The following is a 70,020-nucleotide window of genomic DNA, read 5'->3' as shown; positions in this document are numbered from 1 at the left end:
AAGATCCAGATCTCTAACTGGCAGAAGTGTGCTACATGCATGTCTAAAAGTGGGAAAGGCAGATATTAAGCTAGTTCCAAAGCTCTTTTCTGCTGGAACTGACTGGCACTGACCTAGCTTGCAAGCTGTTCTGAATTGTATAACCTGTTTTCATTCCTCCTCTGGTTTTGACATATGGGGATCACCTGAATGGAGCTGTGCCTTTAGCACTTCTGTACAGAAGGTAGCTGGCTGAGTATTGCTTTGTCTGCTGCAATCAGTACAGCCTTATTGTATTAACATTTCTGATAAGAAGATGGAAGGACTGCTGCAAAAAATAAAATGTGTTTGTAGGAGTTCATAGAAATGGCAAATGGTGAAAAATAATTACCTCACATGACAGAATGCTGATCTCTTGAAATCACTTTGAGAAGATCATCAGTACAATGGTGTCATGTGTGGAAGGCTAATGGAGCTCTTGCCTAGGACCCCCAAAAATGTGGATCAAACCACTGCACTTCTAAATATAAAAGTAGGAAATGACTTATGGAATCCGAAAACAGAAATAATGCCTATGCAAATAAATAAGATCACCTATTTTTTAGCAGTAATTCCTAAACAGAAATATTCTCCTTAATTCCAGATGCTCCTACAGCACAGAAAAATAAATTCCAAAACTGAAACTAAACCCACCATTCTAACTATGTAGCAAAGAAAAACAGAAAGAGCTATAAATATAAACCTGAATTAGATATCTCAAATCTCTTCTCAGTATACTTTCCCCTTTTTGCAGAAGTCTTTACTCAAAGCAGTTCATATCTGCATCTAGGGAGAAGAACATAGAAACAGCTTCAAAAATAATGTGAATTTCCCCATATTGTTAGAAAGAGTTATTGCAAAGATGTCTGATCTATATGGATTTGTATAGAAACTAACCAGCCTATATGTGCTTACAGCTACAATGCATATAGGAAAAAGAAAACACCAACTTTTCATATAGAAAATTCTGCAGAGTTCCATAAAATAAACCAAAATGTTCACAGTAAACTATCACTGGCAATTAAGAGTCACAGCATCATCTTGTGGTCAAATATGAAATGGAGAATTTTTGCTGGATTATCCATTGTTTTTGTATTTTATTCAGACAAAAAATTAACAGCATGAAGAAAATGGCTGCTTATGCTGAGGAAAGCCGTTCCCTGACCTAAAGCCTTCTTTAAATATTAACTTTCTCTTTTTGCAAAAAGTCATTTCTACTGAATCAGGAATCATTTTGCAGTCTCAGGTTGAGTGTATGCCTGTGTAGCTGTGGGGCGCTGGCCTTGTCTGGTGCCTGGTGCCCAGCACAGCTCCTCTCTGCCTGCCCTCCTCAGCAGGGCAGGGCACAGGAACTGTGGCCAAAGGCTCCTGGGCCCAGACATGGATAGGGAATGCCTGTTTGGGCAAAACAGTGAGGTACAAAACCAGCTGGCATCTTATCACCTCTCATTGCCCTGTTCATCCCACAGTTCTACTGGGAAAGCCATGCTGGCCTTTAACCCTTTAACGTGTGATTCTGCCCAGTGTAAAATCAGCTGAAGAGAATGAGAAGCAACTGTTTTTCTGGGCTTCTCTAAAAGTTCAGGCAAAAGTTCAAAGACACGTTTTTCTTCTGAAGACATATTATTGCTCATGTCCCAAAGCTCACCATCAAAACCTGAAGGGATGGATGCCAGCTGGCTCCTTCTTCCTTTCAGGAGCATTTCTGTTCTGTGGGGCATCCCCAGAATGGCCAGACAGGGAATTGTCATTGCTCACACGGGACACGCTCGTGGCGATTGAGGGACACGGACCATGCTATGCAAGCAAAGTTCTTTGTTGCATCAGTTTACCAGTATTTATAGGTCTCTAAGTTCTGTCCAAAATTTTCCACCCAGACTCCTTTGCCCCTGTTCCCTTAGTAACACAATCTTCTTGGTTGTCATTCTGTCATCAGCAATGTCCTTGTTACTTTCTTTTGCCAGATCAGTCAGAGTGTCCAGACAGGAGGTCATCACTTTTGTCCTTGCCTTGAGTTTATCTCTCCCAGGGCCAAGAGGATGGTGGCAGCACTCAGCTCAGCTTCTGTGGCTGTCTGATTTCCACATTTTGGAATACTTTTGATAAAGTATCTTTGTTCATGTGGTTGGAAAGAATGCAGTTCTGGATTTGGGTGCAATGCTCATGAACCAGTTGATTTATGATGGTGCATAATCATCGTGAAAAGTTATTTTATCTTCAGCTGTTGGGTTATTCAGGAGAAAAAACAAACCAAATAATGATATTGATCTATGTACCTAAATAATAACTGATAGCATGGATCCATGTGAATTTTGACACCCGCTACAGGAACTTTGTCATCTTGCAGGCACATAAATAGCTGGTGAAGAGACCACAGCCTTACGCTGAAGGCACCATGCGGATCCTTCTCCTCCTCCTCGCAGCTGCAGGGCTTTGTTGGGGGCAGTACAACCCCAACACTGTCCCAAAGAGAACCTCTATTGTGCACCTCTTTGAATGGCGCTGGCAGGATATTGCTGAGGAGTGTGAGCGCTACTTAGCTCCTAATGGATTTGGAGGAGTTCAGGTGAGTTGTTTCCTGTGAGTAGTAGGAAAATGGCATTGTAATGTTTGATAAATAATTTGATTACTAATGCCTGAGCTTGAGACAGTCATCTCTAAGTAACTTTGCTGCTGAGGAGGGAGGGTAGGAAGTAGTAAGGGCTTTTAGAAGCAACCCTAACTCTGCAGGACCCTGTAGGGATGAATGATGGTGTATGTCTAGCAGATCAGTTACAAAGGGGCATGCTGAAAGGCTTCCCCTGAAAGCTAAGTAGAGGGTAAAGCTCTTTACCTTGTTCTAAAGGAAGTATGGAAGCAGTGAGGTTTGGCATTCCTAAGGCTGTCACTGTTACAGGTGAAAATAATTCCTGTGACTTCAGCCCTTCCATGCCCATGTCCTGGAAAGCAGGCCCATGCTGGACCTGGGCATCTCACAGGAACAAACCAAAATGCCTTTCTTGCCAGTGTACAAGACAGACATCTCACAGACCTGAACTTCTGCTGTGGGAGAGAGACTGCGTTGGGTACTAACTTTCCTCTGAGGGCAGAGGTCCTGAGCACAGATTTTGCCCTTAAAATGTTGAGGTAAAGCCATTTCATTTCTTATCAAAGTACATCATTTCATCTGCAGGTTTCACCTCCAAATGAAAATATTGTCATTACTAACCCGAACAGACCCTGGTGGGAAAGATACCAGCCCATTAGCTACAAGATCTGCACTCGATCAGGAAATGAAGAGCAATTCAAAGACATGGTGAAGAGATGCAACAATGTTGGAGTAAGTGCCTTGAAATTCTGTCTGATATGGCAAGAAGTGCTGTATCAGCAGAGGGAAGGTGCTGCTGCCCTCAAAACAGGTGTAAACTGGGAAGAAACTGAGAAGGAAAATAATCAACTTAATAGTGATTGGTGGCTTTCAGGTCACGTGTGCTACCAAACACCCTGAAATGCACATATTGCTTTTCCAGGTTCGTATCTATGTGGATGCTGTCGTCAACCATATGTGTGGGGCTGCAGGTGGCTCAGGCACACATTCTACCTGTGGAAGCCATTTTAATGCTGGAAACAGAGATTTTCCAGCTGTCCCATACTCTGGCTGGGATTTCAATGATGGCAAATGTCACACAGGAAGTGGAGAAATTGAACGTTATGATGATATCTATCAGGTAACTTCCCCTCGAGAAATTTTCATTTTTTTTTTTTTACATGTTCTGTTAACTCTACAGTAAAATCAAATGGTGTAGTGTCTCACAAAACCTGTGCTTAGTCACTTGACAAGTGACTGAAGTAGTGACCATAGGTACGTGTGGCCGAAAATATTCTAAAAACTGAGGAATCAAGAACCTGTGTGCAGATGTTTGCTCCAGAAGTGGGCCCAGTGTACTCAGCTCAGAATGAGCTCATTTTTATAGCTTGTGAACTCTTCTGATCATGATAAGGGGCTCCTTTGGAAAATTGACAGTAGTGCAAGGTGGTGCTGTAGTTACACAACTTACTGGTTTTTGTAGTCAGAATATGTAGCAGTTCTTTCTCAAGCTCTGCCTTCAGCCACTTTGCAGCAATACATTACAGTGTTTCTGCACTTGCACTGCTTCATGTAGGGCTTGTCCTTCATGGGTTCAGATGGCTTCTTCTGTGGTAATCCCTATAACACATATCTCAAATCCTGGATTACAACAAGTTAAAGGTATTTCCATGACAATGTACACTCCCAGTTCCTTTGGACCAGGCCATCATGTTTAACGTTGCAATGAACTCCTCCCCTTCCCCCTGCTCTGGCTTGGACTTAGGCAGACCCTGCAATCCCTCAGGTCCAGCCCAGGCCCTGGCCAGTGCCGGGGTCAGAATGCCCCAGGGTGAGGGCATCAGCAGCACAGGCTGCAGCTGCAGCCCAAGCACAAAGCAGCTGCTGATGAGCCCTAGACTCGAATGCACAGTGAGGCCAGTGAGCCCCAGGGCAAGCACAGGAGCCTGTCAATTATTAGCCAAAATACAGTAACAGCTGTAAATTCCATCTAGCACATTAATCATAGCTGTTGTTAATTCGAACCCTTTGAGTCCCATGTTGGCACCAAAGAGAACTTGTGGTTTAACTCAGCTGGCAGCTAAACACCACTCAGCCTCCTACTTTCAGTGGGATGGGGCAGAGAACTGGAAGAGTAAAAGTGAGGAAACTCATGGATTGAGATAAAGACAGTTTAATAGGTAAAGAGAAAGCCGCACACATAAGCAAAGTAAAACAAGAATGTATTCACCACTTCCCATTGGAAGGCAGGTGTCCAGCTGTCTCCAGGACAGTAGGGCTTTATCATGAGCAACAGTGACTTGTGAAGACAAAACCTTTACTCTGGATATCACTCTCTCCCTTCTTCCCAATCCAATACAACCTCATTACCCACCACCCCACCTGCACCCCTCCTTTGGTGTAATACAGAGAAATCTTTATTTTTTTCTTTTCTGTTGCACAGGTCCGGGACTGCCGCTTGAGCGGCCTTCTGGATCTGGCCCTGGAGAAGGACTATGTGCGCTCAAAGGTTGCAGAGTACATGAACCATCTCATTGACATTGGTGTAGCAGGATTCCGAATTGATGCTGCCAAGCACATGTGGCCTGGGGACATAAGAGCATTTCTGGACAAGCTGCATGATCTAAACACTCAATGGTTTTCTGCGGGAACTAAACCTTTCATTTATCAGGAGGTAATCTCCACATTTTCTCCTTTATGTTTGCCTTTCTCTTTTGTATCTCTTTTGCCTCCTCCTTCAGAGGAGCAACAGTACATCTTCATCCCATTTACCCTAGCAAGGAGCTCACAATTTACATAGAGCAGACATAGGCAGACATAGGCATTTTTGATTCTTAAAAATGCCTCCACAACAGATTGTCAATCAACTTTAGCTTTCCTTTCATCAGTCATGCTTTTATATATGTCCCTAAAGTCTTATTCTGCATTTGTGTTGCTCTACACAGCACAAATAGATCATTACTTTCTTTTGCATTGCTGGTCTTTGTGAGACAAGAAGGGATGCAGGTTTTCTTTCTGGTACCAGGTAATTGACTTGGGTGGAGAGCCCATCAAAGGCAGCGAGTACTTTGGAAATGGCCGAGTGACAGAATTCAAGTACGGTGCCAAACTGGGGACAGTGCTGCGCAAGTGGAACGGAGAAAAGATGGCCTACTTAAAGTAAGGATGAAGGTGCTGCAATTGATGCAGGATTGACTGGATACAGCAGTTGACAGGGTAGCTCCAAGTCTGTGTTTTTGTTTAGGAACTGGGGAGAAGGCTGGGGCTTTGTGCCTTCTGACAGAGCCCTGGTCTTTGTGGATAATCATGACAACCAGAGAGGACACGGGGCTGGTGGATCTTCTATTCTAACCTTCTGGGATGCCAGGTAAGGGATTGCTCTTGTGTGGGTGATGCTTCTTGCTTTTGCTTGTTTGTCTGTGTGTTCTCAGTCAGGTTCCTCCTTCCATGGCTCATTCCTTGTTTGTCCACCAAACAGGCTCTATAAAATGGCAGTTGGTTTCATGCTTGCCCATCCGTATGGCCTCACACGTGTGATGTCAAGTTATCGCTGGCCAAGAAATTTTCAAAATGGAAAGGTGAGCTTTAATTAATTAAATAATTAGTTTAAATTAATTTAATTAAATTATTGCTGAAGATCCACCCATGGGGATTAAGGGTGAGAGCAGGGCCAGAGAAGTAGTCCAGTGCATTTCAGGTTTTTGAGAGATTTCCCTGTCCTGGGCTGGAGGTAGCCAGTGAAACTTTGATGCTCCCTCTAGCTTTCTTCACCAGAGGGACTCTCTGCGTTTTCAGCCACAAGATATGCCAGAATCTCTTTTTTATGAAGAAAGAAAACCTTTCATTTTAATGACAGGACGTCAATGACTGGGTTGGGCCCCCAAGTAACTCAGATGGCTCCACCAAGGCCGTTACAATCAATCCGGACACGACCTGTGGCAACGACTGGGTTTGTGAACATCGCTGGCGTCAGATCAGGTAGGGCACTGGGGAGAAACAAGAAGTCAAAGCAGCTGCTTTTGCTTCCTGCTCCATGTGGCTTTAGGGGTGTTGCAGGTGCAGTGGCAGACATGGCTTGTGTTTTCAGGAACATGGTGATCTTCCGTAACGTGGTGGATGGTGAGCCTTTCTCCAACTGGTGGGACAATGGCAGCAATCAAGTGGCTTTTGGCCGTGGTAATAAAGGCTTCATCATCTTCAATAATGACAACTGGTAAGTCAGTGGCAGAAAGTTCTCTCGGTCCCCAGAGAGAACAATAGCATCCCTCATCCGCAATCCAACTTGAGTTATTTGAGTGCATGCTGGGTCCAGAGAGCTAAAATGGGTGTGTAGGAGGGGTGGGATCAGAAACCTTATGCTTTACAATGCCCTTCCAATAGGGGAGTAAGATCATGTTCAGAAATCTTACACACCTTTTGAAATACCTGTTTTAAAAACAATGCATAAATCGTGTTTATTTTCTCATAGGAATATGAATGTCTATGTGCAAACTGGACTGCCTGCTGGTACCTACTGTGATGTTATTTCTGGACAAAAGGAGAACAACAAATGTACTGGAAAGCAGGTGTTTGTTTCTGGTGATGGAAAGGCTAATTTCCAGATTAATACCGATGCTGAAGATCCATTTATTGCAATTCATGTTGATGCCAAGTTATAATTTGGGAGAAATAGCCTCCTCTGTTTGATCTGTGTATTACTGTTTCCCCCATATGTTATTCCCTGCTTTTTGAGCATGAAGGAATCTCTATTGCATAATAAACGGCATTCAAATTGAAGAGTAATGTTTTTCCCTTAATGAATTCGATGTAACTTTATCCCCTCAAAACTAGTGGCAATGCAGTGATAGGTTTTAAGGCAATGCAGCATTCCAGTTCCTGTGTAACAAAAACACTGGTGAGAAAAAAAAAAAAAAGATTCAAAGCCAGCTAAAATGGCAAAGGAAACGTGCAGGGTTTCCAGGGCTGATCCGTGCACACCCACTTGTATCCCAGAGCAGCCACCTTGTGGGCTGTCAGTTGTGAGCAGTGCCTACGTACAGAGTTGATATAAACCCTTCCTTATGACAAGCCAAGCCTGGCGTCTGGGTCACCGAGGGAAGCTGGGCTGTGCCAATCAGTTTTTCCAGCCTGTGGCATCAGTGAAACCAGCAGGTTTCCTGCTTCACAGTCAGCCTGTGCCTGGACAAAGCAGAGCCTGAGCTCTTGCACGGTTTGCCCCAGTGGTTTTAGGCCAGCGAACGCTCCCTGTGCGGGTGCTGAAGGGGCCTGAGAACACGCGATGTATCCAGGCATTGCTTCCACCTTGTGCCACTGGCTGAGGCACGGCAAATTCCTGCCTCTGCTGTGTTAGGCACCCTTATTCTCGAATATCTCCAAGAAATATGCAAACACAGTAGAGGTTTGGCAGCTTTCCCAAATCCCTTGTCAGCTGTGAGAAAATGCTGAGGTAAAAGCAAGTGTGCAGGCCTTGCTGTAAGGCAGAAGCTCTGCTAGGCCAAAAGCGGTGACTGCATCCCCCTCTGGAGGGAAAAATGGAAGGAGGTTGTTCCAGTTTGAGGTCAAGGTGCAGTTTTAAGTTTCCTTTCTGTGGTGTTGGTGGTGGATATTGGCTCTCAGTGTGCCCAAGGGCTCCGGGTGTCTGTCAGGGCAGTCAGGGTGTCCCTGGCCCAGCACTGCCCCTCCCATCTGTCTCCCTCCTTGGCTGTGGCCAGCGTCTCCTGGATCCATGCACTCGGCCCCTGCCTCAGTGGAGAGGTGCCAACGCCCTGGGCCCCACGTGGCAGGGTGTTCATGGCCTTTGCAAACCAGTTTTTGGCACAGAGGGGCAGGTCAGGGAGCCCTCGGGCCCCTCTGAAATTGAGAGGAGCTGTCTTCAGCCCTGCACTCAGCTCCAGCCCGCAGAAACTGGGATTCCATCCTCTGTTATTCACACATTGCCCATTCCCAAATGGAATCATCGGTTCACGTGTCAACTTGCAACTCCACCCCCAGGCCCCAGAGCTTCTGTGGCAAATGACTGAAATGCCACACAGTGATCTGAGGTGGCCATAAATCCATAAAAACAGGCTGAATATGGAGAGGGTTATCTGTGCCTGTGAACAGATGTGGATCCACTTCCCAAGGATGTTGGGGTGCAATGAGAGTTTTGCTTAATGTAGGTTTAGGTAGCTCTGCATTTCACAGTGCCAAGAAAGAGAACATGGAGAAAAAGAAATCATGAGATGCTTTCTTTAGGTGTAAGTAAAATTTTGTGGGCCAAATGTTCACTGCTTTGAAAGGACCTAAATTGCATTCAGACCTTGGTTTGTGTTCCTTTTATTTCAGGATTTTGGCACATTGCCTTATCATTTGAGCATAAAGATGATGGAGAAGGCAAGAGTCATCTAGAGCAACACCAGATCATTCAGATAATTCACTAAACCCAGAGTTACAGTCAGCCTTACTGCTGATCTCTAAGTTTTCAGAAGAATGTTAGTACTAGGAAATGTTTATCTTAATTTTTATAAATTCTATTGCTACTCTTCTATGTGAAGTGATGACACTAAGGCCTTAATTTTTTTATTCCAGTGTTCAATGAAAAATTGAAATTATGTTTTGAAGTGATCAAATTTAAGGTAAGATATTTGCTGGGGCATAACAGGATGGCACAACAGATCTGCTGAATTGTAAAAGTTTAGAATTTTTTGGCACAATGCACTATTTCATTTTCTGTTAGAAACCATGCTCACTTTCATTGGCCAAACCATGAATTTAGCTCTGTGATTATTCTCTGATTCCAGAAATGCACTGTAAATTTAAACTTATGTTCTTTTTTTTTTCATCTTTTTTTTCATCATTTTTTTCTATTTATTTTTCCTTTTCTCTTCCTTTCTTTTATTTTCTTTTTTTCATTCATGGGTCACAGCATCATCTAGTGGTCAAATATGAAAAGGATAATTTTTGCTGGATTATCCATTGTTTTTGTATTTTATTCAGACAAAAAATTAACAGCATGAAGAAAATGGCTGCTTATGCTGAGGAAAGCAGTTCCCTGACCTAAAGCCTTCTTTAAATATTAACTTTCTCTTTTTGCAAAAAGTCATTTCTACTGAATCAGGAATCATTTTGCAGTCTCAGGTTGAGTGTATGCCTGTGTAGCTGTGCGGCGCTGGCCTTGTCTGGTGCCTGGTGCCCAGCACAGCTCCTCTCTGCCTGCCCTCCTCAGCAGGGCAGGGCACAGGAACTGTGGCCAAAGGCTCCTTGATGGGGAATGCCTGTCCTGGGCAAAACAGTGCCAGGTCCATCTTGGGGCCAGCTGGCACCTGCTCTTCTGGAAGGGGAAACTTCCAGCACTTCTCACAGAAGCCAGCCCTGTAACCCCTGGCTACCAAACCCTGCCCTACAAAGCAGTGGGGCTGTGCAGTGGATTAAATGCAGCTTGCCCACGCCTGGACCCTCGGTACCACAGACACCATTCTGGCAGGAACAGCCAGGATCCTGCCAAACTCACTAGGGCCCCTCTGCTGCCTTCTTTCTAAAGCACTTTCTTACACCACACTGTTGAGATGAATATGAAGACAGTTACTGAACTGCCAGCATGAAAATGAGATTTTGCCCAGTAGTGTTGCCATTTTACCTCAAAGCTGCTCTGGTGGTTTTCTTTCTTACCTCAGTAATCAAAACGTTTTGGCCTGAGGCTTCCAAAACTCTTAACAAAAAACCACCTTGCTAGGCTTGTGTAGCTCACAAGAAATTAGGCAGAAAAAATATCCTTTGGGAACTGAGTCTGAATAACATCTAATTCTATCTATAACTCCTATATTTTTTGATTTACAGAGTTTTTATTGCAGCAATGACCTGGTAATATAGGATGCTGGTCTGCAGGCCAGTAAATACTGTATTGCCATTATTAATAAAGAGCCACAGGCTTTCAAAGCCTCAGGACTGAGAGATGTCAGATTTGTTTTGCTTGAACTCACACAGGCTTGTCTGGAGCTCTGTCTTAACTTGTTTAGATGTGGCATCAATTTTCCTTATGAGGTGGCTCTGCCAAATTTCATTTCCTTTAACCTCTGTGCTGAAAACTAGATTTGATCTAAGCTGTAGTAGCAAGTAGTCATTCTGTGGAGAAGGAAATATTTATCACTAATGCAGAAATACAGACCAAGCATGACAGCAGAGGCTCTGGAGTCAATGATGTGCATGGAGACACACATGCATGGTAACATACAAGAGCAGCTTAGAAGCTTTGTAGAAACTGGCGTGCTACGCAACATTTGCAACCCACATTTTGATTCTATTCAGGAAAAGTAAAAGCAGAGTCCACTTGGAGAACCACTCAAACAGCCCTGACTGCATAATCTATAGTTCTGCAAGTCACTGTTTGTATAGTTACAGATCAGACTGTCATTCTTACCAACTCAATACATTTTAACTGGAATTTGAATTTTTGTCTTCATGAAGTTGCCACACATTTACAAAAACATAGTCATGTTCAAATGGATTTAAAAGGGAGAAAAAAAATCACTAGAAGTTTAATTAAGGTGTGGAAAAGCTTGTCTATGCAGGCTGTGGAATCTTCACCCTTAGGGCCTTCTAACACCAGGCTGGAGAAAGTCCTGAATGATGAGGTTGGATTTCAGTATTGACCTTGCTCTGAGTAGGAAATGGACTTGACTTTGACTGGACTCGAGATTGCTGCAAAAGGATCTCCCTTCTTTCCCACCTGAATGAGTCTGTAGTTCTGACTCTCACTTGTACTGCTAAACCATTTGCATTCAATCTCTGTATAAGCAAAGAACTTCTAAGCCGTGGATTTCAACACAAAACCATGATGTGTTGCTGTTGAAGAACTCTACTGTTCAAAAATCTACAAATTAAACATCTTGGAAAGTAAAAAAGGTAACATATTATTCATACATTTTGACTGTAGACATGATCGTGAGAGAAAGTGAATTTTTAAATTTTTTTTAACTTTCTGTGACTTAGGAAAAACACATACACATTTTTTATCAGTTTGACTTGCATGTTGCTATGTTAAACCTCTGCTCTAGAGGTGTTCATCTTCAGCAGCCTGGTCTAACAAGGAAAGAGACTTTAGAAGAGGATTTTTTTGAGGGGGATTTTGTGCTAGGAGGAACAGGGGGGCTGAAGAGCCATGATATATTATTTATTTCAAGTGAAAGAGTTCTTGTCAATTGTTCAGTGTAACTAAAGAGTACATAGTTTCCTCAGCCTTCTCTAAGCAGAACTGGGAACAGTGTTCCTTAGTTCTGAGGGGAAAACATATTTGAAGTTATTTCATTATTTTACCATCTGGTGAATGATGTGCTTATTAACAACTGGAATGTACTAGAACACTACAACGGAAACAGGAAGGTTTGCTTTGCCTACAGGTTTCACAGATCTGCTGCATAAAAAATTCTCTGAAGTCATTACCCAGGAGTGAACTACAAGTCAGGCCAATTTAAACAGGATGCAGCAGCACAGCCACCACAGGCTTGCATTTACAATTGTTATCTTCCCATCTGCTACAACTGCACGTTGAGCAGCATACCCTAGAAAATCTTCTGGACTTTATACAAACCACAAGCCACACACAGAACTAGTTTGGCTGGCCAGTGCAACTTTTAGAGTTTCAACAGCCTCAGAAAAAAACCCAGTACTGCTGGTGTTATCAAGAGAGAAACTAAACTGCTCTGTTTGCACACCGTGTCAATTATTTCACCTGCTTCCCACTTCATAGATATTTCCCAGCTTATACTTATGGCAGCAACAAAAATGCAGTAACAAATCCCATAAGAAATAGCTCCCACATTTCTGCTTTTCTCATTGATCCCTTCAGAAGATCCTTTTTTACCCAGATCCTTCCCAAACTCGTTTGGAGAAATTTAGATTGTCATCTGATCGAGCTAATGAGACTGCTGTGCCACCCACCATGGCCAGGCCTTTGCCCAATCTGTCAGCGCTCAGCCACCAAACGTGCCTGGCCAAAACCCTGCAGGTGCACAGTGCGCACAGCACCAGGTCTGTCATGACCGCTCCGGAAAACTGAAGGACTTTATGGACTGAAGGCCTTGCTTTTTGTATGGAGAGGTGTGGGAAGCCCCCGTCTTATGGACCAGGTTCCAAGCAAGTTTTCTCCATGGCTGGCTCCAGCACAGTCCAGCGCAGTGACGGAGCCCGGGCCGTCCCTGTGTGCTCCGGCGGCTCAGAGCCACGGCAAGTGCTCCAGCAGGCCCGCACTGTGCCTCTGTGGGACACAGCCTGTGGCAACAGCGACACAGGCAGGCACGGCTTTTGCCGGCCAGCAAACAGCTAATTCAGTAGATCGGGGATTTCACTCTCTCTTAGGATCACAGCCTGTATCCCCCAGAACAAGGCAGGCTTGGGAGCCGCCTGTGTGGCTGCTGTGGTAAGTGACAGCAATCTGTCCATCCTCCTTGCTCACGCTGATTGTTGTAATTATGGCGGTGTTTCCCGTGGCCAGGCACGCATCAGTAACCTTGCTGTTCACGGGAGGGAGGCAGGAACAAGTGTCTGCAACTAAAGGCTGAGGAGAGGGCATTTTGAGAGCAACACTCCCTAGGATTTGGTGTGAGGGCAAGCTCCTAAGCGTCACAGCGTTAAAGGCTGAGGGCAGCAGCACCGCGGGCGTCCCCCGGCAGGCTCTGCCGGGAGGGGACGCTCCCGCCTCTGCGCGCGTTTCCCGCCGCCTCCGCGGGGGGCGCCAGTCTCGCGAGACCTGAGGCAGCGGCGTCGCCCTGGCTCTCGCGCGATTTGCGCCGCCGCTCCCGCTGGCGGTGCCGGGCCCTGCGCGGCGATGGCGGCGCCGGGCGCTGAGGAGCTGCGGGCGGGCGGGCTGGGACCCGCGGGCGGCCCAGGGCTGGGCGCTGTCCCGCCGCACCCCGGCGTCCCGCCGCACCCCGGCGTGTCGCGGCGGCGCGGGCGGACGCTGCTGGTGCGGCACCTGCCCGCCGAGCTGACGGCGGCGGAGAAGGAGGATCTGCTGCAGCACTTCGGGGCCGTGTCTGTGCGCGTCCTGTCGGACCACGGGCGGCTGGTGAGGACCGGGACCGGGACCGGGGCGGCCGCGGGCAGGGCTGAGCCTGGAGCCAGGCAGGAGCGGGGGTCCCGCTCCCGGGGAGCCCCGCGGGGCGGGCGGGACAGCGGGCGGCTCCGGGCTCCGGCCCGCCCGCCGCAAGCGCCGTGCCCGCGGCTTCGGCCTCTTGTGCGGCCGGCGAGGCTGGGCTAAGCCGTGCCCAGAGGCCTCTTGGCGCGGGCAGGGATGCACCTTCCCAGCTCTCTTGAAATCTCTGGTTTGCTTTCTTCTTCCTCCAGATTACGAAAACATGGATGTATTTGTTTTGTGATAAGTACTCTTCATAAAGAGCCTTGTGTTTTGCAGAACTGCAGATGGATGATGTCTGCGTATTTTATCAGGGTCATGCTTTATAGGATATCAGAGATACTGACTTTGTAACAATGATTTTGGGTACGGAGCCATGTAGTGGCAAAATGGGGTAATAAAGTTTGTTTAAAAAAAATTCACTTGGAAAGGTGTGTTATGTGAGGATTTGATTTAATTTGGAAAATTGGGGGGGAAAATTAGAAACCATTCAAACGTTGAGAGCACAATAGTTACAACTTTCATAGCAGGAAGAGCATTACTTTTAGTAAGAGTAACTTTGAAGAAAATGTCTTATGAGGTGCTCCAATGAGTTTTCTGTTTCGGAAGAGAATTAAACCTCTGTAGGTACTTTCGTGCAGTTTAGAATGGTTTTAGCTCACTAAAAAATCCCCACTTGTCCTATATTTGTCAAACTGCTGAGCTCATGTCTTGATTTTGACTGCAGGAGGTACTTTTCCAAAATTCATAAGAAAAATGGTTTCTAGCCCTTCATGTTTGCCCCGAAAGGGAATTAGATAACTCCCATCTGGTAACTTTCAAGTATGTAAACTTGGACTAGCAAAGTGCTTGTGGCTCAATGTTTTACATGCAATCTCTTACGTTTGTGATTCAAATACATTATAACTTTTTGTTTGTTTTCTAGAAACATACTGCTTTTGCCACCTTTCCCAGTGAAAATGCAGCTGCAAAGGTTTGTATTGAGTTTGTTATTGAATGTTTCAGCAAAGCACTGAATTGCCAATGCTCTTAATGTTTTTTACACATCATCTGGTACTTAGGGCTAGGAAAAAACAAAGCAGCACAATGTAGTATGAGAGTTCCATTTCAGGACAGGTTTGCTTGCAGGACTTGATAAAATTCTTGATTACTTCTGTGTTTCCTAGAGTCCTAGGAAAGGTGGATTGAAAGGGGTTTGTGCAAGTTAACTGATCCAGCCTGGCAAAGTTAGAGAAGCTGAGACTGATCAGGGCACTGTTTAGGATGTGTGTGCATTTATATACAAACTATAAAACCAGCAGAGTTTCCTTGTCTCCTGTGTAATTCTGTTTGCCGTAAAAGTCAGCCCTGTGAGTCTCACAATCCAAGTCTGCCTTAAATGCCCAACTTTGATAGGAAAACTACTGTATTAATAGGAGATATGTATGCCAAAAAGGTTATACTAATAATGCTTTTTAATACTAGTCTGGTTAAAAAGCCTGTGCCAGAACTTCCCCCATATAACTTGGGTTTGGGGTTTTTTTTTTGCATTGTTTCTATTTCTTTTAGGCCACACTTTATAGGACTAAAAAAGGAAAAGACTGTGTGAGGTGAGCAGTGGTGAATTAGGTGCCAGTTGTTAGCAACCTGCTGGGCTCTGGACTTTAAGAATGCTGGATCTTCCTAGAGCCACTGTTAAGATCTTGATTTTAGAATCCCTAGCTGTTACTGACAGAGTTTAGCATGTTTGTACTTCAGGAGCAAAAGGTAGGTTACTTGAAATTCCAGCAATTTAGTCGGCTGTGTGAAAAGTCTGATTGTTAGGGCTGCTGCTGTGTTCAGGTGACCAGTCTGTGTTGTGGCTCTGGCTGTGCTGGTCCCTTTCCTTCCTGCCAGCAGGAAATGCTGCTAAAAGCAGAGCTGGGAAGACACAAGCAGTGCAGGGCTCTCGTGTCCACAGTAGCACAGGCTTAGCTTAAAGCAGTTGGGCCTGCATCCTATGGCCAGTGTACCACTCAAAGGAAAAACAGTTATGCTTTAAAACAATTCTCATGTTTGTCCTCTTCCCTTTCTCTTCTCCTCTGTAATTACTTGAAGGCTTTATCAAGACTGCATCAGCTGAAACTTTTGGGTCACACATTAGTTGTTGAATTTGCAAAGGAGCAAGAGAGTGCACAGGTACTTAGCCAGCCTTCTGCCTCAGACAAGTGCAAAAGGTATGTGTAGAGTAATTTCCTTGTTATCTTTGTGGTCAAGGAAAGGGGGTTCTGGATTCTTGATACTTAGGTAGTACTTGTAACTCAAAGGATAAATTGTAACCACTTGGAAGTCTTAACAAACAGGTTCTGATCTATAGGACAGTGACTGCATTCCTCCCAACAGAACTGTGTCATTTGCACCTGTGGAATGTGCAAATAAGTCATAAAAGCTATGTGATAGTGCTTAATTAAAAATACTGTAGTAGAGTTTTCAGGTTATTTATTCCACTTTCTGAATATGAACAAATCAATAATTTAATACCTTTGAATTTATGGTCTCTGAGGAGAATGCATGATAAATAATTTCAGTTCTTTTCCATTGAGTGGATTTAAGTCAGGAGTGTTTGAATATAGGCAATCTTACTTAAATCTGCATAAGTATTTATTTTAGAAGACTGTCACTACTGTAATTATCCTCATGTATTAATTATGAAGAATTGGTAACAGCTGTAGTAATGGAAATGGTAAAAGATGTAAAAAATACCTGTGCTAATTTATTTTTTATATTTATGGATTATGCATATTTTATATATTACATAAGGCATATCTAATTTTTGCACTGTTTTAATTAAGACTAAATTAATTTTCAGTTTAGAAGAACCAGTGAAAGAAGAAGAGAAGATAGAACCAAACTGTGTTAAAATAGAGAATGGAATTGCACCCAACCACGGGTTAGTGTTGGGGTTTTATTTATCTTAATTATTTTATTTTGTTACAGCTTATTTTGAAATGTGTTATGTACTGTTGAATAAGATGCTCAAAGCAATAACTCCTATGCTGCTGTTCCTCAGGCATGTAGGAGTTGTCATAAAGATGGAGTTTCAGTTCCTCAAGTTTAGAATCCTCACATCTGCATAGTGACTCGTGCTTTGAGCTTCTGGATTGCAGAACAGCCTTCTAGCACTGCACATTGCTTTCTTGGGGAGTTGGAGGGCTGAGTTTCCCCCAGTGCTAACAGCAGAATATCACTGACTTCTTTTTCCTGATGTTTCTTCCTTCCCCTCCCTCTCATTTTCATGTTGGCATACAGGAAGTAGTAAACTTCTGAATTTATTGAGTTTCTGATATTTGTGCAGGCTGCTGTGATGTGCTTTTGGTTTTGGACATGTTGTTTGTTTCTGTTTGCTTTAGGCTCCTGCATGGCTTGATACTTTCAGTATTTCCAAGCCCAGTAAATCTGTCATACACTGGGGACTACTCCGTGATGTTAAAGGCATTCTAAGTGGCCCAAAACTGTTCTAGGGGAAATAATAATATTTCAGTGTTACTTCAGATGTAATCAATATTAAGCCTCCAGTAATCATTAATTGTTATGGGTGATTAAGTGGCAGTAATGTTAAGGTGTCTTGTTTTCAATCTTTTTTTCCTCAGCCTCACCTTTCCCATCAATTCTTGCCTCAAATATTTGTATCCACCACCTTCAAGTGCAATTCTAGCAAATATAGCAAATGCCTTGGCAAGTGTGCCCAAATTTTATGTCCAGGTAAGTAAAAAACAGGGGGAAAAAAAGTGAAAAATTAAAGACATTTAATTTTTCCTCTTTAATTATCTACAGAAGTAATTATTTTTGTCATTGTAAATACTAACTTGGATTTTCTGTGATAGTGTTAACCAATCTTAGTTTTTTACTGTGCTGAGATAATGAGATTTTATTAACCTGAGGTAGATTACTTAATTGACACTGAAGACTTAACTGGATATGCTCTTCCTAATTAGATGTGACTTGAGTTCCTGGAATTTCATTCTGAGAGGATGCTGTATGTTTGTTATTAGCCTTGTTAGGGTGTTTCTTATATTGACTTTTAGTGTTGGATTTCAAGTGCAAGTTTTACATTGTTCATGAACATTAGAACTGTGCTCATTTGCACCTGCCAGGAGTGATTGGCTGTTTTACCTAGCAAGGAACTGTTATCACTTACTTATTCAGAAGAAACCTACTTGTTTTGACTCATTTCAGGTACTCCACCTGATGAATAAAATGAATCTCCCTCCACCTTTTGGGCCAATCACTGCTCGCCCTCCCATGGTAACATTTTAAATACGTTTTCAGTACTGTAGCATTGATTCACAATTTAAAATGTTTGCAGCATAGTAGGAGATCTGAATTTCTAGAGGATTGCAAATCCTGCTGCATTTCACTGGATACATGTTGGTCTTCTGAAGCAATTCTTTGGACTGTACTTAGAACAAAGAAATACCCCTCTCTGGTAGCAGCACTGCAGTGTTTCAGACTGTTGCTTCACTGTTGAAACTGACTTTGGAAATGGCTTTGGAGCCTAAGCCTTCACCCATATACTTGGACTGTATTCTCAGGAAAGTCCTTGAAGCTGAGTGCAAAGTGAAAATCCAAGGCCGTGGTTGCTGTATTTTTTTCTCATCTCCACTTAAAAGAAACCATTCACTGTTATGCTTCAGAAAGCAGATTTTTTTGCTTGTGGAAAGTTTTTCATTAGTAATGTAATTTACCAAAATGCTATCTAAATCCCTATAAGCATACTTGGAGGACATACTTGTTAAATTATCATTAATTGCTTTGACTGTTGTTATTAAGAAAACAAGACATGTTTAGGTTTTTTTCCTTCAAGAAGTTCAATTTTTTCAACTTCTTCCCTATAATTAGTATGAAGAGTATTTACCAGTGCCTGTGCCACCTCCCCCAATCCCACCTCTGCCTCCTGAAGAGCCTCCTTTGCCTGAAGAGGAAGAAGGACTGTCTAGCGGGGATGAATCAGAATATGAAAGTGATAATGATGAGGAAAAGGAGAGGTATGCATTTTACAGTCATTTGCAGGGTTTTGGGCTTGCTGAAAGAGGGGGTTTTACTGTTCAGCTTCCAGTTCAGCAAGTGGTATGTTTGCAGTATATAGATGTAGAAGCTTGTAGAGAGTGTGTAGCAATCTTTCCAGATGCTTAGAGAAACTCCAGAGTGCAGAAGGTCAGTGCAGGTTTAAATGCAGTAAGAAAAGGGGAGTGGCCTATTGGTGTGCAAGTTTTTGTTTGTCCCCATGTCCAAAAAAACCCAACTAAACAAAAACTCAGCTTGAAGAGTGCAGATGTAGGGAAGCAGAAATTAGATTATTTTCTGAAGTCTTCATTGTTCCACGTCTTTCTAAATTGACTCTTCAGCCTGAATTGTATGTGCACGCCAACTTCCAGAACATTCTTTGTACATCAGCGGGTATGCTAGGGGTGATAATATTTGTGCTGAGGATTCTCTTGCACATTTGGGACTGAATTATATCACAGCTGTATTTTTTTTAATCTTTAAACTAACTCTAAATTAAAAAGCAGCTTTTTCCTTTACTGTCTAAACTGAGAAGTAAATCAGAAAGTCCCTATGCTGTATTTGGAAAAAGCTACCCCTGTTGAGTGTTAGAAAATCAGATTCAGCCTGGGCCATCACAGCTTCAGTGTCCCAGTAAGGAGCATGCTTGGGGAAGGAAGGGCATCACTGACATGTTAGGATTTTGGTCAGTCCTTAAGTGCTCTGTGTATATTGATTTGCTGTGTGTTACAGCTTCAGTTTTAAGGTAGTTTTACAATTATATTCTGAAAAGTTCTATATCAAGGGCTTTAAGGAAAGGGGAGTGGTTTTTAAATTGGTACTTTCAATAAACTGTAAACCTCTTTGTTTTATTTTTGTTTGGTTTTGGTTTTCTTTTTGTTTAAAATAGAATGACAAAGTTGATGGAATTAGCAACCCTTCAGCCTAAAAGACCTATAAACACAAAGAAGCGTGGTGTTAGAAAAAAGCAAAGAATTAAGGACATGTTGAATGTTCCTGTGTGTACTTCCCACAGGTTTGTGGTTTTTGCACTTATCCTATTGGTTTTATTGCCCTAAAAATCATATTTTCTTCTAGTTTGAACTAAAGTCTGCTCAACAACTTTAAAGTGTGCCTGATTCAAGCTCTGTTTCTCTTCCTGTCAAACTAATAGAAATTCCTTTTCCTAAAAAGATAACTAGTTTCACATCACAGCTGTGACTGAAAAACAATTTGGATTTCTTGTTTGAGCTGCTTCTTAAAACAAAGAATTAAAAGTATGACACTGGAAGTATAGAAACTGGCTTACTTTAAAATGAGTTTGGGTCTTAGAACTGCAGTGTGCCACAGTAGACAGCAGTGCAGTATTTCTGTGTTGTGATGAATGATTGTGAATGCATTTTTACTAATGGCTGCCTGCTTCCTCCAAATGATTTGCTACATTTTTTTAAGTGTCATGTATTTTATATACTAGCTGAGAGCAGCAGCAAGGCCACTTATTTTTCATGCTGAAGTTACTGATAAAGGTTTTAATAAATGCCTGTGTGTATTGTACTGTGGTACATGATGGTTGGTTCTGCTCCCACTGCCAGACATACCTTCTGTGTCTGCGGTGTTGTAATCACCTGAAACTGTGTTGGGTGAAATGGATGAAATGGAGAACATGTGTTTGTGGTAAACAGCAGCATAAAATCTAACTGGAAGAAATCTCATGTTTGAGCATGCATTCATCAGTGTCTGAGTCTTTAATTAATGTGTTGTTGTTGTTGTTTTAAACAGTAACTCGCACCCTACGCTGTCACCTTCAGATGTCTTTGAGCAGCTGCAGCATGTAGGTCATAAAAAAATAGAGTTTCATATTAGTACTGAGATCCCAGCTGTTCTTCAGATAAACCCAGAAAAAGAAGAAAAAAATGGTAAGAGGGTTTGTACTTCAAATGTGTTTAATGTTCAAGTCATGTGGCTTCAGTATATAAAGAGTGCTGAAATTTACAGCAGGAAATTCTTTTCCTTTACTGTACTGGAGCTTTCAACACCAAGTTGCATCATAGTTGTATTTGCTGTTTTTCCCACATTACAAGCTTTGGAAAGGATCCAGAGGATTTTAAAGGGCTCTTCTATGTGCTCTGTGGTTTATGGTGAATTGCACTGTCTTTTAAATGACAGGATGAAAATGTTACAAATTTTCAGTATTTTATGTTATCAAGCTAATTTCGGATTTTCCTTTTCCAGCTCTTAGAGGGCAACATCCAACCCCTTTTCTCTGGTGCACTGATTATCTGCCATAAAAATGCTGGGCACTGATAACAATGAGGTGTGATGGCTTTTTAGAGGGTTATGGTCAATCTGTGGTTCTTGGTACTTTACAGTAGTATCCAGTTTCTTTAAGGAAAAATAATGAAATGGATACAGGATTGAACAGCAAGGCAAGTTTTATGATAACTAATGTGTGCCATGGCCTTTATTTGTACTACATGAGGTTTTATAGGACTGCACAGAGCAGGTGCTTTTGTCAAACCAGGGATTAAGACTCATTTTTAAGCGTGTATTCAAATTGCCTTGCAAAGTCTGCTCTATTATAATGTTGCTGGAATGTGATTTTTGTTGCTGGCTCTTGATTTTGGTGTAAATAAAGGTACAAACCACTTACATAATTTGTTGACATTTCAGACCTTTATGCAACCACAGAAGAAATCAATAATACAGGCTTTGGAAGGATTTTCCCAGCTCCTAGTTCAAATGATAAAATGGAAACTGAAGAGGAGGATGATGAAATACCATCAGAATTTATTTCTAGAAAGGATCTAGAAAAAAACAGACTTTCTAGAGAAGGTATAACTGTGAGAATCGATTATCTAGTAACAGCTTTTTGATTTGTTGCTACAAATAGCTTAAATAAGTGTTTATTTTCTTAATTGAGCATATAGTAAATTATTTTATACTGAGCAAATGTGCAAAGTAAATTAACTAAAGCATGGTTCATTTTTTTGTCTTCAAGAAATGGAAAAATATTCTGTTTTCAAAAACTATGAGCCAGGTGATCCAAATTGCAGGATATATGTGAAGAATTTAGCTAAACAAGTTCAAGAAAAGGTAAGGAAACAAGCAAATTAAATATCTATCAAAAGGGCTTTTTCTTAGCATTCATCTTATGCCTACACTTTAATTTCAGGATCTTAAGTTCATTTTTGGAAGATATGTTGACTTCCAGTCAGAGGTGGAACGCAATATGTGAGTTCATTTCATACTTGGTTAGAATTAAGCCTTTTATATTAACTTCTATGACACTTCTGAAAACTGGATTTTAAAAATAGCCATATTCACATTTTCTGTGTTTCTGCATAAACAAAAATGTGTTAGACCTAAAAATCTTCATTTATGAAGATTAAGAAATCAAATTATTTTGAGTGACTGAAGACCCTATTATTTTGCCTTTATATTTTCATTCCCAGATTTGCTTTTCTTGGCTGTGTGACACAGAATGAACTGTGTAGATGATTGTGTGTATCTGATCATTTTGCATATGTCCTGTTTAGTAGTACTGCACATCAATTTGCCATCCTGCAGTTTAATATTACCTTTTAGTAAATGGTTTCCCCAAGCAAAATGGTCTCCAAGGACATCAGGCCTCCTTGTAGGCTTTGTTTCTGTTTCTGCTCTTTCTCCCACCTGAAGCATGAGAATTGCGCATTTGTACTGTGAAATCTGCAAGGTTTGTGAAACATGAGTAATTCCCAGTTCTGCACTGTGCCCCTAGGTTTGATATCCGTTTGATGAAAGAGGGCCGGATGAAGGGACAGGCTTTCATTGGACTTCCCAATGAGAAGGCAGCTGCTAAAGCACTAAAAGAAGTTAATGGCTATGTCTTATTTGAAAAACCCATGGTGGTTGTATCCTTTTCTTCAAGCATTTTCATTATATTCTTTATCATCTCTGCCAGTCTCTGCCAAGTTTTGTTGTCACAGTGTTCTGCAAAATAAAAAATGCCTTAAGAAAACCAATCAGCATAACACAGTGCACTATTTATGGTAGCTGAAAAAAACACAGGGGCAACTCTTCTGAAATAGGAAAGTAAAAGTGATTTAAGAACAGAATTTGCTGGTCTTACATCTTTGATCCTGCAAAGACAATACAGAAGATAATTCGGCTTGCATGACCACTGTATTTAAATTAAATACAAGGTTTTTGACTTGGTTAGGTGTATGTTTACAGAATCATGATCATAAGAAATGCTCCTGTAAGAGTAAGTGGTTCTAGATGGGTTTTTCAGCTGGAACTGTCTCTTTTTGATTGCATAGCACTGTTTTTTTTTTGTGTGAATGTCCTTTCTTATTTTTCACTTTAACATTTCATAGTTTATTTCACTTTCTTTATACTCACATTAACCCCAGCATCTGCTGCTTTTACTGTTTTTCCTCTCAAATACTGAGACATTAAAGTTAAGAATTAACATGCTGGGTTGGAAGTTTATAAATATCAAACATTTATCCTACTGTAGTTACCTTGTTTGCATCTAACCCATTCCCAGTTGGTTCTCCTTATGGACTCTCTAATAACTCCTGTACTGTGTATCAGTGAGGTCCTAATCTTTGACTAATAGACACTATTAAAATACTTCATACTGAATTGATTCACAGATAAAGGTCACTTTCTAGACTAATTTGCAGGAGTAATCTTTTTTGTCTTTCTTAATTGACTTCCACTTACCAGACACTTGTAGTCCTTAATAGAATCTCAGCAATTTGCTCGTTCAGCTAGACCAAAACAGGATGCCAACGAAGGGAAAAGAAAAAAGTAAAACCCTGCATAAGGTATGGACTCCCTGCTTGAAAGTGAAAACAAAGGATTGGGCTGGGGCTTTTGTTAGTGTTTGGTTTTATTTACCCTCTCTTTAACAGCTTCTTTAGGAATATTAATGATGGAGAGGAAATGTTCCATACAAATTTATTTTCTTAAATGTGTGCTTATATTAGAAAAACAGAGTGCAAGGTATATAGTTGGTGTAAGTTTATAGCTTTCCTTTTTCCTGTGTTAAAAAACTCAGAGGCCAATATTTTCCTAATCCTGATATTGTAGGGCACTTGTCAGTTTCTCTAATCCTTAATTTGCAAAGATAAGGAGAATAATTTTATGGAATTGGACCGCTTCTCTTTTAGTAATCTCCCAGGGTTTTGCTATTGAAAAGTGTTGCCTCTTAACTCCTTCCTTTCTATCCCTGCCGTTGTAATGGGATTCTGAAGAACTGGTTCCAGCAATAAACTTCGGCTGGCTGTAAAGAATCTTTTCTAACTTCAGAAAATGAGTTCTTAGTGCTCTTGCAGTAACCTTTAAACTTGTCTGAATCAGTGAAGGATATTCTGTTGGAAAGGGCTGCCTAATGTTGCATTGATGAAGGCTTCCTTTGTTGCGGAATATATAGGTCCTGATTTTTGGCATTATTTAAGTGTAATGAGAAAGTACCTTCTAGCAGAAAGTTGCTGTTTAACTTTTATCTCTTATCATGTAGCTTTACTTCACTGCTCCCTACTCTGAGTATTTCATTTATGTGAGAGTAAGTCAAGCCAAATCAGCTCTAATCTACCTGAGTGGTTTCATGGCCTGCAAACATTTGCATAGTGAACTCAAAAATGACCATATGCAGTAACTGGTGCAAGAATAAAAAGCATTTATTTCTCAGTCTGCACCCTCTGATACGTGAATTAGCTCCAATTTAAAGGGTACGGACCTTAAGTTCTGGTTACAGTTGAGATCGCTCTGGTTATGCCTCTGCTTAAAACAAAATTAATTGAAATCTTACCCTGAGTGCTTAGGAAACATTCCTTAACCCATGGTGTGTTTTTAATCTGGAAGCTTGATCCTTGTTACTCTGAAGAAAACCTGAATTTGAAATAAAGGATGTGAACATTTGCTTTGATTTTTACAAATTGGCTGTAAAGCCCACAGTGTGGTTATTGTGATGGTAGTTCTATTTTTAACAGCTACTCTAATTGTAGGTTCTTCATTCCATCCATTGTCTAAGGATTTTCAAAATCAGATTTAGGCTTGTTTCTCTCTCTTTGGTCTTCCTATTTTTGTGTTACTGTCTGTAGTTTGCAAAGTCTGTATTTTGTCAGATCAAACATCACTTTTTTATAGGCCTTCTGACTGGTCATTGAAAAGAGCCTTGGCTAAAGTGTTCTATTAGGATCAAGTATTTATGAGACTATTTCAGTCTTGTTTGTCACTCCTTTCTTGTTAGAAAAAAATTTCTATTTGTCTAATAAGATTACTAAGGTTTCTTATATTAAAAAAATTGAAGCATTTTAGCTATTGGAGAACCTGATAGATGAAGTCAGCACTTTTATTCTTTTAGGAATTCCCTTTTTTTCAACTCATTTTGTACATTAATTCTGAATTCATTAAACATGCTAAATACTTGAATTGCATAAAGAAAATAACAAAGTACTTATTCGTTGTTATTCTGATGGTCAACTCAGAAGCTTTTTCTAGAGTGAGCAAACCGTACTGAGGCAAGATTCAATTGTGCACCTGAAAATCTTCCACGAGTTACAATCTTACAAGTGTTCTTGGTGTTCTGTCCATGGGCAGAACTTCTCTTACCTTGACTCTTTATGTCTTTTAATAATATCAATGTGCCAAGGAGTTACACAGGTTTCTAAGGATCCATGAGGTTTAATTAAAAATACTTGTTGCATTTCCCAAGTAATGGTTAAGCTGACCCCTATTTCTGCATGGCTGTTTTTCTGTTCCTGCTGGAATATTTGGATGGTTGCTGGTTTATGAAGTAAAATTCCATGATAAAAACTTGAGAGTCTGCTTGAGTCTAGGGTTGGTTTTCTGTTGTTGGGTGGGTTTTGTTTTGTTTTGGGGTTTTTTTAGTTTTGTTTTTTTTTTTTTTTTTTTTTTTTTACAAATGCTTTATCCTTTTTTTTGACAAAACAATACATATGGTTCATAAAATACTGCAGAACTCCTTGCTGGCTGAAATGTCTCCTTATTGAAGGACTGGCAAAAAGTTCACCTAAAGTGACTTTTTCCTGTAGCTAAAATACAATTGTTTGGGAGAAAAGTTATGTGGAAGAAACTGATATTGAGAGGTCTCCAGCTTCTTCATAAGGAAGAAGTGGTTTGAAAGCTGGCATTAAAGGGAAACATGATTGGGTTTTGGACCTGATGGAAATGAAGTGAGTCTATAAAATGGCAAAGACTTGAAGGAGATGGAAGAATCTGCTGGTGTCCTAATAGTTCAAGTTATCAAAAAATGTATTTCCTTTTGAATATGAAGTTTAGTGTTGATGGATTCATCAGCCCTCGTTAAATCTCATAAGGGGTTAGAATTGTTTTTTATCAAAGAGGCATATTTGCTTTTTTTTTTTTTGGTAGGTAGCATAAAGTTATGTGTGTGTAAAACTGAGAATCAAGTAAAATTAAACCACATTCTGCTGTTCTTCTTTAGAAACATTCCTGCGTAAATTCTGCAATAATACTGTCATGCAGAGTGTATCCTTTCTTGTTGTATCCTTTTTTGTGCAATGTTTCCTGTAGCACTCAACTGCATCTTAAGTTTTCATACTAGAGCATAGAGTAGAAGTGGGGAGGAGTTAGCACATTTTAAGCTTGAGCTAATCTAATAATTATAACAAGCAAATTTTTTCGGGGGGGGAAATAAACCAAAGAGTTGTCTATGTTGTGTGAATAGACACAATGAAGGTTCTTAGGCTTAAGAGGTGGCCTTCACCTTCTTCCTCAGATACCCTAGTAATTTGTGGTCCTGTTCCTTAGTGGAGCAGTTTTAGCTCATACCAGCTGATCTGTGTGAAGCTGTGCTTATCTCACACTGACCAGGTCACCTTGTTTTACTTTAAAAACATATTAATATAATAATATGTTGGCTAAAATACATTGCAGAGCAGTTTTAATATTAAGGGGTTGACCAGAATTTTAGATCATTTGATGATTACTGTTGTCCTGGTACATGAGAAACAATTTGGAGTTGATTTAGTTAATACATTCCTTACTTTGTCTTTTTTTGAGTAAAGAAGAAAATTAACAATATCTTGCAATTAAGTATTTGGAGCTGGACTAATAATCAACTATTAATTACTGCTACCTTTTTGTTGGTTGTTTGGGTTTTTTTACATTGCTGTCTGCACTGAGGTGGTGTTGTTGCTAGTGACCTACAGGTTTCCTGTAGGTTTCATTCTACATTACTGTTTAACATTCTATAATATAAAATTAATACAGTCTGCATTTATTAAGATGTATTTTTCACAGACATTAAGCACTTTTTAAAACACTAAGCATCTTTCAATTTATTTGTCAAAAGCCAGTGTAGCACTGCTATTTTTGGGGAGTTCTTTTAACATGCCTTTGTGATGTTCCAGGTCCCTTTTGTGTTCCTTCTCTTTCAAGTATTTCCGAGCTGGGGAAGAAGCAGTGTGATCATCAGGACTCTTGAACTGTGCGTAGTTGCATTTCTAAAGTATTTAAGGCAGAGAATAAACATTCCTGTCTTAAGGATTCCACATATCTTTAAATCTCACAAGACTTACTACATCATAAGTGTATGTTAGATTGCTTGTGAAATCTAATAAATTATTTCCCTTCTCTTCATTTTGCTGCCTTCTCTTTGTTTTGACTTTTGTTCTTGGGGTTTTGGGCAGGACAGGTCTTCTTGTCTTGGAGACCAAGCAGAAGGACGGGTGCATGTGCCTGAAATTTGTACTGTGAAACTGGGCACTGGTCTTCCTCAGTAATAACCTTCCATTGTTCATCTGCAACTTGAGAACTGTCACTGGTGAGACTGAAGTCATTAAAAGCAGAGTAGCAGCTAAAGCTGGTATAGATGTGGTCCTTGCCCTGTTGAGGTTGATGATAACAGTGGTCACATAGGATTTGCTACATACTGGGCTAGCTAGTTGAACTGTCTGAAACCGTGTGGGAAATACTGGAATGACATTTAATTTACAAGATATTCTAGTCCAGTGGACTTAAAGGAAAAGTTATTCCATAAATGACTAAATCATAGCTGATGGTGTGGGAGCTGGTGCAGAAGATTTGTCATTACTCCAGCTGCAAACAATCTAAATCACTAGTACTGGTGGCTGGACTAAAGTAAATCTATCTTTGCTATTTTTTTTTCCAATAGGAGCTGGCTTAGCAGAGTCCTTTGAAGTGCTTTTACTGGAATTATTCTTATTTTACACTTCTCATGGGGACTGTGTTGTTCGTTTAATCCTGGAGGGCTTTTTCAACTTAAATGCTTCTGTGGTTCTACAGTAGTATGTCCTTTGACCCATGTTGAGCTACAGCACCAAAGGCCCACAAGTGGCGCCGAAGTAGGATAACAGCAAGGTGGTGCTGTGCTCAAGGACAAAACTACTTTATAAGAAAGTGCGCAGTGTTCAGAGAGCCGTGCCCTGTCCGCGTTGTCCCCGGCACCGGCGGGGCCGGGCTCGCCGTGCCCGGGCAGTGGCGCGGCCCGGCGGAAGGGGCGGGGCGGCCGCAGCGGGCACGGACCGGGAGCCACGGGATCCGCGCCGCACGGGGAGCCCGGCCGGGAGCCTCCGAGGGGCGGGCACGGACCGGGATCCACGGGATCCGCGCCGCACGGGGAGCCCGGCCGGGAGCCTCCGAGGGGCGGGCACGGACCGGGATCCACGGGATCCGCGCCGCACGGGGACCTGGCCAGGAGCCTCCGAGGGGCGGCCGCAGCGGGCTCGGACTGGGATCCACGGGCTCTGCGCCGCACGGGGAGCCTGGCCAGGAGCCTCTGGGGGGCGGCCGCAGCGGGGTTGCTTCGCCTGCCGTAAACTCGGGGCTGCTCGCGGGTTGTGTGGGGAGCCGCCAGAAGGGACAGGGCCACTGCTGTGCTGCCCTGTGACAGCTTTTGGCACCTGCAGCCTCCGCAGCTCGGCGTCCCGCAGGGCCGGACGCGGCCGCAGGTGTGTTGGCGCTGGCGGCACCGCTCCGGCCGTAGCCCAGCAGACACAGAGTGACCCGAGTTCCCGGGTTGGCCGGGACAGCGGCAGGGCTCTGCAGAGACGCTCCGCTCCCAGCTTCTCTGCATTGCAGTCAATGTTGCTCTCTTCCACATGGCCTCCTAAAGTTTTTCCAAGTTTCGAAATTATTTTGAAGCTAGAGCCATCAGAGTGCGGTGAGGATTTCAACATCCCCATTCTCTTATTATTGCTTGTATTGAAGGCAGAGCAGCCATAAACCTGTTTCAGAGAAATGAAAATCTACATTGAATCTTTAAGCACTAGGCTTTGGAGCTGGTTGGGTCAAGGTACATTATTCTTACTACTTTGTGTCATTTACTACTTTGCGTATTTACTGCTGTAAGTAAAACTTGCCAATCTAATAAATGGCTTTTCTCATCAGAGAAGATGGAATTTTCTTAGCTCATTTTCTCTTAATATGTGTTCTTCCTATCAGGGCCAAAAAGCATTCCTTCATGAAAATGGAAGCATGCAGAACAACTGCTTGTGACTGAAACTTAATCTGTATACTTTACTGAAGATCTGCAAGTAAATAATTGTATTAAAGCTATTTTGTTCACAGCAGAAAAGCCAGCTAAATATACCAAATGCTTTATTCTAAACAACTCTGCCTGCTTGTGAAGCGCAGTGACAGCTGATAGCAGTAGGCTCTGGAAGGCTGGTTCTATATTTTATAAACTATATTTTGTGCCTAAATTTGTTCCAAAGAGTGCTCCAATACCTGAGAGATACAAAACATCCTTTCCTCGAAGCAGAAATGAGGGCAGTTTTGTAGAAATCATGTAAAATTTTTTATCAATTTAAGTCTGGCTAACTGTATCACAGCAGGTTAGAGTTTTCAGCGGTGCATTCCCAAGTGTGTATTAAATCAGGAAAAGCACTGGTTTCCTTTGTGTAGCAAACCTGAGGGCCCTTGTGTTCATGTTTAAACCTTCACTGAGGTGTTTGGTTTCTGTTGTGACAGGAATCTCTCTTTGCTCTGTCACTGTAAGATAACTTTTTAAAAGAATAGATAGTTACAGGAAAGTAACAAGATTCTGTATTTTGTTTTCAGGGAAGTATTAGTTCAGCCATTTTTTTGCAGAAGTTCTTGTAGAACTTCTTTGTATCTCGGACTCTCTAAACCAACTTCTGAATGGGAAGAGTGCAATATAAGGTTCTCAGTAGAGTAATGTAAACCTTGATAGTTGTTTAGTTTTAGGTTTGTTACATGTTGTATCTCTCTAGGTGAGGAAAAGGAGAGGCAATTTTGATACAAGGATCGTTGTCTTTGTTTGTCCCTAAGTAAATACAAATAGGATATGAGTTGGGAAATGCAGTTCCTAGCCTAGCTCATCAGAAGGAAATGTAGCTGCAAGCCTCTGGAAAGCTCCTTCTGCAGAACTCTGTACTTGGGCACTCAGAAGGAGATTTCTTGGTTATGGAGCTTCACAGCACTTCCAACATCTGCATGCCATTGCACATGTTCTTAAAAGGAGAATATCTCCACACAAATCCTGCAGGTGTGCAGAGATAAGACATTTAGCATTTCTGGGTTTCACTATAGTTAATGATTTCTGAATCTGAGAGATCTTCCAGATTTCAGGCTGTTGTTTGAATGAGAGATGTCATGTGTATCATGAATAACAGACTCACATATGTTAAACCTCCAAAATATCTGAGGTTTCATAACCTCCAAAATATCTGAGGTTTCATAACAAAGGGTAAGAAATATGCTGCCTCTGCAAGGTCTTTTCCAAATATGTTCAAGTTGTAGCAACACCATTTGGAAAAAAAAGATGTCTCTCAATGATTAATAGGAATGTAAAATAACATACATTAAAATGATAAACAAAATGTCCATTTCAGTCTATATAAGTATTCCTTTGCTCTTTGGGGTAGTTTTTGACTTTATAGTAATAAAATCACAACTTCTGCATTCTGGAGGCAGCCTGCATTAGGCAACATCTGAATTTTAAGTGCATGAAAACAAAGTTACTATTAGTATGGGAATTTGATATAGTTTAGATAAGATCCAGTTCTCATACAAAATAACAGGTAAATAAATATGGTACCAGAGATGGGTGTTTACCTTTAAACGTGTATTTTCTAATGTGTACTTTACCCTCTTACAGAAACATTGGCAGTTAGTAAGAAGAGCCCAGCTGATCACAGAGCACTGGATGGGGATCTATTTTCTGCTGTTAGTTGTAGGGCTTTGTTGGGGGCAGTACAACCCCAACACTGTCCCAAAGAGAACCTCTATTGTGCACCTCTTTGAATGGCGCTGGCAGGATATTGCTGAGGAGTGTGAGCGCTACTTAGCTCCTAATGGATTTGGAGGAGTTCAGGTATGTCTGCTCCTATCAGTAGGTAGTGAAATTGCTACATAGATGATAATTTGTTTTTCACAGAAAATGTTCAATTCGTCAAAGGACAGGTACTGAACAAGAAAAATAGAAATTGGTAATGGAAGTAGTAAATGCTGACAAATATATTCTTCAGCTATCTTCAAGTAAGCATGAATTTATTTCATTGCTCCAAAGTGCGTGTTTTGCAGTCTGTGCTGTTACATTTAGATGAATTAGAATTGCGCATCACTTGCTAAATCTTTTTTTTTTTACTGCTGTGAAGAGTAACCTATGTTTATCTGCTTGACATTTTTTAAATCAAGGAAAGCTTTTAAGAGCTAGATAAATGTAAAATGAAACTGTGACTGAACAAAGGGCTTCCAAAGAGAACAAAAAGTGCTGAAGGTGTTAGATAATTAAGTACAAAAGCCTGCTGATTGTGTTCACCCAAACTGGCAAGTTTCTCTCTGTGTATCACAGTAAGCCACTAAGAGACCCTTCTTTGCAGGAGCCTGGTGTGAGCGGGCGGAAGTGAACTGAACACAGATTCTGGTGAAGGTGTCCCTTTGTGAGTCAGTTCTGTCTGAACAACAGAGACGTGTTCCTGTGGAACCAGAACTGCCACTTGGGTGGGGTAGCATGGCAGGAGAGCAGCCTCTTATTAAAGTGTTCCCATTTGCCTGTCAGATTGCTCAGGAAAAATTGGTGCGAAGGCTGCCTGTCTCTTGTAGCCCAAGAGATTGCAAGCTGGCCTTGAGTGAGAGCTCTCCCATAATTTTCAAATAATCATCTTGTCTTTGCAACCTTCTTTCCAGGCACACAGGCCAGATGGACTTAAAACTGATTTCTCAGACTGTGGCCTATGCCTGTTTATCATTTTAATCCATTCTGTGGCAGGGTCTCAGAAGTTTTTTTCAGATGATGACTTGCTGAGCTGGTCAGGAAGGCAGCTAAGAGGCTGAAGGGGTCTTTCTGAGAAATGGTTGGATCAGGTTGTTGTGGCCAGAGGCTTGGAGGTAGCAGCAAAAGCTTGTTGCCTAAAAAGTATCCTGAAAAGTCTGTAAAAGAAAGAGGTATAACTCACCTGGAAACTTACAAGAATTAGGTCAAGCATGCGTTCATCCAAAGCGTTACAAAAACGGGAAGTTGGATCAGTTTTAAAGGCAGGATGTTACATCAGTTGTTATGCAGTTACTTCCTTCCTCTGCTGACCTAATTCTTCAATTTCAGATGCTTCTTTTTGAAGCTTGAAGTCACAAAGAAAATTAGGCCTCTCTGTTCATGGGCCTAATTTTTATACTGGCTTTCTGAGGCCAGACCACAGTCTTTTGTTTCCTGCTACAGTGTAAGCAGAGGATACTGAGGATCTAAGTGTTCTCTAAAAATGTTCTTCTCTAAAAATACTGGGCAAATAAATTAACCATTTTCAGTATCCTGTTACCAAGTGTTACCATTGTTTTATTGACAGATTTCACCTCCAAATGAAAATGTTATCATTACTGACCCCCGGCAACCATGGTGGGAGAGATACCAGCCTGTCAGCTACAAGCTGTGCACAAGGTCTGGAAATGAAACTGAATTTAGAGACATGGTGACCCGGTGCAACAATGTTGGAGTAAGTACTTTGAAAACCTTCTGGTGTTTACAATGCAAGGATATAGCCAAGCAGTGATTCTACCATTTAAAAAAATGGATGTAGTGTTACCTGCCTGTCTGCTGAGCTGCATGTTTTATCACCCTTGTGTCACAGATATCTTTTATGAAAAATCCTTTCCTTAGGGTTTTTCCTCCTGAGGAGCTGAGAGGCCTCAGGAACAAAATGTAAACAATGGTTATCTGCTGCTGTGGAATGCAACAGGTAGCATCTGTGATTGGTCTCATGTGGTTGTTTCTAATTAATGGCCAATCACAGTGAGCTGTCTCGGACTCTCTGTCCGAGCCACAAGCCTTTGTTATCATTCCTTCTTTTTCTACTCTTAGCTAGCCTTCTGATGAAATCCTTTCTTCTATTCTTTTAGTATAGTTTTAATATAATATATATCATAAAATTATAAATCAAGCCTTCTGAAACATGGAGTCAAATCCTCGTCTCTTCCCTCATCCTAAGACCCCTGTGAACATGGTCACACCCTTGCTGTATGCTAAGAAAAAAATGGAATAAAATATTGGCTGAAGCAAGCAAGCAGAAGTAGGGGGATAGGGCAGGAGGTATGGGAGAGAGAACATTAATTAGTGGTGCTGTGGGAAGTAGCTTTTTCAAATTGTTATGTGGACACTGTTCTCTAGGTGCACATTTATGTGGATGCAGTAATCAACCATATGTGTGGAGCCAATGCTGGGGCTGGTGACCATGCTACTTGTGGAAGCCATTTCAATGCAAAGACTGAAGATTTCCCAGCTGTGCCCTATTCTGGCTGGGACTTTAATGATCATAAATGTAAATCTAGAAGTGGAAACATTGAGAATTATCATGATATATCTCAGGTAAACCTACAACTGTGGTTTTCAGGTACATCTGTTCCTGTGCTTTGATTTCTTTGCTCTCATTTACAGTGAGACATTTTTTAAAAGAAATTTTTAAAAGCCTTATGAAAAGCCATCCAAATTAATAACAGAGGTTAGTGTTGTTATTACGAACACCACTTCTTAAAGGAAGGGATAGCTGTACTTGAGACAATGTCTCAATTTCAGATTCAGACAAATGTGCTTAGGTAATTAATAAAGACAATTTAAAGTTCATAAAATCTATTTAGTGCTAAAAAAGGTAAAGTTATTATTTGCCTTTATTGTAATTTGGAAGTTTTCCATGGTCTCAATTTCAGAAGAGAGGGGTAAACTCAATTTCTTATTGCAGCTTCTGTGTAGATGACTTTGTAAAGGAAAGAAATGCCTGAGAAACAAAGGCTACTGAAGGTTTTATTTGGCATTGTAATATAGGCCAAGAACATTCAAAAGGTGTGTAGAACACTGCATGAAGTTTATTGGTGAGAAGGGTTTGATTTCAGGTGCGGGACTGCCGCCTGGCCAGCCTGCTGGACCTGGCCCTGGACAGGGAGCACGTGCGCTCCAGGGTTGCCGTGTACCTGAACCGGCTCATCGGCCTGGGCGTCGCGGGCTTCCGCATCGACGCTGCCAAGCACATGTGGCCTGCTGATGTTAAGGCCATTTTAGACAAGCTGGAAGATCTAAATACTCAGTGGTTTCCTGCAGGAACTAAACCTTTCATTTACCAAGAGGTAATCTTTATTTTTTTAAATTTTACTTCACAAACATTTTTCTTGCAGGCCCAGTACAGGCTCAGTCACGCATGGCAATGCTTTGTATGGGCTGAGCCCAATCAGATCTACCGAAACCATCCTCAATTTCATCCCCAAACATAATCTGCAAATATCTAATCTGTCTATAAATGGTAATTGATGTGCAAAATGCCCACTTGTTTTGGACCTACTGGAATTAGGTAACCTGGAAACTTTATTGAGAGAATTTTATTGAGATGAAATTTACTGCACTGAAGTTAGTGTAAAAATTTTATTGGTATAAAAAAGAGATATCATTTCCTGAATTTTAAATTCCGGATAATAAATTGGAACAGAAGACATAAGTGTTGATTACGGGCTGAAAGTTTATTTTCCAATGGTATATAACAACTATTACTTGATAACCTGAATTTGTGTTTTTCGTTTGAATTGGAACGAATTGGAACAAGCAGGTAAGTGTTGGTTTCAGTCAGCAGAAGCAAAACTTGCTGCACATATTTTATTAAATTAGTATCTTGCCTGCAAAGTCTAAGCAAATAGAAACATTCTTTAGCTCCGTAGTGAAAGGATGCAGCCCAACTGCTGGAAGCAGAAGCGTTGGTGTCCGTACTAAATATAAAGGAAGTACAGCCCAAGTATATCATTTAATCATGGGAAAGTGATCAGCTGGAGTAAGGAGATACAAGATGGAGATGGAAAAGAGGTTCACAAGCTGGGCTGAGCTAAAAAGAGAAAATAGCCTTACATATTACAATTTTGCAAGAAAGCCAAATAACCAATAGCAAAGTTGAGCCAATAATTAGCTCAAGTACTGTCCCCTTGCTTAAAGCAATGTCTCAAGCAGTGTCATATTTGTTTGATTTTTAAGTAGAAAGACGTGCTCTATCTTTCCTGTACCAGGTAATTGACTTGGGTGGAGAGCCCATCAAAGGCAGCGAGTACTTTGGAAATGGCCGAGTGACAGAATTCAAGTACGGTGCCAAACTGGGGACAGTGCTGCGCAAGTGGAACGGAGAAAAGATGGCCTACTTAAAGTAAGGATGAAGGTGCTGCAATTGATGCAGGATTGACTGGATACAGCAGTTGACAGGGTAGCTCCAAGTCTGTGTTTTTGTTTAGGAACTGGGGAGAAGGCTGGGGCTTTGTGCCTTCTGACAGAGCCCTGGTCTTTGTGGATAATCATGACAACCAGAGAGGACACGGGGCTGGTGGATCTTCTATTCTAACCTTCTGGGATGCCAGGTAAGGGATTGCTCTTGTGTGGGTGATGCTTCTTGCTTTTGCTTGTTTGTCTGTGTGTTCTCAGTCAGGTTCCTCCTTCCATGGCTCACTCCTTGTTTGTCCACCAAACAGGCTCTATAAAATGGCAGTTGGTTTCATGCTTGCCCATCCGTATGGCCTCACACGTGTGATGTCAAGTTATCGCTGGCCAAGAAATTTTCAAAATGGAAAGGTGAGCTTTAATTAATTAAATAATTAGTTTAAATTAATTTAATTAAATTATTGCTGAAGATCCACCCATGGGGATTAAGGGTGAGAGCAGGGCCAGAGAAGTAGTCCAGTGCATTTCAGGTTTTTGAGAGATTTCCCTGTCCTGGGCTGGATGTAGCCAGTGAAACTTTGATGCTCCCTCTAGCTTTCTTCACCAGAGGGACTCTCTGCATCTTCAGGCACAAGATATGCCAGAATCTCTTTTTTATGAAGAAAGAAAACCTTTCTTTTTAATGACAGGACGTCAATGACTGGGTTGGGCCCCCAAGTAACTCAGATGGCTCCACCAAGGCCGTTACAATCAATCCGGACACGACCTGTGGCAACGACTGGGTTTGTGAACATCGCTGGCGTCAGATCAGGTAGGGCACTGGGGAGAAACAAGAAGTCAAAGCAGCTGCTTTTGCTTCCTGCTCCATGTGGCTTTAGGGGTGTTGCAGGTGCAGTGGCAGACATGGCTTGTGTTTTCAGGAACATGGTGATCTTCCGTAACGTGGTGGATGGTGAGCCTTTCTCCAACTGGTGGGACAATGGCAGCAATCAAGTGGCTTTTGGCCGTGGTAATAAAGGCTTCATCATCTTCAATAATGACAACTGGTAAGTCAGTGGCAGAAAGTTCTCTCGGTCCCCAGAGAGAACAATAGCATCCCTCATCCGCAATCCAACTTGAGTTATTTGAGTGCATGCTGGGTCCAGAGAGCTAAAATGGGTGTGTAGGAGGGGTGGGATCAGAAACCTTATGCTTTACAATGCCCTTCCAATAGGGGAGTAAGATCATGTTCAGAAATCTTACACACCTTTTGAAATACCTGTTTTAAAAACAATGCATAAATCGTGTTTATTTTCTCATAGGAATATGAATGTCAATGTGCAAACTGGACTGCCTGCTGGTACCTACTGTGATGTTATTTCTGGACAAAAGGAGAACAACAAATGTACTGGAAAGCAGGTGTTTGTTTCTGGTGATGGAAAGGCTAATTTCCAGATTAATACCGATGCTGAAGATCCATTTATTGCAATTCATGTTGATGCCAAGTTATAATTTGGGAGAAATAGCCTCCTCTGTTTGATCTGTGTATTACTGTTTCCCCCATATGTTATTCCCTGCTTTTTGAGCATGAAGGAATCTCTATTGCATAATAAACGGCATTCAAATTGAAGAGTATTGTTTTTCCCTTAATGAATTCGATGTAACTTTATCCCCTCATAACTAGTGGCAATGCAGTGATAGGTTTTAAGGCAATGCAGCATTCCAGTTCCTGTGTAACAAAAACACTGGAGAGAAAAAAAAAAAAAATTCAAAGCCAGCTAAAATGGCAAAGGAAACGTGCAGGGTTTCCAGGGCTGATCCGTGCACACCCACTTGTATCCCAGAGCAGCCACCTTGTGGGCTGTCAGCTGTGAGCAGTGCCTACGTACAGAGTTGATATAAACCCTTCCTTATGACAAGCCAAGCCTGGCGTCTGGGTCACCGAGGGAAGCTGGGCTGTGCCAATCAGTTTTTCCAGCCTGTGGCATCAGTGAAACCAGCAGGTTTCCTGCTTCACAGTCAGCCTGTGCCTGGACAAAGCAGAGCCTGAGCTCTTGCACGGTTTGCCCCAGTGGTTTTAGGCCAGCGAACGCTCCCTGTGCGGGTGCTGAAGGGGCCTGAGAACACGCGATGTATCCAGGCATTGCTTCCACCTTGTGCCACTGGCTGAGGCACGGCAAATTCCTGCCTCTGCTGTGTTAGGCACCCTTATTCTCGAATATCTCCAAGAAATATGCAAACACAGTAGAGGTTTGGCAGCTTTCCCAAATCCCTTGTCAGCTGTGAGAAAATGCTGAGGTAAAAGCAAGTGTGCAGGCCTTGCTGTAAGGCAGAAGCTCTGCTAGGCCAAAAGCGGTGACTGCATCCCCCTCTGGAGGGAAAAATGGAAGGAGGTTGTTCCAGTTTGAGGTCAAGGTGCAGTTTTAAGTTTCCTTTCTGTGGTGTTGGTGGTGGATATTGGCTCTCAGTGTGCCCAAGGGCTCCGGGTGTCTGTCAGGGCAGTCAGGGTGTCCCTGGCCCAGCACTGCCCCTCCCATCTGTCTCCCTCCTTGGCTGTGGCCAGCGTCTCCTGGATCCATGCACTCGGCCCCTGCCTCAGTGGAGAGGTGCCAACGCCCTGGGCCCCACGTGGCAGGGTGTTCATGGCCTTTGCAAACCAGTTTTTGGCACAGAGGGGCAGGTCAGGGAGCCCTCGGGCCCCTCTGAAATTGAGAGGAGCTGTCTTCAGCCCTGCACTCAGCTCCAGCCCGCAGAAACTGGGATTCCATCCTCTGTTATTCACACATTGCCCATTCCCAAATGGAATCATCGGTTCACGTGTCAACTTGCAACTCCACCCCCAGGCCCCAGAGCTTCTGTGGCAAATGACTGAAATGCCACACAGTGATCTGAGGTGGCCATAAATCCATAAAAACAGGCTGAATATGGAGAGGTTGTCTGTGCCTGTGAACAGATGTGGATCCACTTCCCAAGGATGCTGGGGTGCAATGAGAGTTTTGCTTAATGTAGGTTTAGGTAGCTCTGCATTTCACAGTGCCATGAAAGAGAACATGGAGAAAAAGAAATCATGAGATGCTATCTTTAGGTGTAAGTAAAATTTTGTGGGCCAAATGTTCACTGCTTTGAAAGGACCTAAATTGCATTCAGACCTTGGTTTGTGTTCCTTTTATTTCAGGATTTTGGCACATTGCCTTATCATTTGAGCATAAAGATGATGGAGAAGGCAAGAGTCATCTAGAGCAACACCAGATCTTTCAGGTAATTCACTAAACCCAGAGTTACAGTCAGCCTTACTGCTGATCTCTAAGTTTTCAAAAGAATGTTAGTACTAGGAAATGTTTATCTTGATTTTTATAATTTCTATTGCTACTCTTCTATGTGAAGTGATGACACTAAGGCCTTAATTTTTTATTTCAGTGTTCAATGAAAACTTGAAATTATGTTTTGAAGTGATCAAATTTAAGGTAAAATATTTGCTGGGGCATAACAGGATGGCACAACAGATCTGCTGAATTGTAAAAGTTTAGAATTTTTTGGCACAATGCACTATTTCATTTTCTGTTAGAAACCATGCTCACTTTCATTGGCCAAACCATGAATTTAGCTCTGTGATTATTCTCTGATTCCAGAAATGCACTGTAAATTTAAACTTATGTTCTTTTTTTTTATCTTTTTTTCTATTTTTTTTTCCTTTTCTCTTCCTCTCTTTTTTTTTTTTTTTTCATTCATGAGTCACAGCATTATCTTGTGGTCAAATATAAAAAGGATAATTTTTGCTGGATTATCCATTGTTTTTGTATTTTATTCAGACAAAAAATTAACAGCATGAAGAAAATGGCTGCTTATGCTGAGGAAAGCAGTTACCTGACCTAAAGCCTTCTTTAAATATTAACTTTCTCTTTTTGCGAAAAGTCATTTCTACTGAATCAGGAATCATTTTGCAGTCTCAGGTTGAGTGTATGCCTGTGTAGCTGTGCGGCGCTGGCCTTGTCTGGTGCCCGGTGCCCAGCACAGCTCCTCTCTGCCTGCCCTCCTCAGCAGGGCAGGGCACAGGAACTGTGGCCAAAGGCTCCTGGGCCCAGACATGGTTAGGGAATGCCTGTTTGGGCAAAACAGTGAGGTACAAAACCAGCTGGGATCTTATCACCTCTCATTGCCCTGTTCATCCCACAGTTCTACTGGGAAAGCCATGCTGGCCTTTAACCCTTTAACGTGTGATTCTGCCCAGTGTAAAATCAGTTTAAGAGAATGAGAAGCAACTGTTTTTTTGGGCTTCTCTAAAAGTTCAGGCAAAAGTTCAAAGACATGTTTTTCTTCTGAAGACATATTATTGCTCATGTCCCAAAGCTCACCATCAAAACCTGAAGGGATGGATGCCAGCTGGCTCCTTCTTCCTTTCAGGAGCATTTCAGTTCTGTGGGGCATCCCCAGAATGGCCAGACAGGGAATTGTCATTGCTCACACGGGACACGCTCGTGGCGATTGAGGGACACGGACCATGCTATGCAAGCAAAGTTCTTTGTTGCATCAGTTTACCAGTATTTATAGGTCTCTAAGTTCTGTCCAAAATTTTCCACCCAGACTCCTTTGCCCCTGTTCCCTTAGTAACACAATCTTCTTGGTTGTCATTCTGTCATCAGCAATGTCCTTGTTACTTTCTTTTGCCAGATCAGTCAGAGTGTCCAGACAGGAGGTCATCACTTTTGTCCTTGCCTTGAGTTTATCTCTCCCAGGGCCAAGAGGATGGTGGCAGCACCCAGCTCAGCTTCTGTGGCTGTCTGATTTCCACATTTTGGAATACTTTTGATAAAGTATCTTTGTTCATGTGGTTGGAAAGAATGCAGTTCTGGATTTGGGTGCAATGCTCATGAACCAGTTGATTTATGATGGTGCATAATCATCGTGAAAAGTTATTTTATCTTCAGCTGTTGGGTTATTCAGGAGAAAAAACAAACCAAATAATGATATTGATCTATGTACCTAAATAATAACTGATAGCATGGATCCATGTGAATTTTGACACCCGCTACAGGAACTTTGTCATCTTGCAGGCACATAAATAGCTGGTGAAGAGACCACAGCCTTACGCTGAAGGCACCATGCAGATCCTTCTCCTCCTCCTCGCAGCTGCAGGGCTTTGTTGGGGGCAGTACAACCCCAACACTGTCCCAAAGAGAACCTCTATTGTGCACCTCTTTGAATGGCGCTGGCAGGATATTGCTGAGGAGTGTGAGCGCTACTTAGCTCCTAATGGATTTGGAGGAGTTCAGGTGAGTTGTTTCCTGTGAGTAGTAGAAAAATGGCATTGTAATGTTTGATAAATAATTTGATTACTAATGCCTGAGCTTGAGACAGTCATCTCTAAGTAACTTTGCTGCTGAGGAGGGAGGGTAGGAAGTAGTAAGGGCTTTTAGAAGCAACCCTAACTCTGCAGGACCCTGTAGGGATGAATGATGGTGTATGTCTAGCAGATCAGTTACAAAGGGGCATGCTGAAAGGCTTCCCCTGAAAGCTAAGTAGAGGGTAAAGCTCTTTACCTTGTTCTAAAGGAAGTATGGAAGCAGTGAGGTTTGGCATTCCTAAGGCTGTCACTGTTACAGGTAAAAATAATTCCTGTGACTTCAGCCCTTCCATGCCCATGTCCTGGAAAGCAGGCCCATGCTGGACCTGGGCATCTCACAGGAACAAACCAAAATGCCTTTCTTGCCAGTGTACAAGACAGACATCTCACAGACCTGGACTTCTGCTGTGGGAGAGAGACTGCGTTGGGTACTAACTTTCCTCTGAGGGCAGAGGTCCTGAGCACAGATTTTGCCCTTAAAATGTTGAGGTAAAGCCATTTCATTTCTTATCAAAGTACATCATTTCATCTGCAGGTTTCACCTCCAAATGAAAATATTGTCATTACTAACCCGAACAGACCCTGGTGGGAAAGATACCAGCCCATTAGCTACAAGATCTGCACTCGATCAGGAAATGAAGAGCAATTCAAAGACATGGTGAAGAGATGCAACAATGTTGGAGTAAGTGCCTTGAAATTCTGTCTGATATGGCAAGAAGTGCTGTATCAGCTGAGGGAAGGTGCTGCTGCCCTCAAAACAGGTGTAAACTGGGAAGAAACTGAGAAGGAAAATAATCAACTTAATAGTGCTTGGTGGCTTTCAGTTCACGTGTGCTACAAAACACCCTGAAATGCACATATTGCTTTTCCAGGTTCGTATCTATGTGGATGCTGTCGTCAACCATATGTGTGGGGCTGCAGGTGGCTCAGGCACACATTCTACCTGTGGAAGCCATTTTAATGCTGGAAACAGAGATTTTCCAGCTGTCCCATACTCTGGCTGGGATTTCAATGATGGCAAATGTCACACAGGAAGTGGAGAAATTGAACGTTATGATGATATCTATCAGGTAACTTCCCCTCGAGAAATTTTCATTTTTTTTTTTTTACATGTTCTGTTAACTCTACAGTAAAATCAAATGGTGTAGTGTCTCACAAAACCTGTGCTTAGTCACTTGACAAATGACTGAAGTAGTGACCATAGGTACGTGTGGCCGAAAATATTCTAAGAACTGAGGAATCAAGAACCTGTGTGCAGATGTTTGCTCCAGAAGTGAGCCCAGTGTACTCAGCTCACAGTGAGCTCATTTTTATAGCTTATGAACTCATCTGATCATGATAAGGGGCTCCTTTGGAAAATTGACAGTAGTGCAAGGTGGTGCTGTAGTTACACAACTTCCTGGTTTTTGTAGTCAGAATATGTAGCAGTTCTTTCTCAAGCTCTGCCTTCAGCCACTTTGCAGCAATACATTACAGTGTTTCTGCACTTGCACTGCTTCATGTAGGGCTTGTCCTTCATGGGTTCAGATGGCTTCTTCTGTGGTAATCCCTATAACACATATCTCAAATCCTGGATTACAACAAGTTAAAGGTATTTCCATGACAATGTACACTCCCAGTTCCTTTGGACCAGGCCATCATGTTTAATGTTGCAATGAACTCCTCCCCTTCCCCCTGCTCTGGCTTGGACTTAGCCAGACCCTGCAATCCCTCAGGTCCAGCCCAGCCCCGGCCAGTGCCGGGGTCAGAATGCCCCAGGGTGAGGGCATCAGCAGCACAGGCTGCAGCTGCAGCCCAAGCACAAAGCAGCTGCTGATGAGCCCTAGACTCGAATGCACAGTGAGGCCAGTGAGCCCCAGGGCAAGCACAGGAGCCTGTCAATTATTAGCCAAAATACAGTAACAGCTGTAAATTCCATCTAGCACATTAATCATAGCTGTTGTTAATTCGAACCCTTTGAGTCCCATGTTGGCACCAAAGAGAACTTGTGGTTTAACTCAGCTGGCAGCTAAACACCACTCAGCCTCCTACTTTCAGTGGGATGGGGCAGAGAACTGGAAGAGCAAAAGTGAGGAAACTCATGGATTGAGATAAAGACAGTTTAATAGGTAAAGAGAAAGCCACACACATAAGCAAAGTAAAACAAGAATGTATTCACCACTTCCCATTGGAAGGCAGGTGTCCAGCTGTCTCCAGGACAGTAGGGCTTTATCATGAGCAACAGTGACTTGTGAAGACAAAACCTTTACTCTGGATATCACTCTCTCCCTTCTTCCCAATCCAATACAACCTCATTACCCACCACCCCACCTGCACCCCTCCTTTGGTGTAATACAGAGAAATCTTTATTTTTTTCTTTTCTGTTGCACAGGTCCGGGACTGCCGCTTGAGCGGCCTTCTGGATCTGGCCCTGGAGAAGGACTATGTGCGCTCAAAGGTTGCAGAGTACATGAACCATCTCATTGACATTGGTGTAGCAGGATTCCGAATTGATGCTGCCAAGCACATGTGGCCTGGGGACATAAGAGCATTTCTGGACAAGCTGCATGATCTAAACACTCAATGGTTTTCTGCAGGAACTAAACCTTTCATTTATCAGGAGGTAATCTCCACATTTTCTCCTTTATGTTTGCCTTTCTCTTTTGTATCTCTTTTGCCTCCTCCTTCAGAGGAGCAACAGTACATCTTCATCCCATTTACCCTAGCAAGGTGCTCACAATTTACATAGAGCAGACATAGGCAGACATAGGCATTTTTGATTCTTAAAAATGCCTCCACAACAGATTGTCAATCAACTTTAGCTTTCCTTTCATCAGTCATGCTTTTATATATGTCCCTAAAGTCTTATTCTGCATTTGTGTTGCTCTACACAGCACAAATAGATCATTACTTTCTTTTGCATTGCTGGTCTTTGTGAAACAAGAAGGGATGCAGGTTTTCTTTCTGGTACCAGGTAATTGACTTGGGTGGAGAGCCCATCAAAGGCAGCGAGTACTTTGGAAATGGCCGAGTGACAGAATTCAAGTACGGTGCCAAACTGGGGACAGTGCTGCGCAAGTGGAACGGAGAAAAGATGGCCTACTTAAAGTAAGGATGAAGGTGCTGCAATTGATGCAGGATTGACTGGATACAGCAGTTGACAGGGTAGCTCCAAGTCTGTGTTTTTGTTTAGGAACTGGGGAGAAGGCTGGGGCTTTGTGCCTTCTGACAGAGCCCTGGTCTTTGTGGATAATCATGACAACCAGAGAGGACACGGGGCTGGTGGATCTTCTATTCTAACCTTCTGGGATGCCAGGTAAGGGATTGCTCTTGTGTGGGTGATGCTTCTTGCTTTTGCTTGTTTGTCTGTGTGTTCTCAGTCAGGTTCCTCCTTCCATGGCTCACTCCTTGTTTGTCCACCAAACAGGCTCTATAAAATGGCAGTTGGTTTCATGCTTGCCCATCCGTATGGCCTCACACGTGTGATGTCAAGTTATCGCTGGCCAAGAAATTTTCAAAATGGAAAGGTGAGCTTTAATTAATTAAATAATTAGTTTAAATTAATTTAATTAAATTATTGCTGAAGATCCACCCATGGGGATTAAGGGTGAGAGCAGGGCCAGAGAAGTAGTCCAGTGCATTTCAGGTTTTTGAGAGATTTCCCTGTCCTGGGCTGGATGTAGCCAGTGAAACTTTGATGCTCCCTCTAGCTTTCTTCACCAGAGGGACTCTCTGCATCTTCAGGCACAAGATATGCCAGAATCTCTTTTTTATGAAGAAAGAAAACCTTTCTTTTTAATGACAGGACGTCAATGACTGGGTTGGGCCCCCAAGTAACTCAGATGGCTCCACCAAGGCCGTTACAATCAATCCGGACACGACCTGTGGCAACGACTGGGTTTGTGAACATCGCTGGCGTCAGATCAGGTAGGGCACTGGGGAGAAACAAGAAGTCAAAGCAGCTGCTTTTGCTTCCTGCTCCATGTGGCTTTAGGGGTGTTGCAGGTGCAGTGGCAGACATGGCTTGTGTTTTCAGGAACATGGTGATCTTCCGTAACGTGGTGGATGGTGAGCCTTTCTCCAACTGGTGGGACAATGGCAGCAATCAAGTGGCTTTTGGCCGTGGTAATAAAGGCTTCATCATCTTCAATAATGACAACTGGTAAGTCAGTGGCAGAAAGTTCTCTCGGTCCCCAGAGAGAACAATAGCATCCCTCATCCGCAATCCAACTTGAGTTATTTGAGTGCATGCTGGGTCCAGAGAGCTAAAATGGGTGTGTAGGAGGGGTGGGATCAGAAACCTTATGCTTTACAATGCCCTTCCAATAGGGGAGTAAGATCATGTTCAGAAATCTTACACACCTTTTGAAATACCTGTTTTAAAAACAATGCATAAATCGTGTTTATTTTCTCATAGGAATATGAATGTCAATGTGCAAACTGGACTGCCTGCTGGTACCTACTGTGATGTTATTTCTGGACAAAAGGAGAACAACAAATGTACTGGAAAGCAGGTGTTTGTTTCTGGTGATGGAAAGGCTAATTTCCAGATTAATACCGATGCTGAAGATCCATTTATTGCAATTCATGTTGATGCCAAGTTATAATTTGGGAGAAATAGCCTCCTCTGTTTGATCTGTGTATTACTGTTTCCCCCATATGTTATTCCCTGCTTTTTGAGCATGAAGGAATCTCTATTGCATAATAAACGGCATTCAAATTGAAGAGTATTGTTTTTCCCTTAATGAATTCGATGTAACTTTATCCCCTCATAACTAGTGGCAATGCAGTGATAGGTTTTAAGGCAATGCAGCATTCCAGTTCCTGTGTAACAAAAACACTGGAGAGAAAAAAAAAAAAAATTCAAAGCCAGCTAAAATGGCAAAGGAAACGTGCAGGGTTTCCAGGGCTGATCCGTGCACACCCACTTGTATCCCAGAGCAGCCACCTTGTGGGCTGTCAGCTGTGAGCAGTGCCTACGTACAGAGTTGATATAAACCCTTCCTTATGACAAGCCAAGCCTGGCGTCTGGGTCACCGAGGGAAGCTGGGCTGTGCCAATCAGTTTTTCCAGCCTGTGGCATCAGTGAAACCAGCAGGTTTCCTGCTTCACAGTCAGCCTGTGCCTGGACAAAGCAGAGCCTGAGCTCTTGCACGGTTTGCCCCAGTGGTTTTAGGCCAGCGAACGCTCCCTGTGCGGGTGCTGAAGGGGCCTGAGAACACGCGATGTATCCAGGCATTGCTTCCACCTTGTGCCACTGGCTGAGGCACGGCAAATTCCTGCCTCTGCTGTGTTAGGCACCCTTATTCTCGAATATCTCCAAGAAATATGCAAACACAGTAGAGGTTTGGCAGCTTTCCCAAATCCCTTGTCAGCTGTGAGAAAATGCTGAGGTAAAAGCAAGTGTGCAGGCCTTGCTGTAAGGCAGAAGCTCTGCTAGGCCAAAAGCGGTGACTGCATCCCCCTCTGGAGGGAAAAATGGAAGGAGGTTGTTCCAGTTTGAGGTCAAGGTGCAGTTTTAAGTTTCCTTTCTGTGGTGTTGGTGGTGGATATTGGCTCTCAGTGTGCCCAAGGGCTCCGGGTGTCTGTCAGGGCAGTCAGGGTGTCCCTGGCCCAGCACTGCCCCTCCCATCTGTCTCCCTCCTTGGCTGTGGCCAGCGTCTCCTGGATCCATGCACTCGGCCCCTGCCTCAGTGGAGAGGTGCCAACGCCCTGGGCCCCACGTGGCAGGGTGTTCATGGCCTTTGCAAACCAGTTTTTGGCACAGAGGAGCAGGTCAGGGAGCCCTCGGGCCCCTCTGAAATTGAGAGGAGCTGTCTTCAGCCCTGCACTCAGCTCCAGCCTGCAGAAACTGGGATTCCATCCTCTGTTATTCACACATTGCCCATTCCCAAATGGAATCATCGGTTCACGTGTCAACTTGCAACTCCACCCCCAGGCCCCAGAGCTTCTGTGGCAAATGACTGAAATGCCACACAGTGATCTGAGGTGGCCATAAATCCATAAAAACAGGCTGAATATGGAGAGGTTGTCTGTGCCTGTGAACAGATGTGGATCCACTTCCCAAGGATGTTGGGGTGCAATGAGAGTTTTGCTTAATGTAGGTTTAGGTAGCTCTGCATTTCACAGTGCCATGAAAGAGAACATGGAGAAAAAGAAATCATGAGATGCTATCTTTAGGTGTAAGTAAAATTTTGTGGGCCAAATGTTCACTGCTTTGAAAGGACCTAAATTGCATTCAGACCTTGGTTTGTGTTCTTTTTATTTCAGGATTTTAGCACATTGCCTTATCATTTGAGCATAAAGATGATGGAGAAGGCAAGAGTCATCTAGAGGAACACCAGATCATTCAGATAATTCACTAAACCCAGAGTTACAGTCAGCCTTACTGCTGATCTCTAAGTTTTCAGAAGAATGTTAGTACTAGGAAATGTTTGTCTTAATTTTTATAATTTCTATTGCTACTCTTCTATGTGAAGTGATGACACTAAGGCCTTAATTTTAGAAATTTTTGGCACAATGTAATATTTCATTTTCTGTTAGAAATGGTGCTCACTTTCATTGGCCAAACCATGACTTTAGCTGTATGATTAATCTTTTATTCTAAAAATGCATTGTAAATTTACACTTATTTTAATTTTTTCATCTTTTTTTTATCTTTATTTTTCTTTCTCTCTTCTTCTTTTTTTTTTTTTTTCATATTGTGGTTTTTTTTCATCACCACAGGTCTGTTTCTAAATGGGGCTTTCAGCATAATAGTGATCAGAATTTAATGGAATGGCAGTACAATAAAGCAAATGAACAGCTGCCTGAATGTACAACTGCTCACTGCTCATATTTAAGGCACATTCAGAAAATAAACACCTTCACATTCATCCAATCAGAAATGTTGTATGATTTGTTAATTTATCATTCTAGTGGGTTTAATCCACAGCGTTAAAATTGTATATTTGTCAGGTAAGTGGAAATAAACAATGAGATTACAAAAACCATTAACTCCTCATGTCCTATGAGTGGACCAGAAAGTTGTTTACTGAATTATTCATGGCAACTTATTTTCTCAGCTAAGTGCAACAGCAAATATAGAAACTTTTGTTCAGCTCTGCATGACTTTGTGTCAGCTTATTATTTCCCTAAATCACTGTTACTTTCCTAAGAGAAGAAGGAGTTCTGTAAAGGGAAACTAACAATCTATTGTCTCTTTTATGGAGACTGTAAAAATTTTATTCAAGTTATTTTCTCTTAAGGGGAAACAAATGAAAAGCTCAACACACAACACTAACTTTTAAATTGCTGATTGTGTGTTTATCTGCAATCTGTGTTTTTAATAGTTTTAGTGTATCAGTCTCTTTGCACAAATCTGAACAGTATACAGATATTTCATTTGCAAGTGTTTTCATGCTGTGGCAATTTTAATTCTGCCCTAATGTTACATCAGAATAGTTGTAAGAATGAATGCTGGTGACACTGGTTGAGATGATAGTTGTGAATTATCTCCAGTCATTAGAGACAAAGTGAGAGTGAGTGCTAGGATTTTCACCCAGTTGGCACACTAAAGCACTTAGGGTGGGGATAACTAGCCAGATTATTTAGTGTAGGATTAAGAAAGTTGCTGAAGGAGAGTAGTAAAGTGTGAGCTGTGCTGTGGCTCTTCTGAGTTGAAAATGGAAATACCAAATGTTTGTCAGAGAAATACAAATGTTTGGTATTTCTTGGTCCTAAACTAATAATTAGATTGCATTATCCAGCCAACAAGGCTGAGAAGTAGCTAGCATAATCAACTGCACACCTCTACAGACATCTAAATCTCTCTTCACTTGTCATTTACTCTCCTGCCCTTCAGCATTTGTAATCACCCTTTTGATTATATTTAAACATATGTAATCTGCATGGTCTGGCAGAAAATGTCAGCACAATATTTTACTGCAAAGATGCAGCAAGATCATTTTGGGATCAACAACATATCAGACCCTTCCTGCTGAGATCGACCCTGGGATATCTGGCATGGAGTGCATGTGGATTTCCATGGACTGGTTTCACTGCATCTCAGAGAAATTCCTCTGAACCTTGTGAAGACAGATAATGGGGTACAACAGTAAGTAAGGCAATAAAGGCTAAAACCATGAGGTTTCTCAGTCTGGGTTCTGTGCACATTTCTGCCTTTGCTCAAATATCCCTTGAATCTACTTTTTTCTAGACAGTGAAGCTAGCAAAGAAAGGACAGCTGACATGTGCAGTGGGGACAGGGACAGGACAGAGCAGTCAGAGCAGTGTTGGAGAGAGAGAAGGGCAGAACAATCAGATAGGTGGCAAGCTAAAAGGAATACCAAGATTGACTAAAATGATAAATAGAACAAGACAGATCACAGGGAAGAGGCAAAGTCCTAGATGACTTGTCTAGAGGAACAAACTCTATTAATGGGTAGAAATTGCAGATTGAAAGGGGAAAAACAGGACTAAAACTAGCAGTTCAGCAAGCACCATGTTTGTGTCTTGTAGATGGGACATGCATGCTTTAACTGGGAAAAGAAATTATATCTTAAAGCAGCTGTGAATGATAGAACTTTATGGCGCTGTAACCTGTAGCAAACTATTCACTTTTTCTCATAAAAGTAAAGACCTTGTGCTGACAAATAGATTGCCATATTTTAGTATCAGGCTTGTAAGCTATATAAGAATGGGATGTTAAAATCTCTTGATAAGAGAGCTCAGATGATGCAAAGAGGGAAGGAAATGTGTCATAAAAATATGAGCAATGGATTTGGATCTAGTTTTCTACTGTTCTTTAGAATTTCAGTATCTCTCCTACAAATGTTTAAAGTTAACCATTTTTACATATAATAACTACCACATTCATTGCCAGCCTTGATACCATAAATTAAGTTGTGGTCTCTACATAAAATACCCCATTGCTTGTCAAGGGAAGCAAATGTGGCAGCTCTGCAAAAAAAGCCCCTACACATGAAAAAACTGCCAAAACAGAAGCCAAAATAGCTGCAATAAAAACCCATTTTCCTGATTTTTTTTACATTGTGGGAAAATGCTTTCTACAGCTCTTCAGGAGGAAGACCCGTTATCTCTGCTGATATTCCTTGTGCACTCTGTGGGTATCAAAACTTCATTGTACAACCAGCCAAGTAATTTTGTCACCTCATATGAGACTAGACAAAGTTTGTCTTAACAAGTCTACATCATATTTAGAAAGCTGAGAAACTAGAGAAGGGATGTAACTTCACTGTGGAGGGCTGTGTGTTTTTTTCTAAAAGAAGGAAACATCCCATAATTCAGCTATGATTCACTATCTTCCTATTTGTTATGCATGAAATACAATTGCCCTTTTACATGTCTGCTAACTTTGGAGAAATACTCATCTGCTAGAGACACAGTTGGCTTTCTGTTCATTTGATTTTCACACTCCAATGCCATGTTCTGTTTATCCCACACTTGGAGATCAGAAGGTTGGATAAGACCATTGGGGTCATTTCAGTTGCACTATAATTATAAGATGATCCTCTCAACACACCTCTTAAATGTTTTATCTGGCCTACTTTGAACATGACTTTGTTGATCCATCTGTGACTTCTTTTGAAGTGCTACTCTACTGTCTAATGGACTTTATGGGCAGATTTCTTTTTATCAGTAAGATAAAATTTACATTTTCATATTATAGTTCATTATAGCTCTTTAATCACCTTAAAAAACACCTTTTCTTTCCCCTGACAATATTTCCTACCAATAGCAAGAAACTAAGTGTATGCTGCATGTCAGTGTAGTGTTGAATAACAAGAATAAAATCAACTGCCACAAAATGAAATGCACTTTCATTTTTCACTTCCTCTTTTTTATCTAGGTAAACAAAAAAACCCCAAAAAACATACAAACAAACAAACAAAACTAATAACAAGATTTTTCTACTCCTACACAATTCAGTAGAATTTTGGCCTCAAATGATCTGATACTTAAATATTTAAAATTTGTTAGTTAACCCATATTAATTGCAGGTGTAAATAACCTTGTTTCAGTGCATCTGTCTACCCTGTAAATATTAGGAAACAAATGGTCTGACTAGTGTAAAATCAAGCATATAATTACTAGCATATAATTGTGTATATATATATGTATGTATATATAGTGTGTGTCCATACACACATTTCACACATCTTCATCTATTGTTTTTTGGGTTTTTTTCATTCCTTATGCTTCCAGAATATACCTTGGGCCCTGAGCTAGAAATTAAATGAAATATTTATGGATCACTTCATGCTCAATTTCTGCAAATAAATTTTTAGGAATCTGAATTAGCAAATAGGGTTCTATTTCTGGTAAAATTAATGGTGCAATATCACATTTCTTGTGCATCCAGAATTTTCATTGAGATCAAATAGATAACACTATAGGAAAAAAATTAGCACTGAGACTGACAAGATACAGTTCACTTGTTTCGTTTATGCATATTTCCCTTAAAGTCTTTGAAATATTGAGTCTTATTTTTTCTTGAGTTGTAACTAAGATTAGAACATCTTTAAAGATGCTTGCTGTATATTGCAGTGAGATGGAATTTTAATTCACCCTTATCCTAACAAATGAGGGAATAGTGGAGAACTTTTTACTGAAGCCTAACACCCTTTACAAAATAAAACATCTTCACTCTGAACTCTTCCTACTCCTTCTATTTCTCAGAAATGGCAGCTCTTTTTCAAACTTGTCTTTATGTTTTTTTTTTGGTTTTTTTTTTTTTTTTTTTTTTTTTTTTTTTTTTTAAAGGAAACCCGATGTCTGTCCTTCTCCCTTCACTATTTTGCAGGAATACATTCTGTTTCTACATGGCCACTTGAAATATTTACTGTGGTGGGAGGTGACTTCAGATTTGGAAGAAGGAGAAGAGAACAGATGATTTCCCTCTCTTTTCATGTGGAAGAGTCTCATAAAAGAAGCAGAGGAGTTGACAGGTCTATTTGGTGTCTCATTTCAAGGCAGTTTCATACAGAATGAAATAATTGTTCAGCTGTTCAAAACACATTTGTGCTGCTACTAATTAAAATTACTTTGGACTTTTAGGAGTCTAGTGCTGTAGAGCACCTTGGCAACAACTCTGCAGGCCATGGCTCCATGCATTTTTCTATTATCCTTGAAAAATAAAAGGCATTCTGCTCTCAAGAAACCAAACCATCAAGAAAACCCAATTCCTTGTGTCATGTCCTTAGAAAAATATTTTCTTCGTAGCTATGTAATATTCTTTAAGATGTTCTCTACACTCTCTACATCATCTGCCTGTTTTTAGCTTGGAGCCATACTACACAAATCCACAAATGCTTCTATCAGCAAAATCGAGGACTTTACAGTGTTAGTAAGTGTGAATGTACAAATTTTCTGAAACAAATATCTAAAGATTTTAGAGAAACTGTCCATGCTGCCATTGAAGTCATAGGCACAATTTTGCTATTTTAAACTATCCTGCTGTTTACTTTAGAAACAATATGCTCTAAGCCAGAGATAGAGTGTATAAAACCAAAATTCTGTTGCTCTCTAATTTTGAAAATATTTAAATTGTGCAAAGTAAATATATTATTTCTTTAAGTACTGGTGTTTTTATATTGCATATACAGAGAGATACACAAAAAGGCAGTGTTGGATCTATATTTATAATATAGATGACATTATCTGTGTGTTTAAGAGACCCTGCATTTGTATAGCAGGAATATAGCAGAGTTGTAAGCTTTGCTGAATATCTCACTGAATTGAAATAAATAGCTTAGGCTCTACAGATTCCATTTTTATGCTCAACAAACTGTCACCAAGGAAGTAGCTTTGCACAGCTTATGACATTTTCGAGAGATTTGCAGTTGTGGCCCGAATGCATTCAATTATACTTAGTATCAACCTTCAGAATCACTTTTTACCATTTCCCAGACAACTTCAGCCCAGAGGAAAGTGCTTTGTTCCTAGATAGTATGCTAATGTCATCTATTTGAACATCTTACATATTGAAACAGGCCACTCTCTATGGAGGAAAAAATGCATCAAGTTTATATGAAATATCAGAGGCCCTTTTTCCCCAGTTTGCCCAGCCCAGCAGTAAAACTGTAGTGACAGGAGGCTGACAGAGACAGGCTGAGCCTGGGAAATCTCAGCTGCTGTGAAGCTGTGTAGTAAAGAGAAGCATTGCTTGATTTTCCTTTTTAATTTCAAATCATCTCTACTTCTTGAATGACATCCTATGATTTTTCAATTAAAAAGTATTTCAAAAAGATCATGTGTAATTCAAAGATAAGGCCCAATTGCTACATGTTTCTGGGAACACAAAGTGATGTGTCAGTAATGAGTCTCTAACAAAAAAAAATAATTAAAAAGACTGTCTACAGAAGTGTGCTCTTACATAGACATACTGATGTGCCTAATTAAAGAAGCTGAATCATGATCATCAGGGTAATGTAAATACTAATAAAGTTAATAGCCTAGCTTTATCTAAATTGGACTGTTCTGGAAAATAACCACTAATTGGTATTGATAGGAAATGATGAAATCATGCAATTTTTGCTGACAGTACTATACCCAGCACACAGAAACAACTTCACTCCAATGATAGAGAAAAGATTTCTGCTGAGCTGCAAATATGCACAAAGCATAAATGGTGCCTTTTGCTAAGTGCTTTGCATCAACAATGCAGCCTCAATTAGAGAAAAGTTCGAGTTTTGGCAACTGTAGCAGAACACAGTGAGTGTTGGCAGGGTTTGGAGCCCAGGTCAGCAGCTGGGGCTGCAGGAACAGGCGTGTGTTGGTTTCTGGCTGAAGCAGCTCTCCTCAGGCAGCCTGAGCCAGGGGAGCCAGCCCCAAAGATCCCTGGTTCTGGGAGATTTCCCTCTGTGGGAAAGTTAACACTTTGTTGAAGTCTTTTCAAGTCTTTGAGTGATGAAGTACTGGAATGGTCTGCCCAGGGAGGTGGTGGACTCACCATGCCTGGATGTGTTTAAAACAAGACTGGATGTCGCACTGGGTGCCATGGTTTAGTTGAGGTGCTGGGGCATGGGTTGGATTTGATGATTTTTAAGGTCTCCTCTAATCTAATGATTCTGTGAATTCTGTGAATTTTGTGAACCCTGCAAAGCTTCTACATTCTTATTGTTAAATCTAAGACAATAAAATTCTGCAAGGCTAGTGTTGTCTGTGCAAGAAATATAGAAACCCATTAACTAAGTCAAATGATCTGATAATATCCTGTTCTCTAACACTTTTCTCTTATTGAGCACTGAAGTAAAGGTTCTAACATCAGCCTCTTACTTTCCCTCATAAAATGGAATATGCTTTTCTGTAATTTGAGAAATTATATTAAAATCAGAACACTAAAAACTCAGTTTCTCATATTAAAAACTACTTTGTCAATTTGTGTATGTACTACAATTTATATTTATGCAGTGATAGAACCTTTCTGCATTATGGTGTACCTGAAAATACAAAGATTACAGTTCAATGGTTCATTGCAGACTTTAGTATCACCTCAAGAAATGTGTGTATATTTTAATTTCTGTGTCATTGGCTTTTATAGGTATCTGAAAATTCCATATTACAATTATACAGAATTGCTCTTTTAAGCAGTACACCTAATTTGATGCCTTTTAGTTATTGATAGAACCTAAACATTTAAACTGACATTCCGATTTCTACCCCTCCAGCTGCTAATTTTGACTCAATGAGTATGTGCCTGCTGCAGGTCACCATCACTGCTACAGATGGATACCATTAAAATGTTGTTTCTGTGAAGTGAGAACAAGCTATACAAGACAGGTGATCTTTTGATTTAGCTCTCAGAACAAGATCTTTGCTGATGACAGAGCAGATGGTCAACTTTGCTGAACAGGAGAATTAAAATAACTAGATATATTTTGGCAGATGTTCAAATGATGAACATTCACGCATAGATAAATTTAATTCTCATCTTTTGTCTCAGGTTCTAGGTGTAAAGGATGTTCAGTACATCATGTACAGTGTGTTCTGAAACTTGAAGCATCACAACACTATATTTTCTGGTATCACTACACTGAGAGAATGATTTATTTTGCTTTTATCCATCAGAAGACTTAAAGATTGTTAAAATCTTAATTTATTTTCATATGTTTGCTTTCTGGTTTCTTACAGAGGGAAAGTTTCTTACCAGACAGAATATAATTTTTGGAATAGGCTATTTATCTTTGGAGTGAAATAGGAACAATGTAGCACAGATCTTCCAGCAATGCTCACTACTCAAGGAAACACCTGGATGTCAGTAAGTATTATAACTCAGTCCTGAAACTCATATGTAAATACAGATCCTGTTTTTGTGTTTAGCATATTTCCATTAGTAGGCCACTTTGGGACTTTCCAGGCTGAAAATATTACTTTTCCACAACCCATCTATCTTGATTAGTGGTCAGGAAAGTTAAAACAGAATACTTCAACAACGTGTACATCTTTGATAAGTTTGAATATGGAGAAAGTTTGTAAGGAATCCTTGGTTTATCAAGAAAAGTTATTTGCCAATAAATACCCTCCCTAAAAATGTTGTGTCCTTGGACTTTACCTCCAAACCAGAAAATTCTTCATAAGCTCAGTGTCCTGCAAGAAAAAGATGGAGTTCATGAGTTCATGTGCATTATACACTGGTGAGATTTTCAAAGGTACCTGTTTAGTAACTGGCAGATTTCTACAGGAGCTTAAATCCAGAATATTGAAAACTACTGATTTCATAGCAGGTAGAACAATTCCAAGATGAATGTGAAAGAGCAAAGACCCAGGGAAACCATGGCTCACTTCCAGGGCCTTGCTTCACATGTGGAAAGCCCTGGCTCTGGGTGTGTGTTGGGTAATACTTTCTCATGGTCACCAGAAGGTTGATAACAAGAATATAAGAAATTCTGATACAAGACTTGCTATTTGAACAAAAAATAAGCAGCTTGACATTTTTCTTAAGAGAGAGAAAAATGTCTTGCCTATCTCTTAATCTGCAGCAGAAGTCACAGCCTCTTTCCTTCAGTGGGAGCATATCAGGTGCTACTCAGCACACGTGAAGAGTCCAGACACTTGCTGAAGGATATGTGTCTGGAACAAACTAATTTCAAAAGTGGGCAATAATTAATAAGGCAGCCTTTATAATCAGCCTCCCCATGACCCTACTCTCTTCCTTTCAGTGGAAGAAGATGAAATTGCTTTTTTAAAGGACTGATGAACATTCAGATATATTATGACATTCAGATACAGGCTTTTTGTCCTTTTTGTGAATCTTTTATAACTGGGACAATACTTATCCTGTTGCATGTGCTACAGCATTTCGGGAATTCTGGCCAATAAATAAAAAGTTGCAAAAAGAAACAAAATTATAAAACTTGTGGTACCACAAGATGGCAATACTGTTTAAAATATCAAGCTTACTCAACTGAAACAATAGTGTTATGAGCATCCAGAGCAGATAGTAAACACACCACTTGTTTGCAACTATAGTGTGAGATGGATATTTTCAAGGAAGATAATCACAAGGTAGTGATATCAGCAGGGTTTGTTTTAATTTTCCTTTTAAGAAGTACTGTAGAATGGGTTCTTGTTTCATATTGTGGCTCAGACTCCAGTGGAACAATGTAACTGGATTTCAACAAAAAACATGTAGAGATAAGAATGAACATATTGCAATCAATGAACATATTGTGCACTCGTTTTCTCTTTCATGTCCTCAGTTTCTGGACAAGAGAAATTTGAGGCCATTAAATACTGTCTGGCAGCTTTTCTTGTTGATTAGCTATCATGTTAATAATTACAGCCACTTTCAGGCAGCAGAGAGAGCAGATGCAGGAAGCTGCCATGGCATTGCTTTATCACTATAAAATGTGCTGCATGCAAAAGGTGTCATTCAGAGCAAGCAGATAAAATGATAGTGTATACTCCAGGGTAAACATCATATTCCCTTTTGTGAGGCAATACCTGGTTATGTTATTAAATAGTTATTGCTGTTGTCTCTTATAACAAAACAATCACAGCCCAGTGTTTCTGCAGCAGCAGCTCAGAGACAGGTGGGGAGCTCCCAGCATGGGAATGAGAGCTGGGTGGTGTCACAGCCAGGCACAGGGGGTCCTCACAGGCACAGAAACTCATGGGCACAAACACACACATGCAAGCTTTCACAGAGCTGAAAGAATGGTGGAGAACTATAAAGAAATTCTATTCCAGGGACACACATAATGATATTAAACCAGAAAATCTAGTCTTGCCTCTCCACTAGTGGCCAGAGGAGGCCTAGACACACGCATGCCTCCAGAATCATGAGGGAAATCACTCTCAGCAGGTCAGCCCTTGCTGCTTTAGTCTGTGTCAGGCAGCACTGCTGGGAGCTGGCACTTGCAGCTGCAGAGCTGCTGATTTGCCACACTAATGATTTGTCATGGTGTAGTAGGAACTTGTTAGTCTGCCCATTGCCATGACAGGCCAACATTTCTATTTCTGTTTGCAGTGGCAGATGTAAATAACTACATAAATCACTAGTACAGAGCCTAATTCAAGGCATGTTTTTCAGCAATGTGAACACAGTGCCCAGTAGTGGTCTATGAAGAGGAATGTTATTATATTTAACTGCAGGGTGTATCTTTTTTTCCTTGATGTATACTGTAGCATGTAACTTCCATTAACTTTAAAAGGTTATAGACTCCAGGAACATCAAAGCAGAACATACCCTGAGGAAAAAAAGTGTGTCCTTGGATGCTCACACACAGCTGCTATTGACATTAATTTAAGGGTGCAGTTCTTAGCCCTAAGTATGCCCCTTTCTACTGAATATGGAACTGAGCTCAGCTCTCATGGAAAAGTTTTACAGAATTTCCAGAAAATAACAAACTCTTATGAATATTTTTTAAACCAAACTATTTAGAACCAAAACTTTATTAGACAATGAGATACTGCATTGCAGAAAATTCATTTCAAAATAAGCAACAGCAAGTATCTCACCCTACTTTATTTGTAGGTCTTACTTGTCTCATACCTTGAGACTGCATAGGCTCACTCTTGCAGATAGAATTCTTTCCAAGGAGATGATGATATCAAATGCCAGATGAACCCAGCTTTTCCATTCATTGCTTGCCTGAACATCCAAGCACTGTGGACACACAGCTGAGGCATGATTTTTAACCTAGATTTTTGCTGCATAATTATCATCAACAGCCATCAATATCTACTCTTTATCGAAGTAAAAACTTCACATTGATCTCCGTTTAACCTCTTTGTCATAATTCAAGTTTTACTGAGAAAAAGTAACATTTCTCTGCACAAGTACTAAAAATTGAATTTTCTCCTATACCTCCAAGGATTTAGATGTTCATACCTTGTTACTTGTTTGAGTTTCCCATGTGGGGAGCTCTGCCTTTATAGGTGATAGACAAAGAGCTCTCTTACCCACCTTCCAGCTCAAATTCTCAGCTTGTATGGAGTGAAGTAGGGGTGAAGGATATGCATGCAGCAGGCTGAGAGCATACAGCTTTTGGTACCAAGTGTACGGGGTCCTTAAAAACAACCTGCCATGGTTTACCATAACAAACCAAACCTGCTGCAGGCCAGGATGCAAAAGGGTTCACTGAAGCAGGGGAGATCTGGAAGGTCAGAACAGGAAAGGATTTAGCAGAACTTTTAGTATTTACCTGTGCAAACATGGAAACACAGTGTGGGCCAGACTCTGCATTCGTAGATGTAACTTCAAAGCAGTATGAGACACACACTCACACACAAAAATCATAATTGATATTGCTGATTATTTTATTCACTCTGCATTGTGACACCACCTGCCTCTCCTAAAACTCAGAATCTCTTTGCTGCATATTTTGTAGCATGACTGTGTGGAAGAAAGCATAAATAAATAATAAAGTGACCTGTAGACTAATACGTTCCCTAGTTCAGAAGTATTCTCAGGTATAGATTTTAAGATGACATGCCATTAAAATAAAAAATTAATAAACAGAAGCAAAAAAAGAGCAACATATTTCATTTCAAATTAAATACATCTAGGTAACTTGTCACTTTGCCACACCTTATCACAGGATGACACAAGGAACAAGCTCCAGGACCAGAGGACAACAGCTGTGTTGTAAGTCACCTTCAATTTGACCACTGGATCTGCTGTGCCAGAGCACAAGCCCCACATATCCTGTCCAATATTCTGTCCTTGAAAATGACCAGCATGTATACAAAAAGTGCAAGAAAAGGATGTAAGAAATTATGGGATAGCTTCTTTAGATGTGAGGAACTGCTCAATTAAATAAAATAAAGCACAAAGCAGCAAGGTTTCTAGCCTTTACACTTCTTTTTCTATCTTAAAAATAACCAGATCATTCCTTCACAATGTTTTCAGATTAAAGAATCTTACTACAGCAACAAATATTTTGCTACCATTTTTATTTGCCATTAAAGAGCAATAATGCTGCCACAGAGGCAAGGAGAACAGGTTTTATTTTTGTGTTTGAGAGGTGGCAGAAAGCATTTGCCAACAGAAGACACTGGCAGAAAATCAGAATAATGCTATGGCCACAAGACAGATCTGGAGTTACAGAAGGTGACGCAGACTAGGGTAGGGAAGGAGGCATTTAGCAAGCAGCAGCTGCTCCTTGTGGGCTGGCACTGGAAGGGGAGTTGGTTACCTTGGGTGTTTTGCCTGCAGGTGCTGTATGAAGGAAATTCAGGGAGGAAAGCCCCCTGTGCTATCACATCTTCATGTTTATCCTGCAGTGACTTCCTGCATGGAGCAGCTCTAACAGGTGGAAACCAATACTGCTATGACACTGAAACTTTGTGGGGACAACCTTCAGCAGCAAGAGCCTGAACTGCTCACAGTGAGTGGTGTACAGCTGAAATACTGTCTGCTCAAGGACGGTGTCTGGCCATGTTTCTGTGGTCTGATTTACCCCAGTCATTTTAGCAAAACCTGGCTGAATCTCATCTACATCTCTAGATTTCTTTGTACATGTTTTTTACATCTTTTTTATGAGACTGCAAGGCTTTATATTCTTTCCCCTGGTGATTGAATCTATTTTTTTCTTTTGGAAAGTAACAGAATTTTTGAAAATTTTCCTAGCAAAAGAAACTTGTACACTGTGTACAAGTCCAATGTACTTTTCTGACTACATTCAACAGGAGCAGGGAGTCACCATTCTGCTCCAAATTCAACAATCTCCTTCCAATGTCCTGTTAAAATCATTATTGGTTTAAATTTGTTATCATTGAAATATTTGGAATATCTCCCCAGCTTATCTCCTTCTACTCCAGAGTATTTAAAAACTTGTAACAGTAGTGTTTTGGCTTTTTCCCTCCACAGAATCAGACTAATATAGAACTGCTAGAAAGAGGAAGAGTAACTGATAATGAGCAGGAAGACATGATCAATTTTTCAGCAACCTCTAGCACATAAAGTTAGGAAACCAGCAATAGGAGAGATGAATTTTCAAAACCCAGAGACTTAAAAATAGTAAAACAGGTGTTCTGCTTCTGCTAAAACACATCAGTACACTTGATGATACCAGATATTGTTATATTTCTGTCATATCTATTAAAAAGCCCAAAGACAGTTATATGATAATTTCAACATTTTTGCATGAAAAGTGATCCAGTAAGCAAATATTCCAATTTTATAGAAGGAAATACGGCATGGTAGATTTAGCTTCTCAACATGTATTGCAATACTGACCAGAAGAGTAAAAGCCAAATGAGTGAGCAGATTTCCCAGCTCTTTGAACACCCAGTGCTTACACTGAACAACCCTGAAAGATATGCCAACTGCAGAAGTTTAATGCACATTTTCAAAATGCATAGTCTAGAGAACAATTCAGACAGAGCTCTCTGGGGGCTACTTTTGTGTTTATAAGTATTCAGCTGAATTTCTAAATCAGAAAAATAGAAGCTTACATTTAGCAGAAAGGTTCTCAAGAGCATGAACACTTCTAAGCTCCATCTCAGTGATTTAGCTGGAAACTTTATGGAACTAGAGGAACCTGCTAGGATAGTTTTACTACCCAGTTTAATAGAATCAAAATTCCATCACTTCATATTTACTCTAAGACAAATAGCTTTAAATATACTTAGCATGTTTAAAGCATCTAAGAGATTTAATATGAGTCCTTTTACTTTTCTTCCTTTAAAAGAAACATGTTCTATCATTCTAGGAGAAAGTTTTAGTTGTAGAAATTCACATTAATCACAGATTTGTTGTAGAAATTCACATAATTCACTGATTTGTTCCTGTCCTGTGAGAGATGAGATCTCTAATTTTTTTCTAGCTTTTGCTAGATGACAATCATGTTAGAAAATGTTCATTAATAATACTTGTTTAACAGAAAACACATGTGGAAAAAGGCAGTCTACAGGATTATAGAAAAGGTTATTTAATTACTTTTTTCTTTTTTTTCCCCTAATGCTTGCCCTATTGGTTTATAGGTAGTGGAGAGGATATGGAGTGCCATTGTAGCACTGTTTCCTACAGAAAATTGGATACTTACAATATTTCATTGATGGAATGGCAGAGCAATATCCCTGCATTTGTTTGTTTTCTCATGCATAGAAAGCATGAGGAAATGCTGCTTACATCATCAAAACATACTCTCATAGAAATTTTATAAGCCAGCAAAGCACAGATGTTGAAGGCATATGTTAGATCACTATTATAGTTTATATGCTTAGGAAGACTTTCTCTGCTCAGGTCCTCAAAACTTTCTGTTAGAACTCAAAATGAGCAGATGAAGCAAGTTACATAGCACAGCTGCATAAAAGGCCTTTCCCAACAAAAATGCAATTGAATTGCTCGATAATAATGAAAGTATCCATTATTTATAACAGTTTCTTCCAGCTTTCTCTTTAGTATACTTTTATTTTAATAGGCAAGGCTAAAGTGAAAATCACTAAAGTCAGTTTATGTTAAAACTACCCACATTAGATGAGGATGGAAGGGTCACTTGTTTTAAACATTCTGCAGCTTTTCATGTAAAAAAATAATTCTGTAAATGAGTTTTTTAGTCTATGTGCTATTTCATAGGTTAAAGAGGCAATTTTAAAAAGAAGCTTTGGCTTTCCTATTTAGAATTGTTCTTGCACCTTAGTTCTTATAGATTTAGGCAAACCTAGAATACCCAGTATCAGTTTGGGTGCCAAAACTTATCCACCAAATCTATGTTTCTGCTTCTATTATCTAGCAAGGTGTAAACCTTTGTTAAAAGCTCGTGGTGGCTTGAATTTAGGGACAACAATATAGGTCTTTAAGGCTCTGATGTCTGACTTACACTTGGACACATTTTTTCATCACACCAGTATTCCATGAAAAGTCTCTGAGTCACTTTTCCAGCCAGGGGTCTTTCTGGGACACAGCCAAAACACACTGCAGCTTCTCATTGTTACTATGCAACTGCCAACACCAATAGACTTGGGATAAAATCCCATAAAGAATTTTTTTTTCAGCCAACATTTCAGGAACCTTAGAGCCTTTATAAAATTTAATCAAGCATTTTATTTCACAAGGTGCCATAAAAAGCAAAGCGGCACAATAACGTAGCCCAAGTGCATTACCACTTCCTCTCAGCTTGAGAGTGCTTTAAAAAAAAATTCCAAACAGTGATGAGACTTCAAATATCTGAATAGAAACACCACTTGCACATGGAGATGGGAAAGCCCCAGCAGTCCCTCTGTGCACACAGGCACAGACACACTGTACGAAGCAAGAGACTCTGGAAGACACCCACCCCATGGAATAATGATTGTCTTTCCTGCCTCTCTCAGACACAGAATTTGTGTTTCTGCCCAGCAAAGGCAGCTGTGCACACCAACAGCTACAACGTGCTGGTGGGGGAATGCTTCCTCTCACCAGAGTCTTAACAGGTCAAATGAAAAGGTCTTGAAACACTGACTAAGCCTGTGAATTAGATGTGAGTCTAGCAAAGTTTAGTCTGGGCTCTAGGAAGCAATTCTTTCCTGAGAGGTTGGTCAGGCACTGGAACAGGCTCAATTGCAGTTTTGTGGTTTTAGATAATTCCAGACAAGAAGAATCTAAGGTATACATTCTAATCAATTCTAATCAATGAAAGGCATGATTTGTCTACTGTCAGTCAGCACAGTCACAAATATATTCATCATGTATATCATATTTACTAGATATCATTCACATATTTTAGTCAATAATACCATATAGCTGATACATGTGAACATCACAATATTTATTTCAGGTTATTTGTCATCAAAAGAAGCTTGAGTCTTATAAGTGTTTGCTGAGACTTGGCTCTAAAGCAACACAAGGGTGCATGAATATTTGCCTGAAATTTTGATGGGCTGAAGTACATCAGTACTGTTAGATTTAAGTAACTTAAAATCAATTGTGGGTAGAATAACCATACTAATCCATCACTGATTTGCTTCTAATTATGTCTCATATATCTATCCTCATTCAAGTTGCACTTTTAGGCAATAGAAATACTATGGAATTCACATGTCCCTTGATGTGCATATTTCTGCTAAAAAGCTATACTAAATTCTGCTTGAAAATAGTTGTTGGTAAGAGTTGCACACCAAACCAATATAATAATTGCACAATGGCCACTCTGAGGTTATGTTCAAAAATGCTCTGTTTATATATTTTGTGCACAGAACATTTGCAGCAGAGAAACTGTGGAAGTACTGGTTCCTTTCGAGACAAGATGAAAATCAATATTTCATTAAGTGTTTGACTCTTCTTTATATATCTCTATCTACATTTTCATAAGAAAACAACCATCTTAAAAGAAACAAATATGAAGGAGCCAGTGGGGGATATTATTAAATTAAATAATCAACACTTAATCTAGTATTTCTAATTTCCAGCTGTGAAGCACTCAAAACTGAAAAATATGTAGTCTTCAAAAGGAAGGAAGGAAGGACTCAAATTTATAGATAAATACAGCTAAAAATGAATTTCCTATGTTAAGAAGTTGAATGTTTTAAACCAGCTTGAAAAGGCTGATCAAAAATATCCACAATGGAGAAATGCTTTCTCTTTAAATACAGCCCACTTGAAAGAGATAGTGAGGACTGAGAGACAAAGGGTAAGAAGGTGCAGATTTATTAAATTTAAATTAGAAGCAGAAATGAAATGCACCAGGGACCATATTTCTTCACGGGACAAAGCCAAAATTTGAAAATGTTTTGGGTACAAGTACACGTCTGTGAATTTTAGTTATAATATGTAAGAAGAGACTCACAATGAATTTTGCCTTGCAGAGTATTGAATTTACATGGATTATATTTCAAAATGCGTAATTTAAAAAATTCTTATGATGGTTAAAACTGTATTTAACTTGCTTTTCTCAATTCGTCTTTCTCAAGGTCATTTACACTCACAGACATACACATACATGCACATTTTGTTGCTTAAAGCTAATTTACTTTTGTTGATTATTCAGCAGTGGAAGTCATACACTTCTCCCAGTAGCATCATTACAATTAATTAATAGCACTGTTCACAGTTATTTTTATTGGAAAAAATTACTTTCAACTATTATGTCTCAGCTGGAGCAATCATACAATATCTTAGGTTATCTTATTCATGCCACATCTTAAAAATAACTTGAGCGCCAACCTTAATTGGATGAATATTGTAGGATATATTAAGAGAACATAATGAAACACTTTATTTCTTTAGACGTTTCCCAATATGGGTTTAATTAAACTCCCTTTTTCGTTGTTGTTAATTCTGATCAAGTTTTATGAATCAATCTTGAAGAAAAACTAAAGAGGAGACATTTTGTGTCCTGGAGGCCCAATTCTGCATTTATTATTTGTGACACTTCTATGATATTCTACCAGAAATTCTAGTGTGTAAGGACAGAGGAATTATACCTCGGCAAAGAAAAGATAAAGATAAATCAATTTACCTCTCCTGGGGCCCAAATAACAAAGACTGAGAATATATTGATTACTGGAGCACAGAGCAAGGCTAAGCATGGGAATGGGCAAGCCAGGCACTGCTGTCACCACCACAGGCTTCCAGGAGCTCTTCCTGGCTGTGCCACCTGCAGGGGAGGGACAGAGCCCTGCACTGGGTGCCATGCCTGGCCCCTTTGGGCTGTGCCAGTGGGCAGGGGCTGCCTGCATGCCCACGACATTGCCCTCAAGGGTCAGGCTGGCTTATCCCGGCTCAAATCAAGCCCTGCCCAAAGGACTGAGGGAAATGATTAGGAGGAAAGTCATACTATAAAAGAAGTCACAGCAGCCTGTACACTCATGGCAAGTGAAGAATATGTGGGTTTGATTTCTATCCTCTGCATGAAACAGAGCTTGCCCAGGTGACCCCTGGCCCATTAGAGGTAATGGCTCCTCTTGCTGGCTCCTGCAGCAATGTACTCTCAGTTTGTTGCCTGTCTCAAGAGTAACCATGGCAGAAGCCAGACAAAGGCAATCAACAACCAGGAACAAAGCAAAACAAGACAGCTTTCCTTTTCAGCAAAATAAAAACACAGATTGTTTTTCAGCTTACTCTTGGGCTCTTCTTTTTATAAAGTGATCATAAGTTTAAAGACAGAGGAAAATAGCCCACAAATCCAATAAAATTTAGAATACGCAGCTACCAGCAATACCAGGGGATTTCCAACCAATATATTAGCCAACAAATCAATAACAAGAGTAAATCCTTCTGCAGTGAGGGCAATCAAATGCTCACTAACAGGTACTATCACCTATATTAATATAATCCCCCAAGTGTCAAAGTTAATACCAAAGGAAGCTTATGCTTCACATGTGATAAGCTGAAGGATATTTCTTAATAATGGTTTAAATAAAGGAAATTGCATGGAGATTTTGCATTAAATGATCCTGAACTGAGTTTGCTCTGCTGAAATTTCTTCCTTCTGGAGATGCCATGTTTGCTTATCCCAGAGAACATCCTGGTCCATCAGGACTGTTATGCTAAGCTTGAAATGAATTCACAATGCCTTTAATCTAGAGGCTTTCAAAAAGTGACTTGCTTTCAAGAAGTTTAAAAATACATTTTTTCCTGACTTGTGAATGTCAGGAAACACACTGTAGTGTTTATTTCAAACTTACTGACTACCTATGTAACTTTCTACCTGACAGTTTAGTCAACAAAACACCTGCTTATTGTTATCATTAATAGTTTCTCATCTGGACTGTGATTACATAAGTATATAGTGGGAATTAAAACCTTTTAATCTGAAAGATCCTACTGGGGATATTTTGTGGTTTTCTTTTAGGGGAAGAGCTATTTGTTGATTATTTACATCTGTGCATTGTCCAACTCCAGAGTCTGGCTAGTCTATCTGTTTCTCCTGGTCATGTTATCTTCAGGATGTTCCTTTCTCCTAGCCTGTTCTTGTATGAAAATGCACATAACAAATAAATGATATAAAAGCAGATAAAGTAACCCTGAATAATCCCTGCTGACTCAAATCAGTTGGAGGTAGGTAGGTGAATTTGCCTTTACCTTATCTGACTAAGATTTTCTAGCAGTTAAGGTGACTGGGAGGCTTTACATTTTCAGAAGGAGCAGTGTTGCAGTTAAGCCATTTACTGGCTTTCTGGAAATTCAGTTGCAGAGTTACTACAGGTCCTAGGAAAACATACTTGATGTCTCCTTCTTTTACTGATCCATACTCAAAAAAACCAAAATACATAATCTCCTCTGTTGCTTAGCAAAATGCACAATGCCTTTTTGGGCTGGGGAAAGATCTACAAGTTAATGGTAGCAAGTGATATTCATCCTGTGTATTCCACATCACCTGGTCTGCATTCAGAAGCCTACAAAAGAACATTCAGGATTTTGCAGAGGCATGTGCAAAGCTGGCTATGTGCAAACTGATTTAATATAAGCTAAGTGACAGCACTGAAACATGAAACATTGCAGTTTGCCAGGAGAAGCAGCATTCTATGCCTAACTAGGTGTTATTGTTACAGTGGTAATGAGCAAGATCAGTATTTTGTAATTAACAGAAGAGAATTTCACATGCCAGACTGATGAGTCAGAAGTTCAAAGAGGAGGTGTTTAAAGGATATTTATGATATAAAGCAGTAACAAGCTGCCTTTCACAAAATGGTTCACACCTAAATAATGGCATTCTAAAAATTGGTGCAGGGCAGATGTTTTTTAACTAAGCAATGCAAATTAAAGGTGTTTCTGAGATACAGTCATGAAAAAACCTGTTCCTTTGCAGTAACACCTCTCTAGACAGAAAGAAATGAATTCTCATTGCAGAATACAAAACAAATGAGATGGGGTTTTACACATATATTAGTGAGGACGAGCAGTTTAAGAGAAAATCTGCTATTTAAGGAAGAAGACCAAAAAAAGATCATGCTGATTTTAAACTGAATGTACTCATATGTGGATGTCTAGCACCAATGAGGAAGAGAGAAAGCAAAATGGCTAATTAAGAAATGATGAACACTCTGCATTTGATTCCAAATGTCCTGAAAGCAGACATCCACCAACATGTTTCAGGTGAATACTTACACTGCTCTTCATATTGTCACAAGTCTGATGCCCAGCTGATTGATAAAGAGCTAGTAAAGAAATGCATGGAAAACCTTAATACAGGCCTATTAGCACTTCTGTGTGAAGTACATTGCAGTGTTCATGCTAATTACTTTATATGATTAACCACAGAAATCTTTTTAGAGTATTTTATGGCCTGGTTCTGCAAGAGTTATCTATATGCCTCTGTCAAAAAATATGAGCAGTCTTCTTTGCATCGTTAGGATTCACATACTTAAAATTAGCCATGTGAGTATTTTTTTCTTTGTAGGTTAGGGCTTTTGCAGAACTAATGAAAGACCAGATGGCTGGATGGCAGTGAACTTTAGAAGATGAATAAAGAGTAATCGTGGAAATGATCATCTGCTAAACTACATGACATTCCCTAGGAAAATAACAGAAGTGAGGTTTTGGGGATTTTGAAGGAAAGTAAGCAGCTGACAGCAGAAACATGAGTAATAAACAGCAATGAGTGAAATTATCATCCCAGACATACGTGTTGGAGCACAGGCTGACTACAGTGGGGGGTCACAAATTTGTAACCCTAAGCAATTTTGGATCTTGTACCCAGTATTGGTAGACAGCAGATGCAATACTTCAGAAATTGTACTTGAGAAATTAAACTCAGTTGGGTTAGAAATGAGCACTGTCCATGGATTTTAAATTGGCTGACAAGCTATAAAAGAGGGGCAGTGATAGATGGTGAGACATTGAGCTTAGGGAAAAAAACCCAAGAAGCAATGCTAATGTTTAAGCACAGAACAATTTGACTGATGGGAACATCTGTGGGAATCGTGTACTGCAGCTGAACATTGACCAAGGGTGCCACAGTAACTGTAACTGTGCTGGGAGAGGAGCTTCAGAGAGTGGGCTGAGAGAATAATGCAACACAGAAATTGGAAATAATGGGGCATTACAAAAGCAGAAGAGAATAAAGGAAACTGTCCGACTAGAAACCATTTTAATTAGGAGTAGTCTCCTGTAAAAAAAGTTGCCTGATCTATGAGTGGGTTTAAAACTTTTTGGATGCCAAGAAACTTTGTGGACCAATTCTGCTTATAGATGGGGAAGCTGAGGCAGAGAAGCCTCATTTCCTGCTGTGATATGACAGCACTTTTACATTTACTGGCTGCTTTTTGTATGTATAGTATTCAATTTATCTCTATTTTAGAATTATTAGTCCTTCATCTATTTACTTCCATTATGTTACTGCTATGTGAGCAAGTGAAGAAATTTAGCTTTGTTCAGTCCATCACCTCTGTACTCCCATGTGGCCATCCACTGTTTTCTGTCTTCCTATGGAAAAACCAAGGCTGGCTGCAGTGCAAAGGAGCCATCTGTATCCACAAAGAAGCAGGATTAAATTCTGTAATGCAGATCAAACAGAGAGTGAGTATGCATTGATTAGTCATGTGCACATGTCCCCACACCCTGTCTCCTGTTTGTCATATTATTATGGTTTCGGCTTTAAAACCATGAGTGCTCAAAGAAGAAGCTCTTATTAAACCTTACATAAAACACCAATGAACATTTTTGTGTTGCAAAGAACTACAGTGAGATAGCCTTGGTTTCTGATGTTCCCATTCAATCATCTGGCAAAGCCTTCATAAACTAAGGACTTTTCCAAACATGCAGGGAAGCTTTGATTCAAGCCTACAAGTGCTGTCAAGGTGACAGGTACCTGATGAAACCAGGAGTCACAGCAACTTTTACAATTTAAAAATCTGGGGTAAAAACTAATCAATAAACTGACTGAAGTTATTTCTAAGAAAGAAAAAAGAGAGGAAGAAAGGAAAAGTACATAGCTGAAGATTTCACACTCTAGATTAGTAAGAACTACATAGCAGCCTCTAGCCATTTTCTATCCCCAGCTGCATTTCCTCAATTCTGCTAGCTCATACTGAAACAATATTTATTGACTCCCACATTTTTCTATTCCCCTATAATAAGAAATGCTCGTTCAGATTTAAAAAAAAAAAATAAGGTTGCAGATACACCTCCCACTCTAATGCTAAATAGATATTTTCTCTTATCGTATTTCAAAAAGTGATTTCTGTGTCCAAGTAATCAAAAAAGTTATAAGAAGAACACAGTGGATTTGAAAAATTATTTTAACTGGCCAAAAGTCAAATTCTTTTAATGTAGCATAAAAATTGAATATTTAAGCTTCATTTCCCATTGGATGGCTATGCCCTAAGCATGTAACTGTTATTATTACAAACTGGTATTTTAGTTTTAGGAGGGGAGTAATACTGCCAGGAAACTAATTTTTCAGGTTCTGAATCTAAATGCAAACAGTCCTAAATAACCTGCATGCATAAAACCCCCAAAATTTTGCCTGCCTTTGGAAGGCTGAATATTTTACTGGACAGAAGTAACACTGTATTTCCCATGTTCCATGTATCTCTAAATCTTTCACAGCTGCACTATTTATAAAGCAGAACATTTGGGTGATCTGCTCTCAAAATCGTTATAAACATCAGCTACTACTAAAAAACCTTTCTTCACCAACAGTTTGCAGGAGCAATGCAAACTTCTGAAGGCCTAATTAGATAAAGGTCTTGGATCACCAATCTCAGCCCAATCTATCTTCAGGCACTCAGGAGTTTTGCTCTATTATTGCTTTGCTACTTGACTGGGCAGAATGTGAACCAAGGTCAGGTGGCAATTTCTTGCCAGGGGAAGGTTGCTTGGGAGGGGATGTCCTCCTTCTCCAGGGTCATCAGTGCAGTGACACCTCCTGCAGGACCAGAGGAGCCAGCCCGAGTTTCAAAACAGCCACATAAACCTCTCATACCAAGCTCAGATTTTCCCATCTCAGATACACCATGCAACACAGAAGGGCAGTTCTTCTGCTGGCTGAGAGGTGCCTGCACTGCACCCACTATCAAAGTATTTTTTC

General features: G+C 40.7%; 4 protein-coding genes across 7 annotated transcripts; all 4 read left to right on the top strand.

Moving 5' to 3' along the window:
- Window positions 1–2,390: 2,390 nt before the first annotated feature.
- Window positions 2,391–7,360, top strand: LOC118689800 (pancreatic alpha-amylase-like). The gene is made up of 10 exons (XM_036388269.2): window positions 2,391–2,584; window positions 3,191–3,337; window positions 3,528–3,725; window positions 5,028–5,258; window positions 5,610–5,743; window positions 5,829–5,951; window positions 6,063–6,162; window positions 6,441–6,562; window positions 6,672–6,797; window positions 7,053–7,360. Exons 1-10 carry the CDS (start codon window positions 2,414–2,416, stop codon window positions 7,240–7,242), a joined length of 1,542 nt encoding a protein of 513 aa, XP_036244162.1. The 5' UTR covers window positions 2,391–2,413; the 3' UTR covers window positions 7,243–7,360.
- A 6,025-nt stretch (window positions 7,361–13,385) lies between these two features.
- RNPC3 (RNA binding region (RNP1, RRM) containing 3) lies at window positions 13,386–27,305 on the top strand. 2 transcript variants are annotated; one of them, XM_036388305.1, is made up of 15 exons: window positions 13,386–13,625; window positions 14,617–14,664; window positions 15,768–15,886; window positions 16,519–16,599; window positions 17,300–17,411; window positions 17,886–17,954; window positions 18,549–18,694; window positions 19,603–19,728; window positions 20,472–20,608; window positions 21,363–21,524; window positions 21,691–21,785; window positions 21,865–21,923; window positions 22,450–22,582; window positions 23,431–23,503; window positions 27,077–27,305. In XM_036388305.1, the coding sequence occupies exons 1-14, from the start codon at window positions 13,386–13,388 to the stop codon at window positions 23,488–23,490; spliced, it is 1,587 nt and encodes a 528-aa protein (XP_036244198.1). In that variant the 3' UTR covers window positions 23,491–23,503; window positions 27,077–27,305. The 2 variants fall into 2 exon arrangements, with proteins under 2 accessions (XP_036244198.1, XP_036244197.1); XM_036388304.1 differs by having other exon boundaries at window positions 26,149–27,305.
- Window positions 27,306–28,423: 1,118 nt separating this feature from the next.
- LOC129046585 (pancreatic alpha-amylase-like) lies at window positions 28,424–36,931 on the top strand. Of its 3 annotated transcripts, XM_054515701.1 has the most exons (12): window positions 28,424–28,848; window positions 29,130–29,221; window positions 30,808–31,023; window positions 32,492–32,638; window positions 33,310–33,507; window positions 34,029–34,259; window positions 35,181–35,314; window positions 35,400–35,522; window positions 35,634–35,733; window positions 36,012–36,133; window positions 36,243–36,368; window positions 36,624–36,931. In XM_054515701.1, the coding sequence occupies exons 3-12, from the start codon at window positions 30,856–30,858 to the stop codon at window positions 36,811–36,813; spliced, it is 1,539 nt and encodes a 512-aa protein (XP_054371676.1). In that variant the 5' UTR covers window positions 28,424–28,848; window positions 29,130–29,221; window positions 30,808–30,855; the 3' UTR covers window positions 36,814–36,931. The 3 variants fall into 3 exon arrangements, with proteins under 3 accessions (XP_054371676.1, XP_036244202.1, XP_036244201.1); XM_036388309.2 differs by lacking the exon at window positions 29,130–29,221 and having other exon boundaries at window positions 28,424–28,636; XM_036388308.2 differs by lacking the exon at window positions 29,130–29,221.
- Window positions 36,932–38,454: 1,523 nt separating this feature from the next.
- Window positions 38,455–45,346, top strand: LOC118689827 (pancreatic alpha-amylase). Its single transcript, XM_036388306.2, has 11 exons — window positions 38,455–38,559; window positions 40,353–40,571; window positions 41,178–41,324; window positions 41,515–41,712; window positions 43,014–43,244; window positions 43,596–43,729; window positions 43,815–43,937; window positions 44,049–44,148; window positions 44,427–44,548; window positions 44,658–44,783; window positions 45,039–45,346. The coding sequence occupies exons 2-11, from the start codon at window positions 40,401–40,403 to the stop codon at window positions 45,226–45,228; spliced, it is 1,542 nt and encodes a 513-aa protein (XP_036244199.1). The 5' UTR covers window positions 38,455–38,559; window positions 40,353–40,400; the 3' UTR covers window positions 45,229–45,346.
- The last annotated feature ends 24,674 nt before the right edge of the window (window positions 45,347–70,020 follow it).

The sequence above is a fragment of the Molothrus ater genome, chromosome 9, assembly GCF_012460135.2.
Source record: "Molothrus ater isolate BHLD 08-10-18 breed brown headed cowbird chromosome 9, BPBGC_Mater_1.1, whole genome shotgun sequence".
Classification (NCBI taxonomy): Eukaryota; Metazoa; Chordata; class Aves; order Passeriformes; family Icteridae; genus Molothrus; species Molothrus ater.
The sequence above is the reverse complement of the archived record's forward strand: the minus strand, read 5'-3'. Positions and strand labels throughout refer to the sequence as shown.

Bases quoted from the DNA above. Each gene is read 5' to 3' on its own strand.
- LOC118689800 (XM_036388269.2), top strand. From the start codon at position 2,414: ATGCGGATCCTTCTCCTCCTCCTCGCAGCTGCAGGGCTTTGTTGGGGG. The intron at 2,585-3,190 runs GTGAGTTGTTTC...TTTCATCTGCAG, and splicing joins ATGGATTTGGAGGAGTTCAG to GTTTCACCTCCAAATGAAAA. The intron at 5,259-5,609 runs GTAATCTCCACA...TTCTGGTACCAG, and splicing joins AACCTTTCATTTATCAGGAG to GTAATTGACTTGGGTGGAGA.
- RNPC3 (XM_036388305.1), top strand. From the start codon at position 13,386: ATGGCGGCGCCGGGCGCTGAGGAGCTGCGGGCGGGCGGGCTGGGACCC. The intron at 15,887-16,518 runs GTATGTGTAGAG...ATTAATTTTCAG, and splicing joins GCCTCAGACAAGTGCAAAAG to TTTAGAAGAACCAGTGAAAG. The intron at 17,412-17,885 runs GTAAGTAAAAAA...GACTCATTTCAG, and splicing joins TGCCCAAATTTTATGTCCAG to GTACTCCACCTGATGAATAA.
- LOC129046585 (XM_036388309.2), top strand. From the start codon at position 30,856: ATGGGGATCTATTTTCTGCTGTTAGTTGTAGGGCTTTGTTGGGGGCAG. The intron at 31,024-32,491 runs GTATGTCTGCTC...TTTTATTGACAG, and splicing joins ATGGATTTGGAGGAGTTCAG to ATTTCACCTCCAAATGAAAA. The intron at 35,734-36,011 runs GTGAGCTTTAAT...TTTTAATGACAG, and splicing joins GAAATTTTCAAAATGGAAAG to GACGTCAATGACTGGGTTGG.
- LOC118689827 (XM_036388306.2), top strand. From the start codon at position 40,401: ATGCAGATCCTTCTCCTCCTCCTCGCAGCTGCAGGGCTTTGTTGGGGG. The intron at 41,325-41,514 runs GTAAGTGCCTTG...TTGCTTTTCCAG, and splicing joins AGAGATGCAACAATGTTGGA to GTTCGTATCTATGTGGATGC. The intron at 41,713-43,013 runs GTAACTTCCCCT...TCTGTTGCACAG, and splicing joins GTTATGATGATATCTATCAG to GTCCGGGACTGCCGCTTGAG.